A 72,089-nucleotide genomic window follows, 5' to 3' on the forward strand; every position below is an offset into this window, starting at 1 on the left:
TTCATTCTAATGGAGCCGCGTCACAGAGGGGAGAGATATCATCACACTGGGGGGGGGGGGGGGGGGGGGGCGTCGGGCCTGTCTCCAGTGCATAGAGCTAGGCTGATGCACGTCAAAAAAACAAGGTAGAGCATGTTCATTAAAAAAAAAAGGACTGCACCACCAGGATTCCTGCGCTGGCTAATGTAAAAAAAAATAAAAAAAAAAAAGGTACATTCGCTTTAATGCTTTTTTCAATGCAGCATGCATGTTCCATTTACATACTGAGCATGCATTTCCCCCCATAGGCTTATAAATAGTTAATATACACCCACAATATACCGTACCTACAGCATGCTGCATTTTGAAAAAAACACCATGGACCCAGCAAATCTATTACAAAATATGATAGCATATCGTATCATAATAAGCTGTATTCATGTTTTCCAGGACACTCCAGAGCTGCATCCAAATTCTTCAGCTACCGGTATTCAAATGGCAAGCGATCACTCTTGAGCATGCCTGAGTCGCACCCATCTCTAGTAGCGACCTGTAACCTCAGCTCCCATTTAAAGTGACTCTGTACCCACAATCTGACTCCCCCAAACCACTTGAACCTTCGGATAGCTGCTTTTAATCCAAGATCTGTCCTGGGGTCCGTTCGGCAGGTGATGCAGTTATTGTCTTAAAAAACTACTTTTAAACTGGCAGCCCTATGCCAAAGGGCGTGGCCTAGATTGTGTATGCATTAGGCTGGCACACCCTCTCTGTACCTCCCCCCCGCCCTTCTCATCATTAGGAATGTTCCAGGCAGATTGTCTCCTATTCATCAGCTGTGAGAACACGGCACATGGGCTGGATCGTTAAGGCACCTCTGCAATGTTCAGACAGGAGAAAATGTTCTAGGGGCATTCCTAATGATGAAGAGCGTGGGGAGGAGGGATGGAGGGGTGGTGCAAAGTTAGGGCACAAATATTCTAGGGCACGGCCGTTTGACACAGGGCTGCAAGTTTAAAAATTGTTTCTTAGGACAATAACTGCATCACCTGACGAACGGACCGCAGGACAGATCTTGGAGTAAAAGCAGCTATCTGAAGGTTCAAGTGGTTTGGGGGGTCAAATTGTGGGTACAGAGTCAGAACAGAACAGGTTCTGATCACTTATTGATGACTAGAGATGAGTGAAGCAGTTCGGCCAGTATGGGATCCGGTTCGGTTGGATTCGGATTTTTGGAAGTCCGCTCCGATTTTTTTTTCTTGCTTTCTAAAATGGCAGCCGCCATTTTAGAAAGCAGGAAGTGTTCCGGGCGGGAAAAGCACTTTTCCCTAATGCCCGGAACACATCCAATCAGCAGGGATCATGCACTAGCCCACCCCCTGTGTGACGTGGTATTGCTTTAAGAGGAGCGGTCACATGACCGCACAACGCAGTCTGCACTGGGAGAGAGAGAGAGAGAGAGAGAGAGAGAAAGAGGAAGGAGTCTGTTACTGCACACAGCTCATCAGTGATAAAACGCTGCTGCTGTACTCTGCTGTACTCTGCTGTACTGACTACTGAGAAGATATTTACAAAAGCAAAGACCACAAGATTATGAGGAAAGTGGAGATGAGAAACATATACTGATTAAGAGAGAAAAATAGAGAGGGTGAAAGATAGATGGATTAGGCATAGGAGAGCAAAGGTTGCACAGAAGAAAAACGTGCTCTACAGATATACAAGTACTATACTGTCTCCCTTGTGAGAGTGTATATGACATAGGTGTTATCCTGAGGCACAAATATACCTCCTGCATTTGTGGAGAATAAAACTCTAAAAAAAAGGTCTCTACAGATATATAAGTACTATACTGTCTCCCTTGTGAGAGTGTATATGACTACTGCTGCTCCTGCCTGGCCTCCATGTTGACTACTGTTGCTGATGCCTGGCCTCCATGTTGACTACTGCTGCTCCGGTACTGGCCTTAAATGACTATTGCTGGACCTCCACTGGCCTTCAATGACTACTGCTGCTCCTTCACTGCATTTGTGACCTTTTTCCTGCATAGACCCTGTAATGGTGAATTTCCTGCATAGACCCTGTAATGGTGAATATTGAAGTCTTAAAAAAAAAAAATTAACTTTGAGATATCGAAAAGATAATGATGTTACTGACATTTAGAGTCCTAAATTTAACCAAATACACTACCCCCATATCATATAGATGCTTTAAACTATGAAATCTGAAATTCTGTCAAACCGAACTTTCCGAAAAAATCCGAAGTCCGGTCGGAACGAACTTTTGAAAAGTTCCCTCATCTCTATTGATGACCTATCCTGTGGATAGCTTATCATATTTTTTTTATAGAAACACCCCATTTAAAATCAGTGCAAAAACACAAAAAAAAAACTTAAAAAATTAAAGGGGGCAGTCACACAGTGAATTTTGCAATGAAATCCACCATTAGACCATAGTGGTACTGGTGAAACTTGCAGCATGAAATCCGCTGCAAATTCTAAGTGTGAACATACCCTAAAGTAGTTTTCCAGATTAAACTCACTTGACCTCTATGCACAGTTTAGGGGACATGTATGAGATTCCGACCTCCGTGCCCTCCGGGGGTCTCTAGATTGGTGCCTCCACTCCTAATGAATGGAGCTGCAGGTCGGCTTGTGACTAGCAGCTCCATTCATTCTTTGTGGAGCAGCTGGAGAGAGCCAAGCTCAGCACTCGACTCTTTCCGGCGGCTCCATAGAGAATAAATAGAGCTGCAGGTCACACACCAACCCGCAGCTCCATTCATAAAAAAGGAGTCGGGGGGCAGATCTAGAGATCCTGTGGATAGGGGACAAGTAAGGTGAAATCTGAAAACCCCTTTAAACATGTTTAACATAAACCAGACAGCAAGCGGGCCTCTACGCTCCAGTGCCAGGGCTGAATTTTATTCCCAGTCTAGCCCTGGTAGCAAGGGAAGCACTCTTATGCCCTCTTGTGGCAAGACCCAAACCAGACCTGTAATTGAGGGCCTCTATGGGAGACCCATACAGTTATTCTGTCACAAACTGGCCACCTAAATTTATGCCATTAAAAAAAATTGAATAGATACATAAAACTGGTGATACAGATATTTGCTTACACTGGCTTCTCTCCCCTAACTAGCGTCCATGCTTTCTCATGCACTGACTCCACAGCTCTTTCAGTGGCCTTCATCCTCTCAGCTATATTCCGCATGCTCAGCTTGCCATATAGAGGAACATGGAAACCAGTGGTGATTGGCTGTTTTCTCTACTGTGTTGAGAGTCAGTATATCTCACACAGAGCTGTAAGAAGAAAAAACATTACATGTTCATACACATTTCATTACCATCCAACCTATTGTACAGTACCTTCCAACACTGAAACTAAATAGAAAAACACTGCTCAAAAGCAGTAGTTTAAGATAGGCTACGTTCACACAACGTCAATAATAGAGAAAAGGCGGCGATTTTGATGTTTAAAAAAAGTCAGTTTTTGCTGTGATTTACATGACTGAAATGGCAATGCATTGAAGTCAACAGAAAGACGTACGTCAAATGCACACAATGCATTGAATAACGGACGTTTTCACTGCGGACGTCAAATTAATGAACATGAACATTATTTTCAGACGTCTTTTGCAAACAGCAGTTATTTATTAGTTGTTCACACGCAGTCTTTCTTTTCCCACCGTTTTTTCTCCATTTATTAAATTCAACGGACTTTTCAATTAGTCCACAACCAAAGAGCAATTAGTAACCCCAAACTAGCATAATGTACAAACACCAGTCATTGCACTAAGGGGAGGCCAGACAGCTAAATAACGATGGACGTCATTTAACCCCTTAACGACCGCGGGCGTAAGTGTACGCCCCCAAAACCCGTGCCTTAACGCAAACGGGCGTACATTTACGCCCGCGGTTTCCCCGATCGCTGCGTGTACACACGCAGCGATCGGGGAAGATGGCCTGCTATAATGTATAGCAGGCCATCCCTGCTTGTCGGCACGGGGGGTGATTAACCCCTCCCGTGCTGACGATCGCCGCTATTGGCTGATCAATTCAGATCAGCATATGGCGGCGATCTGCAGCTTTCCGGGTCACCGGTGACCCGATGGCCCGGAAAGCAATGGCGGTCGGTGCTGTCCGAGGACGACACCGACCGCCATTACTGTTAAAAGTAACGGTGGCCACGGTGCCACGTCCCGATCACGGCGATATAACTACCCCATGAAAGGGTTAAATACCTGCTGTGGACACCTCAGCTAGGTAGCTGAGGTGTCCAGAGCAGGTATTGACCCATACTCACCGGATCCAGCGTCCCGATCGCGTCTTCCGGGTTCCGAACGCGACTTCCGGGTTCCGAACGCGTCATCGTCTTCGTCGGCGTCTTCGTCTTTTTCCGGCGGTCCCCATCGGTAATCATCGGCTCCAGCGTCGTCAAACTTCGGCTTTTTCCGGAATTGGCGTTCTACTGCCCCCTAGCGGCTGATAAGTGTATATAATACACATATCAGTAGCTATAGGGTTGAAGAAAGATTTTTTTTTTTTTTCCCCCAATTTTTTTTTTTTCTATTTTCCGCACCCTATTGCCACTGAGTGCTGATCAGCATCGCACGTAAGTGCGCCGCTGATCAGCAACTCCTCCTTTTTGGCGTAGAGTGTTTTTTTCCTATATCCTACAGCCACGGTCTGCTTATAAGTGCCGCACATAAGTGCGGCATTTATCAGCAACTCCTTTCTTGGCGTAGTTTTTTTTTATACTTAATGTTAAAAAAACATGTAAAAAACACCATTACACTACACGGAATAAAGTTTTACACTACACCACTACATACCCCATATACCAATCCCCGTATAAAGATGACCCCCAGGGTGTTTTCGGTGTCGGACGCATACGCTATTATTGCCTCCGACACCGAAACAGCCAGTGAGGATGAATGGGGGGTCCTTCGTTCCTCCATTCATCCTCATCCTCATCATCCAGTGACGTGTCTGGGGGTAGCGTAGCGTACGCTGCCCCCCAGACACGTCTTTTCCGCCAGTACCGTCCCAATAAGAGATCACGGTATGGCGTGAAATTCTACAAACTCTGTGAGCGTACCTCAGGGTACACTTACAGATTTAGGGTACGTGCACACTGCGGAATGGCGAAGGATAACCCTTTGTGCATTCCGCAGCTGGCACCCGCCGGCGGACTGATGCAGGCGCGCGTCTCCACCCGTGTCATAGACTCCATGTTATGCTTGGGCGGATTCCATCGTCCGTCCAAAGAATGAACACATTTGACGGAGAGCGGAATCCGCCCGTGCATAGAATGGAGTCTATGACACGGACGGAGACGCGCACCCGCATCAGTCTGCCGGTGGGTGCCAGCTGCGGAATGCACAAAGGGTTATCCTTCGCCATTCCGCAGTGTGCACTTAGAGTGTATGATGGAAGGAACACCCGAATCCAGCCCCCAGATGCCCCCCCCCCCCCATCCTCTGAGTTAGTGGGAAGATCGTTCGGGAATTGATCTTCCCACTGCTGGATAAAGGTTACCACCTGTACGGGGATAACCTTTATACCAGCACCCCCTCTTCCGGTCCCTCGCTGCCCTGTAGCTTGCGGCACGATCCGAACATATCAGAAGTAGTAATAGAGCCCTAATATTTAGCAGCCATGGAGCGGACCCAGCGCTTCTGGATATGAAGGACCCCGTATCGCACCAGGACAACATTTTCCAGGTGACGTCCCCCACACTGGAAAAAAGGAGACCCCAGAAGAAGTGCAGAGTGTGGCGTAACAGGGGGATCAGGAAGGACGCCATTTTACAGTGTGACACCTGTCCTGACCTGTCCTGGATCGCTCCAAGGCGCACCACACGTCACTGGGGTTCTACATTATCCAAATTCTGTCCCTTATTCCTATTTCAGGGGTCACGTTGATCCAGGGATTATTCTGATCGCCATTATGGAGTCGGGAAGGAATTTTTTCCCTGTGATGAGGCTACTGTTGTCTGCCTTACGAGGGTTTTTTGCCTTCCTCTGGATCAACACAGGTTGAGTTTGATGGACACCTGTCATTTTCAACCTTATAAACTAATAATTGGCCTAATACCCCCAAATAAATTAGAATTGTCCCTTTTTCCCCAGCTAAATAGGTATGGCCGCCATTCCCATTAGAGGATGCCATGATGCAATTACAGAGCCTCTGTGCAGCCAGGACAGTAGAAACCCCCGACAAGTGGCCCCATTCTGGAAACTACACCCCATAAGGAATCTAACAAGGGGGGCAGCGGGGATATGGCCCCCTGGTGACGGCCACATTTGGGACGTGAAAATGAAAAAAATTGTATTTTTTATTTTCACGGCACATGTTCTACATATGTGCCTGTTACCAGTGGGGTCCATATGCTCACTGCACCCCTTGTTAGATTCCTTATGGGGTGTAGTTTCCAGAATGGGGTCACTTATGGGGGGTTTCTACTGTCCTGGCAGCACAGGAGCTTTGTAATTGCGACATGGCCTCCATCCTCCATTCCAGCCTCTGAATGGCGCTCTGTCCCTTTGGTGGCTTGCCCTTTGCCCATATGGCACATTATGTCCACATGTGGGGTATTTTCGTACTCAGGGGAAATTACCCTACACGCTTTGCGTTTATTTTCTTTTTTAACCCCTTGTGGAAATGGAAAAAAATCAAGGCTAGACCAACATTTGGTGTAATTTGTTTAAAATATTTACTCTAAATCATTAATCTTGTCTTGATTTTTTCATTTTCACAAGGGGCTAAAAAATAAAAAAAACACAAAATTTGTAGAGCAATTTCCCCTGAGTACGGAAATACCCCACATGTGGACATAAAGCGCCATGCGGGTGCAGGGTAAGCCTCCAAAGGGAAGGAGCGCCATTTGGTTTTTTGAGGCTGGATTTGGCTGGAATGAATTTCGAGGGGCCATGTTGCATTTAAAAGGCCCCTGTGTTGCCAAGACAGTTGAAACCCCCCACAAGTGACCCCATTATGGAAACTACACCCCTCAGGGAATGTAACAAGGGGTGTAGTGAGCATATGGACCCCACTGGTGACGGGCACAAATATGGAACAATGTGGCGTGAAAATGAAATATTACATTTTTTACACTATAATGTTGGTCTAGCCTTGAATTTATTATTTTCACAAGGGGTTAAAAGAGAAAAAAACACACAAAATGTTTAGAGCAATTTCCCCCAAGTCCGTAAATACCCCACATGTGGACATAAAGCGCCATGTGGGCGCAGGGCAAGCCTCCAAAGGGAAGGAGCGCCATTTGGATTTTGGAGGTTGGATTTGGCTAGAATGGATGATGAACGCCATGTCGCATTTATAGAGCCCTTGTGCTGCCAAGACAGTGGAAACCCCCCACAAGTGACCCCATTCTGGAAACTACACCCCTCAAGGAATCTAACAAGGGGTGCAATGAGGATATGGACCCCTTGATGACGGGCACATTTTTGCCGTGAAAGTGAAAAAATGAAATTTTTCACTTTCACGTCACATTGTTCCACATTTGTGCCCGTCACCAGTGGGGTCCATATGCTCACTGCACCCCTTGTTAGATTCCTTGAGGGGTGTAGTTTCCAGAATGGGGTCACTTGTGGGGGGTTTCCAGTGTTTTGGCAGCACGAGGGCTCTGTAAATGCGACGTTGCCCTTGAAATCCATTCCAGTAAAATCCAGCTTGCAAAGGCCAATTGGCGCTCCTTCCCTTTGGAGGCTCGTCCTGCGCCCGCTTGGCACTTTATGTCCACATGTGGGGTATTTCCGTACTCGGGAGAAACTCTGCTACATGTTTTGTGTTTTTTTTTTCCTTTTATCCCTTTGTGAAAATGAAAAATTGAAGTCTAGAACAACATTTTAGTGTAAAAAATACTTTTGTCTTTTTTCACGCCATATTGTTGGGAAAATCTGTGAAGCACCTGTGGGGTCCAGATGCTCACCGCACCCCTTGTTACATTCCTTGAGGGGTGTAGTTTTCTGAATGGTGTCCCTTTAGTGGTGTTTTTTAGGTTTTGGCACCCCAGAGCCTCTGCCAAGCTGAAGTGATACAGTCAGAAATGACCAAATATAACGGAGCCATTGAAATGCACTAGGCGCTCCCTTATATCTGAGGCTTGTGGTTGCGTCAAATAGCGCAATAGGGTCACATTTGGGGTATTTCTATAAACTGCAGAAACGGGGCAATAAATATTGGGGTGCATTTCTCTGGTAATAAGTTTATAATTATGAAAAATATTGGATTACAATAAAATCTCTGCACAGAAAATTAAAAATTTCAAATTTATTACACACTTAGCTTTTATTTCTGTGACTTCCCTAAAGGGTTAAAAAACTTTCTGGATCTGCTTTTGCAGAGTTTGGGGGGTGCAGTTTCTGAAATGGGGTGCTTTTTGGGGCTTTCTAACATACAGGCCCCTCAAATACACTTTAAACCTGAACAGGTCCCTAAAAATATCTGATTTTGAAATTTTACTGAAAATTTGGAAATTTGCTGCTAATGTTTTATGCTTTCTATTGTCTAAAAAAAATGAAATATAGTTTAATAAATGCTGCCAACATAAAGTAGACATGTTGCTAATGCTATTTAATATATAATTTATGTGGCATAACCATTTTCTGTATAAGCAGAAAAGGTTTAAAGTTGGAAAAATGCATTTTTTTACAATTTTTCACGTTATTTTGGTTTTTTTCATAAAGATTCGTTATAAATATCGACTCCAATTTACAAGAAATGTGAAGTACAATATGTCACGAGAAAACAATCTCAGAATCAGCCGGATAGGTAAAAGCATCCCGAAGTTATTAATGAATAAAGTGACACAGGTCATATTCATAAAATTTGCTCCGGTCCTTAAGGCCATTTTAGGCCCGGTCCTTAAGGGGTTAAACAGAGCTGAAAAAACGTTGTGTGAACATAGCCTTAGAGTTACATTATTATATTTAGGCCTATATCTAAAAGTCAATTTTGACGTCAGCTAACAAAAACATTAGTTGTCCAGGCAAAATAGAGGTTTGAAGGACAGCAGGGGGTGATGTAAACATGATTATACCACCTACACAAGTTATACGCACCTATCCAGGTCCTCTTCACATGCTGCTCCTGATCTTCTGTTGGATTCCTCTATGTCCTGAAGTAGAGGGTGCTTTAAAAAACAAACAAACAGAAAAAAAACAATGGGTACCCACCCTCTCCGATCCCCCACAGCTGCCATTTTTACATCTACCTGTCCCCACTGCTTACCAATCCTCTGACATTCCCTTCCTGCAGGAAATGCCTATTCAGCTAATCACTCGCTAAAAACCCTTTTACATGGGCCGATTACCACCCAGGAGTGTTGCTAGACTGATATTGATATAGAGCTTGATATGCTCCTTCGGCCAATAATTTGCCCATATAATAGTGCATTGGAATGGGAAAACGCCCAGCTAAAAAGATTGGCACTCAGTTGCGGCTGTTGACTGCCAAAGATCAATGAATGTGAAAGGACCCTAATTCATGCCATAACTGTGGTCACTGAGTGGTTGAGTGGGCATTTTATGCAGAAACGTAACGATGGAGGAGGTGGTGATCAGTGGGAACTAGAAGATATCAGGACAGCAGCTGGGAGGATTGGAGCAGGTATTTATTTTAAGTACCTATAGCATTATAAAATGTTCTGTGCAGTCAGAATACCCCTTTGAAGGCAAAATGAACTGAAGAGCTATACAATATACGCATCATGGGTGCAACACCTACCCCTAGCCAAGTATGTCTCCGTTCACTGTGTAGTAGTGTGACTCCACTCCAGTTCCTATTCACTTGATCAGGAGCTGGGCTGCAGTTACACATCACGACTGCTACACAGTATGAAAGACAAACTCCATTCACCGTGTAGTGCAGGCACTGAACAGCTGATTGGCGTGGATGCTGAGTACAGGCACCACTCCAATCAGTGGATAGCTGTGGATATCCTGTGGATAGCTCATCAGTCAGCTCATTTGCCCCCCAAAATATTGTAAATCACAATTCTTGTATTGAAATAACTATTTTAAATATACTGATGTAGTACATCTAATGTCCAGAGGACAATGGAAAGACAAAGCAATACTTTATCCTATAATATAGCAATTTCCTTAAAAATATTACAAAGAAATACCCAGGGGCGGTCTTGGCATTTCTGGGGCCCCAAGCGAAGTAATGTCTGGGGCCCCCCCTCGACACGCGTTCCAAAACAATAGACCTCTGTGTGTTGCCCCAGTAGTATATACCCCTTGTGCGCTACCGCCAGTAATATATACTCCTTGTGTGCTGCCCCCAATAGTATATACCCCTTGTGTCCTGCCCCCAGTAGTATATACCCCTTGTTTGCTTCCCCCAGTAGTATATAGACCCCCCCGTCTGCTCCCCCAGAAGTATATAGACCTCCTGTGTGCTGCCCCAGTTGTATATAGACCCCCTGTGTGCTGCCCCCAGTTGTATATACCCCCTGTGTGCTCCCCCACTGTATATAGGCCCCCTGTGTGCTCCCTCAGGGGTATTAAGCCCCACTGTGTGCTCCCCCACTTGGATATAGACCCCTGTGCGCTCCTCCAGTAGTATATAAACCCCCTGTGTGGTTCCCCAATAGTATTATATAGACCCCTTGTGTGCTGCCCCAGTTGTATACAGACCCCTGTGTGCTCCCCCAGTTATATATAGACCACCTGTGTGCCTCACAAGTAGTATATAGACCCCCTGTATGTTCCCACAGTAGTATATAGACCCCCTGTGTGCCCTACCGGTAGTATATAGACCCCTGTGTGCTCCCCCAGTAGTATATAGCCCCCCTGTGTGCTCTCCCACTTGGATATAGACCTCCTGTGTGCTGTCCAAGTTGTATATAGACCCCTTTCTGCTGCCCCAAGTAGTATATAGACCCCCTGTGTGCTGCCCCAGTAGTCTATAGCCCCCCTGTGTGATCCCCCATTTATATAGACCCCCGATGTGCGCTCCCCCAGTTAAACAGACCCCTGTGTGCTCCCCCTCCTATATAGTATATAACACAATAAAACAAACACTTATACTCACCTGGGTTCGGGTGTCTCCTCTTCTCTTCACTCTTGTGGCCGCAGGAAGGGTTTTCCCTGCGATCACAAGAGGCCGCACTCCCCTTGTCCTGGCGCCGATGCTCCAGTGATGTCACTGGAGCGCCGGCACCACAAGGACAAAGGGGCCACTTGCGACCGCAGGGAAAACGCTTCCTGCGGCCACAAGAGTGACTGACAGGAAGGGAGCCAATGTCTCCCGCCCTGTCAGTGCTGCTGCTGCATGTAACTGTGAGAGCTTATTACGAGTGCTCACAGTTACAGTTCAGATGGCAGCAGCGAGCGGGGCAGTGGCCCTGTCCAGCGGTCTTGAGCACAAGAGTGGGGCGTGGGGGCCCCCCTGGATGTTGGGGGCCCCAAACGGTCGCTTGGGGTGCTTGGTGCCAAAGACCGCCACTGGAAATACCCCTCACACACCTAGGATTGCTGTCAAACCAAAAACTTTTGGATGAGGATTGCAAGATTGTCCTAACATAATGTATTTAGTTAATCTCCCTGCCTGTCTATATGTATACTACATGTACTGTATACCAATATATATTACAGTATATACAGTGTTTAATAAACTCAATAAATAAAATATTTTTACTGAGTTTATTAAATTACTCCAATAACAATGTATAAAACATAGGTAATAATACTATCATTGTGAGACCTATACAGCCAAAGCAAAAGCTATAAACCTATGAACCACCCATGAATGAGGAAGAACCCTAGAATAACTAGCTTGGATGACTTGCTTTTAACCTTACGACCTTTCTCAATGCAGCGTGGGACCACGGCTCATCCATCACTACTAAGACTGAAAAAAAAAAAATAGTCCCCGCTTGCTTCTTTCTTCTGAGCTCTCCCCTTGTCCTCTTCCACTTGCCCCTCATTTATCTATTCATTCCAAAACAGGAGATTTCAATTAGTTCATTCCTTCATCAGTTGAAGTGAAATCACAATGGTCCACAATGACTAGGCCTCACCCCGGCCTGCCATGGCTTTGAAGCAGCGATTTGCTCACCCAGGGTAGGTCTAAACAAATGCTAATTTCACATGCGCCTGTGCCTTTTTTATTTTCTTTTCTTGATTTCTTTTCTTTTTTTTCCCTTAGTTTAAGCTGGTCCGGCAGTGAACGGATGATCAGCCAGGCCGTCGGCACCAAGACTGTTATAAAGGGAAATTTTAGCGCCTGAAAAAAGAAAAAAAGACTTCCTTTTACAAAGATTTTCTAATTTAATATAAAAGAAAGGTGAAATGTGAACACCAGCTATATTCAATGACTGTGAAGAAAACGCTATATAGTAGTTACAAAAATTTTACTATGGCGGAATATAATTTATATACCATGACCATTGATCAAAATGCAAAGGGATATACTGTGTATGTATATATATATATATATTATATATATACACACACACACAAATACTTGTGACTTCAATGTGTTCTTATTTAAGCAAATGTAAGCCCTTATAATTTGTTGAATGCAGGGTCTACACAATTATTAGTTTTAATTAAAAAATAAATATATATCTATATATATCAATATATATCTATATATTTATTTATTTTTTTATTAAAACTAATAATTGTGTAGACACTGCATTCAACAAATTATAAGGGCTTACATTTGCTTAAATAACAACACATTAAAGTCACAAGTATTTTTAATATTGTCAGAATAACTGTCTGCATAATTACATTTAATATGAATGTCTGTTATACTTGAAAACCAAAAGGTTTTATTTGACATTCCAGGAAAAGATACGGTACACTTTTTATCTACCCTTTCTCGGTTTAGCCCTGCTTGTGCAAATCCATACTTTCATAGAAAAGTCAGTGTGGTTGATAAATGAATATATCTGGCTAAGGCACAGTGTCCTACCACCACCAGCACTCTTCTCTTGCTTCTCTCAAGCTGCATAGTGCTTATATTGCTTTAAGGCAGGGGTCCCCAATTTTTTACACAGGGGACCAGTTCACTGTCCCTCAGACTGTTGGAGGGCCGGACTATAAAAAACAAAACAAAAAAAAACAAACAAACTATAATCATATCCCTATGCAAAATGGCACAAAAACACATCTCCCCTCCCCAAATTAAAAGCAACCTGATTCCTTTCCACCCCTCACTCCCCCCTCAACCAGCCCCCCTAACCACTCTTCACCCCCTCAACCAGCCCCCTCACTACTCCTTCATACCCTCAATCAGCGACCCGGACCCCCCAAGCCCCTCCACGCCCTTCCCAATGCCCCTCAGCAGGAATACTCACCACACCAGGTGCAATCTGTTTTGCTTGGAGGAGGCAGCTCTGGCAGAACAACAGCTAGGCAGGCTGAGCACAAGTAACAGTTACGCTCCTCACGTGCGTCCCCCTGCTGTAGGCCACAACAAGTGACGTCGCACAGTGGAATATGCGTGAGCAACTTAACTGTCGTTTGTACTTGGCCTGAGGGAGGATTGGAGGACCTGCTGTCTGCGGTATTGATTCATAGAAACATAGAAGGTTGTCGGCAGAAAAAGACCTCTGGGTCCATCTAGTCCGCCTTTTTAGTATTTCCTTTCTTATTATCTTAGCATAGATATGTGTTTATCCCACGCATGTTATTGTAGATTTACCACTCCTCTCACTGACCACCAATGAAAGAGGTGCCCCTTCCGGATGTGTGGTGGGGGCCGGATAAATGGCCTCAGGGGGCCACATGCGGCCCAAGGGCTGCAGTTTGGGAACCTCTGCTTTAAAGGGGTAGTGCAGCGCTAAACAATTATTCACTAAATAACACACATTACAAAGTTATACAACTTTGTAATGTATGTTATGTTAGTGAGTCGCCCCCTTCCCCGTGTTTCCCCTCACCCACACCAGACCAGGAAGTGTAGTGCTCTATACATACCTGCCTCTTGCCGACCCCCGTCCGCCATCTTGTGCCAATGATGTCATCTTCGGACGGACGGCCGAACCGCTCTGACCGTCCCTAGTGCCGGCCGCCCTCTGCCACATCATCAGCTACTCAGCCGTGATTGGCTGAGCATAACTGTGCTCAGCCAATCGCAGCTGAGCAGCTGATGACGCGGCAGAGGGCGGCCACCACTAGGGACGGTCGGAGCGGTTCGGCCGTCCGTCCGAAGATGACTTCATTGGCATAAGATGGCGGGCAAGCCAAGGTTCTACTTTCTCACCAAGTACTGTTGCCTAAGGCTTTTTAAAGATTACTCCCTGACTTACCAATAAGGTTCCTAGACTCCTGTTAGTGCAAAGATGTTCTCATATTCTGTCTACCTAGTTTCTAATCTTGACTGTTTTGACTAGTATAATGAGAGAACTCCACCTATCCTGAACTTAGCCTATACACTGTATTGGGGAACCCCACCTACCTTGACCTTGGACTGTGTAAGCAACTGAGCTTTGGAATTTTTGCTTAGTGCTAATGGAGACTTCTCAGAGAATAGTACAAGGGGATACCTTGCAGCAAAGTCCATATTAATTAAGTGCTCTGTGCAGAAACCAAACCCCCTAACATTTTTTTCAATTTCACCCCAACAAATACATTTTTTTAATGCATGTTTTATGGTAATATGTGGCAAGCATTACGCAGACACAACCAGTTTTAGTGTAAAATTATGGAATTTATGATTTGTAAGACACTCCTCCCCTAATCACAGGGGATCATAATGATATTAGAAAGATGAATACTCAAAAAGTAAAATATAGTTGCAATAATAAAAAAAAAAAATAGGCATGAGTAACAGGTGCTTGAATAATTAAAGATAGATATTGTATGCACAAGCTGGAGAAATGGCTTAGTACAATCTGATTCCATACAGCACTATTAATGAATGAAAGACTTAATTACCTGCTTTTCATTACAAACAGCAATGTTGGAGGCTTCTTGGAACCAGAGATGGCCTCATTTCTTGTCTGTTGTAAAAGAAGTCCAGGCTGCACATTACTTCCTCTTTGACGTGCCCACACACACGCAAGGAAACAACAGTTTGAATACGCAGTCCACTACAGTCCTTAGCCCTCCTAGCTATGGACCCTTATGCTGAATGGGTTATTAGGTAACCTCTTTGTGATATAATTGGATTTCTCTCCTTGTTAGCTGCAATGAAAATGTCATCTATATAGGTGGGATCCCATTCATCTTGAATTAAGTCCACTCTTTTCTTTTGAAATGTGTCAAACTATTCACCAAGGGTGCAGCTGTAGAGAAGAAAAGCTTGGAATCAAATATGTTTATGTATATTCATCTAATCCTGCCCTGGTGGTTAAGATTTACTTCCAAACAAGAAGTGTACAAATAGTTAAAATATTTGGAACTTAACAGCAGCTATTGCAATTCAAAGTAAGTTTTTGTTTTTCTTGATTGAATTAAACTGATCTAAAAATACAAACATTTGCTTACAATATATGTGACTTCCGCCTATACATCGAGGACAATATATAAACAATATACTGTACATCAAATAAACAAATCTAAACATCTCAGAAAACTGAGAAACTAAAAAGATTAAAATAATCATTTTACTAGAACACTGCAGTATTTGCTTGAAATCTTGCAAACTGACTGATCCCCTAATTATTGTAAGGTCTTGTTCAGACAATACTGCTGCCTCTGTGCTACTTGACAGCGGTGGCTTTTATGGCTTTATTCTCATTCAAATTGTTTATCGGCATTGGAGCATTCACTAATGAGACGCTGAAGTGCTGTCGTGTGGTTGGGGTCAAGCAGACTTATACACCTGATGGCCACTGTGAGGCTGGGAGTGACCTGGCAGCAAATTAGTGTGACCAAGTGGGTCACTAAGTGCCTAAAACATACTCTGGCACATTTAAATACAGTGCTGCAGAAACCATATATTTATAGGACTCCTAAAATTATACTGTTACTTGTGTTTTCACAGGTGACATTCGCAGTTGCAACAGCGGCTGCTGGACATTACACAGTTACCTTTGTTATCATTTGGCAGAGAATGGTTTTAATACTTGGTGCCATCGGGACGAAAGTGTCACTAAGGAGCACATTCTCTGAAGTGGAGTCTCCTCTACCAGCCTCAGTCCAGTGCTGTAATCTACCCCCCCCCCCCCAGCATGTGACATCGCATCGCCTTAATGACACTGACACAAACATTTTTTTGCAAAAAGATGACACAAAATACACTAAAGCTTCATTAATACGTCAGTCTATTTTTGTGGACCATATTTTTTGCGGATGTTATGGAGGTGATAAACAAAAAAAACCCTAAAAACTGTACTTACCATTCTTGGTCCACCCCTGTCACTGAGCACAATCCCAATGTAAAGCAATTCCTGAGATATGCATAATGCACTGCCTGCTCAGCCAATCAACAGCCATCAGTGTCACCACAAACAAAACAAGTACTGGACATCATAACTGGGCTCTGTGCCAGTGGTGGGGGAGCAGGAAAGGTAAGTATAGTTTTATTTCCCAGCTTCTATTTAGTGTTTATTAATGTCAATACAGTTGATCTAAAGCATAAAGTATAGATCTACTGTGCAGCACCTGGAGAATACCAGCCGTGGCTGCAGCAGTAGCTTTACAAAGGGGACAATGATGTTTTATTACACCATGTGAGGCCGGGAGAGGGGCGGCAACTAGTCCCCTGGGTGGGAGACACCTGTGATTTAGTCACGGCTCTCTGTCTGACAGTGCAGAGGTGATTGACAGGCAAAGAGGCCATTAATGGGTGTCCAGGCATGATGGGGGTCTAAAGACATGCGCTGTTCAACCTATGACAGGATTCCCCTCTCATGTGCAGTCTTACCTGTGTAACAGCGAAAAGAATCTAAGTCCAGTGACATGCGCAGGATTCACCTTGAAAAGATGCTGGTACTACTAAGTCCTAAGGACATGCGCGACATGGCCATCCCTAGTGAGCAAATATCTAAGTCCTCAAACATGAGCGAACTGACGCCAATAGTGTTGTCACTGCACTCATCTAATTCTGGTCAGAAATGGTCTAATCAGAATCAAGAAAATACAAATTTAACTGAAACAATGACGTAAACAGTTGCCATTGGCAGATGCGGCCCTTGTTCTGGAAGCCCGGGCTCCTCAAATAGCATTTGCTATTGATGAGAGACATAACAAATGTTTCAGATTGCATTGGAGGTATGTCTAGGTCATGTGACAGGAAAGCAGGATTGAATGCACTGCATGTTTACTCTGCCCGCCTATTTTATTCTCTGGTTCAGAGTCAAAGGCTTTCCTGAGCTCCTCAAGTGCAGCAAGCTGTAGCATCTCCTTACTCCCTCTTCCATACCTGACATTGGCTCTTTCAGCAGAGACCACTAGTCCAGTGGTGATAAATTTAGGGGAGAGTATGAGCGTGTTCACACATACATACCTCCCAACTTTTGCTGAGAGGAAAGAGGGACAGTCACGGCAATGCACCACGCCCGCTATAGCCACGCCTTCCCCATAACCACGCCCCCATAGCCACACCCTTATATCCACGTCACCTATTACCATTATATAAAAAACAAATATTATCACCACATCGTGACTTATACCCCCATACCATTACTACATTACATCCACTATACAAAGACCAGTATCTCCACTACACTGAGCCATATGGAGGTAGGTACAAATGCTGCACAGGCTCTTTACACCACATACGTGATTACAGTACAGCTACATTCAGTGACTCACAGGGGGCGTCTTCTCTGATCGGAATTGCTCACTTTTTCAATCCATCATGAAAACCACTTCTGGCAATACCTCGTCCCTGAAGAATCTGCCAAATAAAAATTTTAGGCTTTTTGCTTTTGCACCATCCTCACAATCTATACAAAGTCCCCATCTATATTGCTCTGCACTGTAACAGGGCTCACTCTATGCCACCCTGTAGTGTTTAGGCCTACTGTGGACCCTCAAATAGTACTTAGGCCCCTCTGTGCCCTCATATAGTAGATACATCACCTCTGTGCCCTCATACAGTAGATACACCCCCTCTGTGCCCTCTAATAGTAGTAAGACCCCTCTGTGCCCTCATATAGTAGATAAGCCACCTCTGTGCCCTCATATAGTAGATACCCCACCTCTGTGCCCTCATATAGTAGATACACCCCCTCTGTGCCCTTATATAGTAGTAAGACCCCTCTGTCTTCCCCATATAGTAGATACACCACCTCTGTGCCCTCATATAGTAATAAGCTACCTCTGTGTCCTCATGTAAGACCTTTCTGTCTCCCCCATATAGTAGCTAAAACTCTCTGTCCCCTGGTAGTAGCACCCCCCCCCTTCCATGGTGTGTAAATAAACATTCACATATGTTTGGACTTTTGGAGTGCTACTGCATTTTTGGACCTATAGCTGAGTATACCTTGATCAAGGCACGCAGTGGACACCCACCTTTCATCAGTTTCTACGAGTTCTGCAGATTTTTTGTGCCTATCTATCTATCTACTATCTATCTATCTACTTGAGGATGAGAGCAGCACTACTTAAAATTTTAGGTGGTGCCAGCGGGTAAGACCTTAGACTCGGGTCCACAGTAATATATAAATGGATGAACCAGCAACATTCCGTTCTTATGAAGTTCAAAAACGTGAATATATTCCATGCTAAAAGTGCAACGTTTCAACCGCCTATCGCAGTCTTTTTAAGCATGTTTTTTGAACTTCATAAGAACGGAGAGTTGCTGGTTCATCCATCTATCTATCCATCTATCTCCTATCTCTCTCTCTATCTCTATCCATCTCCTATCTATCCATCTATCTATCTCTCTATCTCTCCTATTTGTTAAATTTTTCAAGACTTCATTTCCTGCATTATAATTGTCTTCTTCCACTTGTGCACACAGCAGTGCAGACACTTATGGGTTAATCCCCCCCTCCCCCTCCCCTGCATTCAGGCTCCTATCTCCTCCTCACATGAAGCTTCTGCTGTAACACTATGCAGCAGCTCTGGCAGTCGGGACTGTGAGGAGGAGGAGAGCCTGGAGACAGTGCTGGGATAAGGCTGCCAGGTCTCCACACTCCCCTCCTGTCAGTGCCCCCTGTGCTGTGCTCCCTGTATGTTACAGCAGCAGCTCGGGGACTGTGAGGAGGAGGAGGAGAGCTTGGAGACAGTGCTGGGATAAGGCTGCCAGGTCTCCACACTCCCCTCCTGTCAGTGCCCCCTGTGCTATGCTCCCTGTATGTTACAGCAGTAGGCTCAGGGGAACAAGCACAGGGGGCACTGTGAGCTGGGGAGGGAGGATAAGCACCACGTACTGCTGAGGGACACCTGACAGACCCCCCTCCCCAGGCCCCCTCACTCACCACTGCTCTGCTCTCCCTCGCTCCAGGCTGATGCAGTTCATGTGCCCCGGACCCCGGCAGCCGTGCTCCTCCTCCAACCCAGCTCTCTCTGTCAGGTACTGTACTGCTGTATAGGGGGCGCACCACAGAGCTGTGTTAATCCGGCCCTGACCAGAGCTATGGGGGAGAGAGCGGCCTCTTGTGGCCGGAGGCAGAATGACGCCTTCGGCCACAAGAGTTTTAGCAGAGCAGGAAGCCGATGTTTCCTGCTCTGCCAGTGTGGTGCAGGGGGCGGCGGGACACATGGGGGCTGTACCGGGACAGCGGGACGTGACCCCAAAATCGGGACCGTCCCGCTGGATCCGGGACAGTTGGGAGGTATGCACATACAGGATCTGCAGCAAATTTGAATCTGCAGCAGATCTGCAGCTGATTTGATGGCCCAGATTACATTCAAAGCAAATCTGCAACTTTCAATCTGCTGCAGATCTGCTGCGGATTCTGTACATGTGCACACACCCTAAAGGATTGTTTTCACCTCAGTTTTCAACATTAATTACAGTTTTTTAATACTCTCATTTTTAATACCCAAGATTGCAATTTGCAGACATGCTTCTTCCTTTCAACTATACATATAAATAAAAATACATACATAAAAATACATATACTTCTAAATACAAAGCACCTGCACCTCAATGACCCTGGAAACTGGAGATGAACAGTAACTTTAAGTTAACGTTTAACATATTGAAAGGGAATCAATGCCTGCCAGGAGTACAGATGAACATGTGCAGTACAAGTAGAGGCAATGAGCATGTGGTATAGGCATTAGGAGCCTTAGAACTTCTTATCTATTAAACTTTAGTCAATATTGATGAAAGTGATGAATCAATCGGCTACCAAGTAGAGGTTTTCTAATGACAGGCATCCTTTCATCTGTATGTCTGCACAGGGTGTCTACTTACCCTTCAGGAAGTCTCTACTTATCTCATACTGTAATCAAGTCACAGGGGTTTTATGCTATAAACATTTATAATCTGTTATAGATTAGGTGATAAATGTCGGAGATCTTGGAGGACCTCACCAGTCACCAGAATGGGGGACATAGTACTCTCTTTTATGGATGTCATAGGAAAAAGTTGTATTAAGCAATGGCCCGGATACAGGAATCTTTAGAAGAAAAATAACTTTTTCTTTTATATAATGGCCATTAAAAATTAACACAATCACTATTTACAGCCGTCATTATAAAATAGTGGCCGTTATTTTAAAAACAATCTCACTTTGCGCGATAACAATCACATTTAAACGATAATAGTCTTGTGTAAACACAGCGAACGATCAAGCGACGAACGATAAATCGTTCATTGTGATCTTTCAACAAGTTCTCAAATCATCGTTGGTCGTTCACTGAAAATGCGCAGATCTCTTAGTGTAAAACAGTCTTTCACCGATTCACCATATGTGTGAGATAGGCTTAAGTAATCTTAAAATGATCGCAATAACGTTTTTTCCAAATGATATAACGTTCCGTTTAAACCAGGGGTACTCAACAATTTTTAGTGAAGGTCCACTTACCGGGGTCTATTGTTAGGTGAAGGTCCGAGCTGAACACCAGTAGTATATAGCCCCCCTGTGCGCTCTCCCCCAGTAGTATATAGCCCCCCTGTGCGCTCTCCCCCAGTAGTATAAAGCCCCCCTGTAGTATATAGCCCCCGTGCGCTCTCCCCCTCCCATATAACATAAAAAAAACAAACCCTTATACTCACCCTGGTCCGGCGTCTCCTCCTCTCTTCCCTCTTGTGGTCGCACTTCAGCGGTCACAAGAGGCCGCTCTCCCCTTGTCCTGGCGCTAGCGTAGTGACGTCACTCGAGTGCCGACACCAGGGGCGTAGTGCGGTTTCTTGTGACCGCTGCGGTGGCCAGTGAGGGGTGACTGACAGAGAGGGAGCCAATGGCTCTCTCTCTGTCAGTGCTGCCGCACGGTAACTACGAGCGCTTGTCACGAGCGCTCATAATTACTGTACAGAGCGCAGCTAGCAGCAGGGGTCCGGAAAGCTGGCCTCCGCCAGTTGGGGACCTCTGGTCTAAACGCTGATCGTTATAAAAGCACATTATTCTTTCGAAATCGTTAACCGTTCGATTGGGGGAATCATTGCTCCATGCAAAGACAGCATAAGGTTTGTTCCTTTAGGATCCTTGGTGAATGACAGTGATGTCATTCTTTAATACAAGAGATTATAAACCATAGAACAAACACAATAAAAACTGATGGATTAAAAAAAATACAAATGATGAAATAAAACTACAGTTTTGTGTGTTTTGCATCAAAGGTTTGTCCCTTTGTTACATTTCCAGCTATGTGTTATCAACCACTGCTCAACAGCCTGCATTACTGTCAGCCATACTGCTGTCCCACCTCCACCTACAGTACCTATAGCACTAGTTATTAAGCTATTTGTCAACATTCTCCTCTTTCTAATTCCATAAATATGAAATTATTGTGTGGACCACAAAGCTTGATCTGCTTCAAATACCTGGGTGGTATAGCTGGTATAGGTGTGGAAACAACAGAACAAGCAAGGACTGGGGGATATCACATCCTGTCTAGCAGGTGTGGTGTCACAATCAGTTAAAGGGGATATCCATTCCTACAAAAACATGGCCACTTTTCCCCCTACTGTTGTCTCTAGTTCAGCTGCAGTTTGCAATTAAGCTCCATTTACTTCCATGGAACTGAGTTTCAAAACCCCACCCAAACTGGAGACAACAGTAGGGGGAAAGTGGCCATGTTTTTGTAGCACTGGATAACCAAAGTTTGTATTACATGGGGCCTAAAGCTTGCATTACACGTCGCAATACTGAGTAGGAAGCGAGCACTGACCTCCTAGTTACCCGCTCATTGCCTGTGCTATTACACGCACAGACAGCAAGTGGGGAGAAGCAGGGGGACTGCAGGGAGCAGCGAGAGGGGCTGTCTGGACAATCCTTACATCGTCACTGCACTGATCGGGCCTTTTCAATGTATTGAAAGACCACGATCAGCTGAAAACGTGCATACTGACTGATTGTGGTGTTTCAACATTATTACACCGTTGTAATAAACAGCCAGTTACAGCTGATAATAATTTGGTTTAATAGGACCTTAAGTGTTCACACACAGACATAGACTTATGCTGCGTTTACATAGACTTATTCAGCTTATGTTTTTATATAGACTATATTTATCCCCCCTCAATTTGTTCTGGAGGAAAAGTAGATCTGACTCCGAGTGTCCCAGATGTCATCTTGAGGGGGTGGACTTTTTTCATTTACTTTGGGAATGCCCTTATATTCAGGGTGTTTGGGACAAGGTTATGGATTATCTTTATAGATGTAAAATCCTGGCATCGGAGCCAGGCGTACCTAGTTTGCTTCTTGGTGCGTTTTCACCGGATGGGAAAACAGGCTCCCTTTTAAACAACCTCACAGCCTTGGCGAAGGTTGTGATTGCTAGGAAATGGTTTTCTGACGATCCGCTAGGACTGCAGAAATGGGTGGGGCTGGCAAACAGAGTGTGTAAATTTGAAGAATATAAAGCCAAAACATGTTCCCTTAAGGGCTAATTCACATGTCCATTGTTCTGTCCGCAATTGCGGACAGAACATGAAACCAATGTTATCCTATAGCCCTGTTCACACGTCCGTATGTGTATACGGGGCCGCAATCCGTGCCGCAAATAAAATGGACATGTTGTAATGCGGACCATTTTTTTGCGGCACGGATCTCTGGGGTAATGATGTGTGAACTTAGTGCTCCCTGAAGCACAGAGCGCTACGGATACACATACGGTAGTCTGGTCCGCGGCCACGGACTGCACTACGGGTGTGTGAATGTGGCCAACGGCAACATCGAAAAGTTTGGGGAAGCTGGGAGTGTTTGGAATGATAAAATGATTAAAATGTATTTTTTTTTTTTGTTTGTTTCACTCTCTCTCCTCTCCAGGGTGGTAGGGTGGGCTGGGGGTTTATCCTTTTATAAAGTGGCTCTGGAAAAGTCACTCTTGTCGAAGATGTTTGTAATATGAAAACAAAAAAAAAGATTCACCCTATGTGAAAGATGGGCTTAGGCGATCTTAAAAATTATCACAATAATGATTCTACTTACGAATTTTCTAACAATTTTTCTAACGATTTATTCGTCTAAACGTTGATCGTTATAAAAACCAAATTGTGCTTCAAAATCGTTAAACAATTGACTGGGCGAATTATCGCTTTGTGTAAACGCAACATTATCGAGCACCCTGAACCCCACAATAAGCAATCACAGCTCAGGTTTTATATCTTAATGAGATCTGGTAAAATGAAGGCCGTGGGAAAATCCAGGCACTTTAAATTTCAGGCATTTTGATAAGTCTGGGCCATAGTTTTTTGTGCATATTTTGGCACATAATGTGTAATGCCAAAAGATGTGTGCAATAAAAGCCCTCTGGATTTAATAGGAATATAAGCCACAGTTCACACTGCAATTGTGGCCTGTACTTTGTTGAGCGAGTGTTTTAAATATGCCAGAAAAAAACAAACGTCACTTATTCCGTATGTTTTTCTTGGTACAGGACACAGATCAGAACCCTGCAATTAGAAATGGGGCTAATCGGTGTCCCAAACTGCCGTATAAAATGTCAAAATACTTTGCAGTAATCTAAAGCTACCGTAGGAAAAATACACTGTGTAACCATACATGTCATATATGTGCTGAACTTCATACCCCCCCCCCCCCCCCACACACACACACACTTGTGTTATGTGGCTGAGACAGCGCTGATATTCAGGGTTTTGTATGTATGGTGCAGTCCTGAACTATGTCTGAACACTGGTGTGTTTCTGTTTGTTTGTTCAGCACCAGCCACTTTCTGGTTCAGCAACAGCCATGCTTCTGGTAACCTTGGAGTTAACACTGCTGTTGGATTCTCTTTGACAGAGAGATTTATCTGACAAATTTATGAAGCCAAATCCAGGAACAGACTATAAACAGGGAACAGGTCATAAAGGAAAGGCTGGGATTTCTTTGCTTTTCAAATCCATTCCTTTGGCTTTGGCTTCACCAATCTGTCAGATAAATCTCTCTGTGTAAAGGCACCCTAGGGGTAAATTTGGGCGGAAACTTCAAGCAGAGTCCGCGCAGTGGTGTCTGCTTGAAGTTCCGTCTGTCCCATAGACTCCTATAGTGATATTCTGAAGCTCAATCCGCTGTCCCCCTAAAAAAATTGACATGGCAGTTCTCTTCAAACCAGTTTTGATCTTGTATACCTGTGATATACCAATATCACTAATCAATGCTTTTGCAATTAAATATACTGTTAATAAAAAAATAAATAAATATGTATATCTATTTATTTACAGTATATTTAATTGCAAAAATATGTATTCATTTTAAATAAGCTACTGAACAACAAAAATAACTTTTTTAGAACAAAACTTTTTTTTATTAATTAAATATTAACCATTACAGGAATCGGCATTATTGCCGGGGATCACTAACCCCAGTAATACCAATCCCTGTAATACTGATTCCCTGCTTTCCCATATGTATTCCAGAGGTGTTTGCATCACTTGCTAAAGATGTCTTGGACTTGGTGACCTCCAATTCGTTCCCCAAGGCCCCAAGGATTTTTCTCCCATAGACTATAATAGAATTTGATATTCGATCGAATAGTTGAATATCGGGAGCTATTCGAATTGAATCTAATTGAATCGAATATTTCACTATTCGCTCATCTCTAAAGAGAAGAAATCTCAATCTTTCCTTTATGACCTGTACTCTGTATATAGTCTGTTCCTGGCTTTGGCTTCAAAAATCAGTCACATAAATATCCCATTGTAAAGGCACCCTTTCCTTTCCTGCAGTCACCCAACATAGCACCGGCTGCACATACACAGCCATGTCACAGTACAGAGCAGGGGAGAAGTACCACAGGTGCCAGGCTCACCCAACATAGCACCGGCTGCACATACACAGCCATGTCACAGTACAGAGCAGGGGAGAAGTACCACAGGTGCCAGGCTCACCCAGCATAGCACCTGCTGCACATACACAGCCATGTCACAGTACAGAGCAGGGGAGAAGTACCACAGGTGCCAGGCTCACCCAGCAGAGCACCTGCTGCACATACACAGCCATGTCACAGTACAGTGCAGGGGAGAAGTACCACAGGTGCCAGGCTCACCCAGCAGAGCACCTGCTGCACATACACAGCCATGTCACAGTACAGAGCAGGGGAGAAGTACCACAGGTGCCAGGCTCACCCAGCAGAGCACCTGCTGCACATACACAGCCATGTCACACTGCAGTGCAGGGGAGAAGTACCACAGGTGCCAGGCTCACCCAGCAGAGCACCTGCTGCACATACACAGCCATGTCACAGTACAGTGCAGGGGAGAAGTACCACAGGTGCCAGGCTCACCCAGCAGAGCATCAGCTGCACATACACAGCCATGTCACAGTACAGTGCAGGGGAGAAGTACCACAGGTGCCAGGCTCACCCAGCATAGCACCTGCTGCACATACACAGCCATGTCACAGTACAGAGCAGGGGAGAAGTACCACAGGTTCCAGGCTCACCCAGCAGAGCACCTGCTGCACATACACAGCCATGTCACAGTACAGAGCAGGGGAGAAGTACCACAGGTGCCAGGCTCACCCAGCAGAGCACCTGCTGCACATACACAGCCATGTCACACTGCAGTGCAGGGGAGAAGTACCACAGGTGCCAGGCTCACCCAGCAGAGCACCTGCTGCACATACACAGCCATGTCACAGTACAGTGCAGGGGAGAAGTACCACAGGTGCCAGGCTCACCCAGCAGAGCACCTGCTGCACATACACAGCCATGTCACAGTACAGAGCAGGGGAGAAGTACCACAGGTGCCAGGCTCACCCAGCAGAGCACCTGCTGCACATACACAGCCATGTCACAGTACAGAGCAGGGGAGAAGTACCACAGGTGCCAGGCTCACCCAGCAGAGCACCTCCTGCACATACACAGCCATGTCACAGTACAGTGCAGGGGAGAAGTACCACAGGTGCCAGGCTCACCCAGCAGAGCACCTGCTGCACATACACAGCCATGTCACAGTACAGTGCAGGGGAGAAGTACCACAGGTGCCAGGCTCACCCAGCAGAGCATCAGCTGCACATACACAGCCATGTCACAGTACAGTGCAGGGGAGAAGTACCACAGGTGCCAGGCTCACCCAGCAGAGCACCTGCTGCACATACACAGCCATGTCACAGTACAGAGCAGGGGAGAAGTACCACAGGTGCCAGGCTCACCCAGCAGAGCACCTCCTGCACATACACAGCCATATCACACTGCAGTGCAGGGGAGAAGTACCACAGGTGCCAGGCTCCCCCAGCAGAGCACCTGCTGCACATACACAGCCATGTCACAGTACAGTGCAGGGGAGAAGTACCACAGGTGCCAGGCTCCCCCAGCAGAGCATCAGCTGCACATACACAGCCATGTCACAGTACAGTGCAGGGGAGAAGTACCACAGGTGCCAGGCTCACCCAGCAGAGCACCTGCTGCACATACACAGCCATGTCACACTGCAGTGCAGGGGAGAAGTACCACAGGTGCCAGGCTCACCCAGCAGAGCATCAGCTGCACATACACAGCCATGTCACAGTACAGTGCAGGGGAGAAGTACCACAGGTGCCAGGCTCACCCAGCAGAGCACCTCCTGCACATACACAGCCATGTCACAGTACAGTGCAGGGGAGAAGTACCACAGGTGCCAGGCTCACCCAGCAGAGCACCTGCTGCACATACACAGCCATGTCACAGTACAGTGCAGGGGAGAAGTACCACAGGTGCCAGGCTCCCCCAGCAGAGCACCTGCTGCACATACACAGCCATGTCACAGTACAGAGCAGGGGAGAAGTACCACAGGTGCCAGGCTCACCCAGCAGAGCACCTCCTGCACATACACAGCCATGTCACACTGCAGTGCAGGGGAGAAGTACCACAGGTGCCAGGCTCACCCAGCAGAGCACCTGCTGCACATACACAGACATGTCACAGTACAGAGCAGGGGAGAAGTACCACAGGTGCCAGGCTCACCCAGCAGAGCACCTCCTGCACATACACAGCCATGTCACACTGCAGTGCAGGGGAGAAGTACCACAGGTGCCAGGCTCCCCCAGCAGAGCACCTGCTGCACATACACAGCCATGTCACAGTACAGTGCAGGGGAGAAGTACCACAGGTGCCAGGCTCCCCCAGCAGAGCATCAGCTGCACATACACAGCCATGTCACAGTACAGTGCAGGGGAGAAGTACCACAGGTGCCAGGCTCACCCAGCAGAGCACCTGCTGCACATACACAGCCATGTCACACTGCAGTGCAGGGGAGAAGTACCACAGGTGCCAGGCTCACCCAGCAGAGCATCAGCTGCACATACACAGCCATGTCACAGTACAGTGCAGGGGAGAAGTACCACAGGTGCCAGGCTCACCCAGCAGAGCACCTCCTGCACATACACAGCCATGTCACAGTACAGTGCAGGGGAGAAGTACCACAGGTGCCAGGCTCACCCAGCAGAGCACCTGCTGCACATACACAGCCATGTCACAGTACAGTGCAGGGGAGAAGTACCACAGGTGCCAGGCTCACCCAGCAGAGCACCTCCTGCACATACACAGCCATGTCACACTGCAGTGCAGGGGAGAAGTACCACAGGTGCCAGGCTCACCCAGCAGAGCACCTGCTGCACATACACAGCCATGTCACAGTACAGAGCAGGGGAGAAGTACCACAGGTGCCAGGCTCACCCAGCAGAGCACCAGCTGCACATACACAGCCATGTCACAGTACAGAGCAGGGGAGAAGTACCACAGGTGCCAGGCTCACCCAGCAGCTTCGTTTCTCTGAGCTCCGGAGGGCACCACCAGGGGGCGGCACTGAGCCTCGCCCAGCACAAGCCCGGCCCTGCTTCCTGTGTGTACAGCTGGAGACTGAAGGCTGCGGCAGGAAGTGTGAGGCTGTGGAGGAGCGGGGTCCTGCCTGGTAAGCAGAGACAGATGTACAGGGATCACTGTGCAGTGGGACCTATGGCATTCATGGCTGCACCGAGGGCGCAGGTGGCTGTGGGCACAAGATAAACAGCACTGTACCAGCTGCTGCCCGTGCTGTGGGAACACTACGACTACCAGCATGCACCAGTAACCTATAGGAGATGTAGTTTCTCCACCGGACCAGTAATCTGCCGGGTTATGATGGTCATGTGACGTCTTATCCCCTATAGTGAGGGAGATAAGCGGCTACTAGAGACCACCAAGCACACCTGGCTCCATTACAGCAAGAGGATGAGGAGGGAGGACAAATTATGCGTCCCCATTCTACTACTCCTGGCCCTTCAGTGGTTGCAAAACAACAACTAAGCATTTGCTGAGGCATGCTGGGAGTTGTAGTTTTGCATGACTGACAAATGTCCCATCTGTGCCCATATAGATGTCAGCGGCAGTGCCCAGAGATGTCTGCTGTCAGTGGCAGTGCCCAGAGATGTCTGCTGTCAGTGGCAGTGCCCAGAGATGTCTGCTGTCAGCAGCAGTGCCCATAGATGTCTGCTGTCAGCAGCAGTGCCCAGAGATTTCTGCTGTCAGCAGCAGTGCCCAGAGATGTCAGTGCCCATAGATGTCTGCTGTCAGTGGCAGTGCCCAGAGATGTCTGCTGTCAGCAGCAGTGCCCATAGATGTCTGCTGTCAGCAGCAGTGCCCAGAGATGTCTGCTGTCAGCAGCAGTGCCCAGAGATTTCTGCTGTCAGCAGCAGTGCCCAGAGATGTCAGTGCCCATAGATGTCTGCTGTCAGCAGCAGTGCCCAGAGATGTCAGTGGCAGTGCCCAGAGATGTCTGCACTAGTCATTCTCTGGACCCTCTCAGCTCTCCACTACAACTCCATTGTTCACTCAGGAGACTGATAGACTCCATACCAGGAGCCAGGGAGGCATTGGTGCTAACAGCTCTGAGCACTTAAAGGGGTATTCCAAAGTATAACACTTATCTCCTATGAACAGTATAGGGGTCAGATGGGGGGGGGGGGGCTCGACCCTGGGGGCCCCCCCTGATGCTAAGAATGAATGACGACCTGAGGCTTGTTTTCGCCACCACTCTATCCATTGTCTATGGAGTTGCTGTAGGTAGTGGAGTACTACGTTCAGCTATCTTTGGCAGCTCCATACATGTCTCAGTTCCCGTGATTGCAGGGGCTCCCGGTGGATGGTACCCCCCAGGAAACCATGGATACAGCCACAGACTGCATCCATGTTTCCCAAAACTCCCTAGGATGACATCCAACTTCTGCAGTTACGGGGAATCAAACAGTGATCATATGGGCTCGGACAACGTTGCTGAACCTGAGCATTTTGACAAGTTCTATTACTACTAATCAAAATATAAAAGAGCAAGGCAGCCTACATTTGTCAGGAAGCAATATTTTGCCGAGATTACCAGTTAATGACTAGGTCCAGCAGTGTGTGTGACAAGGGATGTAATTGGGTTTTAATTTCTTGCCCATACTCCCTACTAGGCATGAGCTTGTTGGGACCTAGCAGTTGGAGGAAGCTTCCAGAAGGCAGATAATCTATTTTCTGTTCGTACTGCACTTCACAGGAGGTAAAAAGAAGACCAAAGCCTCTGGAAGGTGTCAGTTTTAAAATTATAGGGTATAAGTCATCTGTTATTTATAGCTTTTCCATCCCCACAGAATACACATAGCTTTTATTATATGCATATTGCAGATGCCTTATAACTATGCATTTGTTTCCATTAGATACGCTGAGTTTCAAAGAAAATGGTCCGAATTTTAGCAAACGGGGAAATTGTTCAAGATGATGACCCTAGGGTCAGAGCAAGTAACCAACGCAGCAATACCCGGCAGGTAAAAGCTTGTTCAGATGCAGACCTATGTCATGCAAGGTGGCTAAAATAATTGCATATTACTTGGGCACATTCAGCCATTCTAGGTCGACTCTCTGGGCTTTGCTGTGTGAGTAGTATTACCAGGCTGCATCATAAATGCTTTTTTTTACCCTAAATGATCTGATTAACCCCTTCCCACACCAGAGCGTAACTACGTCCTGCTGCCAGTGGGGGCTTCAGAGAGGGGTCGCGCAGTGACCCTGCTCTGAACCACCACGATCCCAGCTGCTATCTGCGGCCAGGGACCACAGCTATTAGTGGGTGCGGTTCAATCGTCTCCCCGGCTAAATGGCCATTTAAATGCAGCTGTCAAAACTGACAGCTCCGTTTAAATGGCTTTAAGTAGCCATCCCTGGTGTCTAGTGGAGGGGAGATCCTTTCCTCTTACTGAGCCAGGCCTTAGCTTTGCACTGACGCTGATCACGGCTTGGTAATCCATAGATCTGGGCTGCAGCAGCCCAGAGCAATACAGCACTGATGTAATCGATCAGTGCTGTATACTGCACTGATCTCTATGAAAAGAAAACATGTTTTTATTAATAAAAAGCCCCTCCCCTAATAAAAGTTTGAATCACCCCCCCCCCCTTTCCTATTTTATAAAAATAAAAATAAATAAAAAAATATATATATTTGGTATTGTAAACGTATTTGGTATTTGCTTAATCGTCCAAACTATTCAATTATCACATTCCTGATCTTGCACAGTAAATGCAAAGTACAAAATGGCAGATTATTTTGTCACATCAAATGTAGAAAAATTGCAATAAACAGCGATTAAACAGTCGGTTATATGCAAGCAAGGTACCGATAGAAAGTACAGATCATGACACCTCTCACAGCCCCATACACCAAAGGATAAAAGCGCTATGAGGATGGCAATAGAGAATTTTTAAACACATTTATTTTTTTTTTTTTAAGTTTTAATTTTTTAAAAACAATCAGGTTAAATAAAAGGTATACTGTATATATTATTATATATGTTGTTGTAATCACACTGACTGAGGAACGTATATAACTATAATGTAAGGGCCGGGTTACATATTTTCAGCGGAATTAAAAAAAACGCTGCGGGTATGTGGGCCATTAAACTTCACACTACCAGGATTCGCAGCGGATTTAGCTGCAAACTCGCAGCGTGAAATCCGCTGCAAATCCGGTACATGTGAAGCTACCCTGAAGCTTTGGATATCTCCTGCCCCCTAGTATTGTACACTGGTAACTTTTTACTCACCACTTATTTTGCCTTCGAGCACTATAGTATGCTCTGGTAGGCCTGGGGTTCATTAAGCAGACCTGTGGGAGCTATAATAATCTTATATTGTGTTAGTGATTTAGACATCCTTTATTTGTCTTTGATTCTGGGCAGACATTGGGGAAGATTTATCGTGCTGTCCTAAAGTAATGGTCTCTTTTTTTTTGCCCATAGCAACCAATGAGAGCTCAGCTTTAATTTCTCATATTGCTCTGGTAAGATGAAAGCTGAGCTGTGATTGGTTGAAAGGGACAACAAAGAGGGTTGTATAAGACAGCACACTAAATCTCCCCCAATGTATGTGTACAGCAATAATGACTGGCAGATATATAACAGTAATTTCTGTTTTCTACAGTAAATGTTTATTTCATCTCTTTGTGTGTGCAGGGATTTTTTAACACTGTAGGAAATGCTGGAGCAGGACCACAGCAGGCTCCCCAAGATGGGGCGAGGCAGGAGGGGCGCTCTCCTTTCTCTGACATTAACCAGCAGCTGGTGAATATGGGATTTCCCCGCTGGAACCTGGGTAACCAGGTGGTGGAGCCCGTCATGTCCATTCTCTTTCTTTTCCTTATTCTAATGATGGGGGTCCGTGGCTTGCTTCTAGTTGGTTTAATATATGTTGTGTCCCACCTCAGTCAGCGGTAAGAAGAAGCACAAAATACTGGACATGAAGACTGGAAACTAAGCAGAGGTGTCTGTATCTGGAGAACCCAATGGTGATGACCTTCAGTGACCTCTACAGAGAGTCCAAACCTCTGAGCTACGGTGCAGGTCTCCTGCTCTCACCACCCACCGTAGCAGAAGGACATGGTGGTTTTATGGAAGCATCTCTGCGTTTTCTAGCTCTGGTTGGATTCCTACACACATTCCTACTATATTTGTATGTTGAACTATTTTAATATTATCAGTAACTTCCTAATATGATATAAGGTCTACATTTTCTCTTTACCAGAGTCATGACTTTCTTATTGTGCAAATAAATCTATATAGAGTTAGAAATAAATCCCAATGTGCACCACTTTTTTTTAATATGTTTAAGACTTACTAAAAGTTTATTCAGAAAATTTTGGTTTCAGGAACCTTATGGAACATAACAGGCAGCAACTATTTAAGCAGTTCTCCTATATATTGCTTTTATTGAAAGCTACTAATGGTAAATTCAGTGTGAAGCTAATAGATTGTCAACAGAAAGCAAGTGTAGGCTCACCACACAAGACTATAGACTGCAAATGCAAGGAATTAGAAATCCTAGCAGAGATTGTTCGCTCCTATATGAAGTGTACCTGTCATTGTGCTTAATCGGAAACGTCTGGAAATTCGGGTTGCCGAGGAAATGTCCCATGCCCTGGAGAGTTCTGGACATGAGCCAGATTGGCTATTGTACAACCTATTGGAAACCACTTCTCAGCTTGGGGCATCCCTGTGTGCAGGCTGTGCTTACTACAGTTGGCACAACAAAAAAGCTTAGAGCAATACTGATAAGCCAAGATGACAGATGGGGATTCCCTCATAATACTCCATCTGGCTGATACGCTCAACTATTAAGGGAACACTGCTTCAGGGCTCTAAAGTGGAAACCCTCTAGGCTAAGACTTCATAACATCATGTAGATAATAATTGCTTTAGTTGTGTAACACCAACATATTCTGCAGCACTTCACATATCATCACTTACCATTCCCAATGGCACTCGCAATCTAAATTCCACATTTTTACATAGTGGGTGACACATAGAGGAGGTCAGTATTTTAGCCAAAACCAGGAGCGAGTGCAAAACTGTATCTTTTAACTTCTGGTTAAGGCTAGAAATACTGCTTAAAATCTTACAGAAATTTACCCATCCAACAGGTTGACAATACAACCATGAATGAACATTTAGTGACTGTATAACCATGTTTAAAACTCACACTATTCTGCACCTTCGCCTACAACAACTGCATTACACGATTAATAAATGTATATTTCCGAATTCCATTTGCTATGGTTATATGGGGTTTTAAATTTTCTGCAGTGCTTTTCTGTCTTTTTTCCATAAAACATGGAATATGTAATGTATGTGATAATTTACAGTATATGCAAACAAAAGGCTTTGTAGTCAAATTAATAAATAAAGCTATACTGTAATACATGCAGTGGTAATATGAATCTCCATGTTGTGGAATAGTGTCAATTAACTTGCTTTAGTTGAAGGTCACTCCTTAAAGTGGTGCTGAGGCAATTGTTTTTGTACATATGGAAATTCACCTGCAATATTCTTGGTTGTACTTGGTTGGTTTTATCCCAGCTCAATATCATGGTATTTGTGACTGGAGATTAGTCTCCTCTGACTGCTTTTAAAGCGACTCTGTACCCACAATCTGATCCCCCAAACCACTTGAACCTTCGGATAGCTGCTTTTAATCTAAGATCTGTCCTGGGGTCCGTTCGGCAGGTAATGCAGTTATTGTCCTAAAAAACAGCTTTTAAACTTGCAGCCCCATGCCAAACAGGAGTATCTGTGCCCTAACTTTGCACCACCCCTCAGTCCCTCCTCCGCACCCTCCTCATCATTAGGAATGCTCCAGGCAGATTGCCTCCTATTCCCCACCTGTGTCAGCCAGGCACATGGGCTGGATCGTTAAGGCACCTGTGCAATGTTCAGCGTGGAGAAAATGGCACAGATACTCCTGTTTGGCACGGGCTGCAAGTTTAAAAGTAGTTTTTTAGGACAATAACTGCATCACCTGCCGAACGGACCCCAGGACAGATCTTGGATTAAAAGCAGCTATTCGAAGGTGCAAGTGCTTTGGGGGGTCAGATTGTGGGTACAGAGTCACTTTAAACTGCAGGGCTACATCATTACCTAATAAATACCTCCTGGTCTCAGCCATCTGCCCTCTGGACCCTTTTCTTCCCTAATCGTTCTTCTTCTGTGTGTCCCTCTATGCATCTGAAGACAATGTCTGCCTTCTAAGAGACTAGGAGAGCAGTGATATAGTAGGTGAGTCACTACCATGGTTAGCTGCAAAATTAAGAGTCACCAGACTTTCATCTGTTATGTGCAGATTTTGTAGTGTGTCAAATAGGTTTCTCTCTGTCTTTTTTTTATCTTTGTGAATCTCAAGGAGACAGCTACATCCCATAGAAATACATCAATACTCCATATTATGAATGAGGGGACAGAAGTTCTTGATCACATATATCATTTACTGCACTTAGGACTCAGGACAAGTGCAGACAATACGATCTCTGGAAAGTCAGAGGTATTAAAGAGGAAGTACCACCAGGTACAACCTCTTGAATTTAACACACCGGTAGAACGGCGCCGTCATGGGGAAGCCGGTGCCGCGGTCCCTTTTTTCGAACTGCGGCCTGGTTCCTGTGTACGGCGCCGTTCTATCCAGCGGTACCGGGCTGTGCTGAAGCACTGGAGGTCGGTCGGCCCGCCCCCAGTGGGAGAGAATTCCCTCCCCTCTATGACGTGGCTCCATTAGAATCAATGGAGCCGCGTCATAGAGGGGAGGAATTCCCTCCTACTGGGGGCGGGCCGGCCGACCTCTAGTGCTTAAGCACGGCCCCGTACCACTGGATAGAACGGCGCCATACACAGGAACCGGGCCGCGATTTGAAAAATGGACCGCAGCAATGGCTTCCTCATGACGGCGCCGTTCTAACGGTGTGTTAAATTCAAGAGGATGTACCTGGTGGTACATCCTCTTTAAGGAAAATGTAGGATTCATTAGGGAAACCATACTAGCAGTGTTGGACTGGGGTACCTTGGGCCCACCAGGAAATAAAATTCTAAAGGCCCACCATACATACACCAGATATAACCACACTAAACCTTTGACATTACTATAGCGACTTTGCACAGAGCTGTGTATGTGACCAGCGATGCTAGCTCACTGCTAGTAATTTGTCAGTCACTCTATGTAAACAGCATAATGTGCCACTTAAAGCGACTCTGTACCCACAATCCCACCCAAACCACTTGTACCTTCGGATAGCTGCTTTTAATCCAAGATCTGTCCTGCGGTCCGTTTGGCAGGTGATGCAGTTTTTGTGCTAAATAAGGGCTTTTAAACTGGCAGCCCTGTGCCCTACGGGACTATCAGTGCCCTAACTTTGCACCACCCCTCTGTCCCTCCTCCCCACCCTCTTCATCATAAGGAATGCCACTGGAACATTTTCTTCATGCTGAACATTGCACAGGTGTCTTTACGATTGTGGGTACAGAGTCTCTTTAAGATTCTTGAAAGGGGCAGTCCCATGAAACTACCAAATCTCAGGCAGACAGGGGGGTTTGGGAACATAATAACGAAAGTATAATACCTATCTCCATGCCCTTGTAGCGCTTTCTTAATATCCTACAAATGCCGGCCTCCTGCAGCTTCTCAAGCTGCAATGTCATATACTTGGCCAATGGATCACCCACTGAGCCAATCAGTGAATGGGTCAGGACACTGCTGCAGTCACTGACTGGCTGAGTGGGCAATCTATCAGCATTGCAGCTGGAGGAGCCAGGGCTGAGACGTACACCAAACCCGGCCGAAAATTATTTCTGGCAGCTGTGAGAGAGACCCAAGTCCTCAGCCCATGACAGGAATTGTCAAGAGCAGTAGCAAATCCCCACAGAAAACCTCTCCTGCTCTGGGCATTTCCTGTCATGGACAGAGGTGGCAGCAGAGAGCACTGTGTCAGACTGGAGAGAATACACCACTTCCTGCAGGACATACAGCAGCTGATAAGTACTGGAAGACTGGACATTTTTAAATAGAAGTAAAATGCAAATCTTTATAATTTTCTGACACCAGTTGATTTGAAAATTGCAGGAGTACCCCTTTAATTCTACAAATCTAAACCAAGATTAAAGGACAACTCCGGTGGGGCCCCCCCCCACTCCCCCCCCCACTCCCCCCCCCCCCCCCCCCCCCCCCCAAAAAAAAAACACAGACACCATACTCACCATCCCTCCGGTGACGATCGCCACTCCATTCGCCCGCCGTCCGCCTCACCGTCACCTGCGTCCGCCGTCCAGCGATGTCTCTTGCTTCCGGGTCCATGAGAGAGAAAAGGCTGCCGATGCGCTTGCGCACCGGCAGCCTTTTCATTGGCTGGAGCGCATCACATGGCTTCCAGCAAGCTCAGCCAATCAGGGCTGAGCAAGCTGGGAGCCATGTGATGCGCTCCAGCCAATGAAAAGGCTGCTGGTGTGCATGTGCACCAGCAGCCTTTTCTCTCCCATTCACTCTCAATGGAGACGCCGAAGAGGAAGAAGACCCGGACCGCCCCCCAACTCTGACGTCACCCGTCACCAGATGCCGCCCGGGAGAAGAGGACCGTGACGACCGTAATAGGTAATGTATACATTCTTTAACTTCCGGGATGGGGGTCGGGGGTCGGAAAGTGGGGGAAGGGGGCCAGACCGGGTATTTAACCACATTACAAAGTTATATAACTTTGTAATGTGTGTTAAATAAGCAAAAAAAAAAATTTTCGCCGGAGTTGTCCTTTAATATTGTTGCACATTTTCCAGCTTTTTGGTGTTTTTTTCTGGCACTTTTTCTGTCGTTTTCTCATTTAGTGTAAAGTCATGGTATTCTTTATCATGTGATTCCAGGTTTTCTGTTGAAGAACTGGGGGGGGACACTAATTTCCCTATAGAAATATGTGGCAAAACACCAAACACAGAGCATGCTATGATTATACAAAAACAAACAAACAAACACCATAGCAGAAGAATGTCCTATGGGTATTGCGTTTCGCTTGTTTCCATTGACTGTCATTTAACATCTGGTCATAGCGTTTTTGACCCCCAAAAATGCCATATGCCATATTTCTGAAAAAACGCCTAGTCTGAGTCCAGCCATATAGGACATAAAAACATACACCTCTCCCAGAGTTATTCACAGGATAAGGGATAACAACCTATAGAGAATTTATGGAGACCGGTCCCACTGTTTATTTGAAGGGGACATATTCCCCTCATTCTCGTGACCACTGGAACACCTACCAATCAGATTAATATCCCCTTTTCTGTGGATTTATGGGGGGGAGAGCTACCTAGCCCACACCTGGATGTATGTGTGGGGGCACAATACTTTTGCCTGCCTCGGATGCTGCACACACACAAGAGCCACTGAGATGTGTATATATGATGTATGTTTATGATGGTGTCCATGTTGCTATGATTGGTGTGACCCTGTTATTTGAAAAAACGTTTTGACAAACCTTGCAGACGTAGGTATAAACCTTTTTTTTTTCTTCACGATTTGAGTGTTCCTTTAATCCAGGGATACGCACATACATGCAGGAGTTCTACCGTCCACTGCTCCATCTTACTTGTGCACATTGTACAAGTGATAGATCTGTGTAGCAGGCAGATGTCCAGCTTTACGACTCTGCAATATGTGATGGACCCCCAACTCCCAAGCATAATAAGTTAAACTAAAGAACACAAAATAAAGACACAACACATTGTAATCAGGTGTCAAAGGGTGCCAATTTTATTTCAAAGTTACATGACACTGAAAATAGCAGACCCCCGACTCACGAAGAGTCACCCTCCAGCACTCAAGCGAGGAAAAACCCCTGTGGGGGAAACCTCAAGGGAGCCATGACTGGAGAGTTGCCCCTCCCCTGGGCTTAGAGGGTAATACCATACTGTAAATATTATAAACTGGATGTGAGAGAAATCTGGCAGCAACATCTGTCACCTTGTTAATGGCTGGGCTGATGTATCTCTTCTTTCTCACATTTCGAGGTCCGCTTCTCAGGAAGGGGGAGACTCAATGAAGTAGTAGTCTAAAGCAGACCACTCCTTTTCCCCTGCTAGAACCTCCAAATTACATCAAGGGTGGGGGGCAGTAAAATAATCAAGCTCAAGGTCCTCTGGCGCATCCAAGATGGCCCTGATCAGGGCGCAGTGCATCGGTTTATGGAACCTTCTTTATGACATAAGCGCTTGTCATCATAGTGCACGGTTGCCTTGGTTACTGCAGGTAAACACAGCATTATCCCATTAATGTCTGGCGATGCACTTTACTGCAGAGGTCACTAAACACACTTGCGACTGAGTAAACAGCTTATGGTTAGGCCACACTAAGAACGCTAAATAATATGGTTTGATGTGGCCCATAGCAACCAATCATAGCTCAGCTTTTAATTTTATAAGAGCTTGTTAGGATATGAAATGTGAGCTGTGATTGGTTTCTACAGGCAAATCAAACCGTGTTTTGTCTCTGGCAGAATGATAAAGCTGCTCCATTGCTGTAAAGCTCATGATGATGATGATGACTGAAAACACCGGACATCAAGCTTCCCCATAATGCTTTATGCCACAGTATTAAAGGGGTACTCCAGCAAAAAAAAAATCTTTTAAACCAACTGGTGCCAAATATTTGTAATTTACTTATTATCAAATTTGTCATTTACTTTTTATTTAAAAAAATCTTCAGTCTTCCAGTAGTTATCAGCTGCCGTATGTCATCCAGGAAGTGATGTATTCTTGCAAGTGTGACACAGTGATCTCTGCTGCCACCTCTGTCCATATCAGGAACTATTCAGAGAAAGTTCGTGACATGGACAGAGGTGGCAGCATAGAGCACTGTGTCAGACTGAAAAGAATACCCCACTTCCTGCAGGACATACAGCAGCTCATAAGTACTGGAGGGCTTGAGGGTTTTTAATAGAAGTAAATTACAAATCTATATAACTTTCTGGCACCAGTTGATTTGAGGGGGAAAAAAAGTTTTTGTTGGACTACCCCTTTAAGCGTTATAGGAATTCTCAACAAATAAAATAAAAAAAGGAAAGAGCAGCAAATGTTACAAAAATATATATTCTATCTATCTATCTATCTATCTATCTATCTATCTATCTATCTATCTATCTATCTATCTATCTATCTATCCAGGGGCTGGCTGGCAAATTTTAGCCCGGGGGGCAAGTACACAGCACTGGCCCATGAGTAGCAGGCTGGCAGCCCATCCTTAAAGGACTACTCTGGCCTCTAACCTCTTACCTATAACATCTTCGGTCCTTCCAGTCATTTGTGACCAAATATCCTACTGTGCCCTGTGAAAGGGTCAGAACTCACTTTCCTGTATAAGTCTATGGGGCGGCTCAGTGATGACACAGAACGGTCCCATAGACAGATGCTAGGAAAGCTGGGTGACCTCTATCATACTGAGTACAAGATGCTGGAAAGCTGGGTGACCTCCATGATACTGAGTATAAGATGCTGTGAAAGCTGCCTGACCCTCATTATACTGACTACTACGCAAGATGCTGGGAAAGCTGGGGTTACTGTATTTTTACAATAGTTTATATCACTCGATGTACTTCTGTATATATGTCTCCTCTATGTACTCCTGTGTAGGTCTCCTCTTGTATATATGTATCATCTATATACTTCTGTATATACGTCTCCTCTATGTACTGCTGTATATATGTATCCTCTATGTCCTCCTGTATATATGCCTCCTCTATGTACTCCTGTATATATATGTATACTCTATGTACTCTTGTATATATATATGTATCCTCTATGTCAGTGATTTTCAACCTTTTTTGAGCCGCGGCACACTTTTTATACTTAAAAAATCCCGGGGCACACCACCAACCAAAATGGCACAAAATGACACTAAAACAGTACATATAATACATATAGTTAATAATATAGATTGTAAATGTATTTATACCTGGGCCTGTTTTCTTCTCCCCCCTACTTCTCTCCTGTGCTTCTCTCCACCATACTTCTGCCCCCTACTTCTCTCCTGTGCTTCTCTCTACCATACTTCTCCCCCCTGCTTCTCTCCTGTGCTTCTCTCCACCATACTTCTCCCCCCTGCTTCTCTCCTGTGCTTCTCTCCACCATACTTCTCCCCCCTGCTTCTCTCCTGTGCTTCTCTCCACCATACTTCTCCCCCCTGCTTCTCTCCTGCGCTTCTCTCCCCCATGCTTCTCTCCTGTGCTTCTCTCCACCATACTTCTCCCCCCTGCTTCTCTCCTGTGCTTCTCTCCACCATACTTCTCCCCCCTGCTTCTCTCCTGTGCTTCTCTCCCCCATGCTTCTCTCCTGTGCTTCTCTCCACCATACTTCTCCCCCCTGCTTCTCTCCTTTGCTTCTCTCCCCCATGCTCCTCTCCTGTGCTTCTCTCCACCATACTTCTCCCCCCTGCTTCTCTCCTGTGCTTCTCTCCACCATACTTCTCCCCCTGCTTCTCTCCTGTGCTTCTCTCCCCTGTGCTTCTCTCCACCATACTTCTCCCCCCTGCTTCTCTCCTGCGCTTCTCTCCCCCATGCTTCTCTCCTGTGCTTCTCTCCACCATACCTCTCCCCCCTGCTTCTCTCTCCTGTGCTTCTCTCCCCCATGCTTCTCTCCTGTGCTTCTCTCCACCATACTTCTCCCCCATGCTTCTCTCTTGTGCTTCTCTCCACCATACTTCTCCCCCCTGCTTTTCTCCCCCATGCTTCTCTCCTGTGCTTCTCTCCACCATACTTCTCCCCCTGCTTCTCTCCTGTGCTTCTCTCCACCATACTTCTTCCCCCTGCTTCTCTCCTGTGCTTCTCTCCCCCATGCTTCTCTCCACCATACTTCTCCCCCCTGCTTCTCTCCTGTGCTTCTCTCCACCATACTTCTCCCCCCTGCTTCTCTCCTGTGCTTCTCTCCCCCATGCTTCTCCCCTCTGCTTCTCCCCATCCCCAGGTTTCTCTCCCCCTGCTTCTCCCCATCCCCAGGTTTCTCTCCCCCTGCTTCTCCCCATCTCCAGGTTTCTCTCCCCTCTGCTTCTCCCCATCCCCAGGTTTCTCTCCCCCTGCTTCTTCCCATCCCCATGTTTCTCATCCCCCTGCTTCTCCCCCATCCCCATGTTTCTCATCCCCCTGCTTCTCCCCCATTCCCAGGTTTCTCATCCCCCTGCTTCTCCCCATCCCTAGGTTTCTCATCCCCCTGCTTCTCCCCATCCCCAGGTTTCTCTCCCCTCTGCTTCTCCCCCATCCCCAGGTTTCTCATCCCCTGCTTCTCCCCCATCCCCAGGTTTCTCTCCCCCTGCTTCTCCCCATCACCAGGTTTCTCTCCCCCTGCTTCTCCCCCATCCCCAGGTTTCTCATCCCCCTGCTTCTCCCCCATCCCCAGGTTTCTCTCCCCCTGCTTCTCCCCATCCCCAGGTTTCTCTCCCCCTGCTTCTCCCCCATCCCCAGGTTTCTCATCCCCCTGCTTCTCCCCCATCCCCAGGTTTCTCATCCCCCTGCTTCTCCCCCATCCCCAGGTTTCTCATCCCCCTGCTTCTCCCCCATCCCCAGGTTTCTCTCCCCCTGCTTCTCCCCATCCCCAGGTTTCTCTCCCCTCTGCTTCTCTCCCGTTTCATCCCCATCCCTGCTCACCTTCCCTGAGATGCTCGCCGCGGGTGCCGTCCCCCTCACCTACTACCGGACGCGCTCCTCCAATCAGGGGAGACCGGGAGCGTGGTGCGCTGCGGCGGGCCGTGATGCACGCATCCAATCAACATGTGCGCTACGGCCCGCCGCAGCGCACCACGCTCCCAGTCTCCCCTGATTGGAGGAGCGCGTCCGGTAGTAGGTGAGGGGGACGGCACCCGCGGCGAGCATCTCAGGGAAGGTGAGCAGGGATGGGGATGAGAGGGGAGAGAAACCTGGGGATGTTCGGGCCAGTAGGTGAGGGGGACGGCGCCTGCGGCACACCCGACCATGTGTCACGGCACACTAGTGTGCCGCGGCACACTGGTTGAAAAACACTGCTCTATGTACTACTGTATATATGCCTCCCCCTGTATATATGTATCCTCTATGTACTGCTGTATATATGCCTCCCCCTGTATATATGTATCCTCTATGTACTGCTGTATACATGTATCCTCTATTTACTGCTGTAAATATGTATCCACTATGTACTCCTGTATATATGTATCCTCTATGCCCTCCTGTATATATGTATCCTCTATGTAGCAGGGACACATGCAGGCAGGGGCATTTCCGGGATAAGCGAGGGGGGGGTAGCGGGACACATGGTGCCTCCATCTAGGTAGAGTGTAGTAGTGAAGGTATAGTGGATAATGGGTGTAGTAGTACAGGTAAAGATGAGGGGTGAGGTAGTACAGGTATAGATATGGGGGGTATTAGTAATACTGATGAGGGGGATTAGTAGTACAGGTATAGATGTGGGCTGTAGTAGTACAGGTAAAGATGAGGGGTGTAGTAGGAATAAAGGTATAGATGAGAGGTGACAGGGGCATACTGGGGGAAACTGGGGCAGCTGGGGATGACTGGGAGAGCTGGGGGTGTACGGGGCAAACTGGGGGGTGAGTGGGGCAGCTGGGGGTGACTGAGGGGGACTGGGGCAAACTGGGGTTGACTTAAGCGGGACTGGGGCAGTTGGAGTTGACTGAATGAGGACTAGGGCAGACTGGGGGTGACTGAAGGGGGACTGGGGCAGACTTGGGCGACTGAGGGGGGACTGGGCAGACTGTGGATGACTGAGAGGGACTGGGGCAGACTGGGGTGACTGAGGGGGACTGGGCAGACTGTGGATGACTGAGGGGGACTGGGGGTGACTCTAGGGGGACTGGGGCAGCTGGGGGTGACAGAGGGGGACTGAGGCAGACTGGGGGTGACTCTAGAGGGATTGGGCAGCTGGGGGTGATTGGGGCAGGAGTGCACATATCCCTCCTCCTCTCACCCCGGCACACAGGTTCCCCTCCCGGCCACACATGCAGGTCCCGGTCTCTGCAGGAGGCCACAGGGACTGTAGAGGTGATAGCGTCACTGCCATTACTGGAGCTGTACAGCGGGATCGGGGGATGCAGATCCCGCTGTTCAGCTCCAGGACCTGAAGCAACGTTATCACCACTACAGTCCCTGCAGCCTCCTCCAGAGACCGGGGACCTGCACGTGTGGCCGGGAGGGGAGCAGGACATGATATGTATAGCTGGGGTAGGTCAGTCGCGGCTCTGTTAGGCGGACTGCCGACCGCCCTGCACCTCACCTCCGGCCCGACACTCCACGCACCGCCGCCCGCCATGCACCTCACCTCCGCGCCGCCTGCTTGACCTGCACCTCTTGCCCGGCCGCCAACCCGTCACTCTACGCTGCTCCACCTGCAATGATTTTTTGTGAAAATTGAATTTACGGTTTTAATCGAAATTGATTCTAACCTTCTGGGCAAATTAATTTGATTAATCGCCCAGCCCTAACTCCTCTGTATGTATGTATCCTCTATGCACCCCTGTATATATGTCTCCTCCTGTATATATGTATCCTCTGTATGTCTCCTCCTGTATATATGTCTCCTCCTGTATGTATGTATCCTCTATGTACCCCTGTATATATGTCTCCTCCTGTATATATGTATCCTTTGTATGTCTCCTCCTGTATATAAGTCTCCTCCTGTATATATGTATCCTCTATGTACCCCTGTATATATGTCTCCTCCTGTATATATGTATCCTCTGTATGTCTCCTCCTGTATATATGTATCCTCTATGTACCCCTGTATATATGTCTCCTCCTGTATATATGTATCCTCTGTATGTCTCCTCCTGTATATATGTCTCCTCCTGTATATATGTATCCTCTATGTACCCCTCTGTATGTCTCCTCCTGTATATATGTATCCTCTATGTACCCCTCTGTATGTCTCCTCCTGTATATATGTATCCTCTATGTACCCCTCTGTATGTCTCCTCCTGTATATATGTATCCTCTATGTACCCCTCTGTATGTCTCCTCCTGTATATACATATCCTATATGTACCCCTGTATATATGTCTCCTCCTGTATATATGTATCCTCTGTATGTCTCCTCCTGTATATATGTCTCCTCCTGTATATATGTATCCTCTATGTACCCCTCTGTATGTCTCCTCCTGTATATATGTATCCTCTATGTACCCCTCTGTATGTCTCCTCCTGTATATATGTATCCTCTATGTACCCCTCTGTATGTCTCCTCCTGTATATATGTATCCTCTATGTACCCCTCTGTATGTCTTCTCCTGTATATACATATCCTATATGTACCCCTGTATATATGTCTCCTCCTGTATATATGTATCCTCTGTATGTCTCCTCCTGTATATATGTCTCCTCCTGTATATATGTATCCTCTATGTACCCCTGGTAAAGTCCAAGGTTGGAACAGCGGAACCTCCCAGGGATGCACAGTCTCCGTCAGGTGGGCCCACACCTGATACTCAATAGCGAAAAAGAAATGGTGTGGAGACAGCATCCATCCAGTGAAAAAATATTTTTACTTTATTTTAAGCCATTGCATATAAAAAGATTACCGACGTTTCGGCTCTAACACTCCTGAGCCTTTCTCAAGTGTTAGAGCCGAAACGTCGGTAATCTTTTTATATGCAATGGCTTAAAATAAAGTAAAAATATTTTTTCACTGGATGGATGCTGTCTCCACACCATTTCTTTTTCTCTATGTACCCCTGTATATGTCTCCTCCTGTATATATGTATCCTATATGTACCCCTGTATATATGTCTCCTCCTGTATATATGTATCCTCTATGTACCCCTGTATATGTCTCCTCCTGTATATATGTATCCTCTATGTACCCCTGTATATGTCTCCTCCTGTATATATGTATCCTATATGTACCCCTGTATAGATGTATCCTCCTGTATATATGTATCCTCTATGTACCCCTGTATATATGTCTCCTCCTGTATATATGTATCCTCTATGTACCCCTCTGTATGTCTCCTCCTGTATATATGTATCCTATATGTACCCATGTATAGATGTATCCTCCTGTATATATGTATCCTCTATGTACCCCTGTATATATGTCTCTTCCTGTATATATTTATCCTCTATGTACCCCTCTGTATGTCTCCTCCTGTATATATGTATCCTCTATATACTCCTCAGTATGTCTCCTCTTGTATATATGTATCCTCTATGTACCCCTGTATATATGCCTCCTCCTGTATATATGTATCCTCTATGTACCCCTGTATATATGCTTCCTCCTGTATATATGTATCCTCTATGTACCCCTGTATATATGCCTCCTCCTGTATATATGTATCCTCTATGTACCCCTGTATATATGCTTCCTCATGTATATATGTATGCTCTATATACTCCTCTGTATGTCTCCTCCTGTATATATGTATCCTATATGTACCCCTATGCCTATGGCATAGCATTCATCAGTGTAAAAATCCAAGTAGTGAATGTAAAAGTCCCCCAAAGGGACTTCAAATGTGTAAAAAAAAAAAAGTTAAAAACACTAACACACTATCCCAAAACCCCTCCCCCAATAAAAGTTGAAATCACCCCCCTTTCCCATTATATAAATAAAACATATAAAAATAAATAAATAGATAAACATATAATATACCGTAGCGTGCGTAATTGTCCGATCTATTAAAATATAACAAGCGTCATTGCGAACGGTAAACGGCGTAGACGAAAAGAGGGAAAAAAGTGCGCGGATTACCGATTTTATGTTACATTATATATATAAAAAAATTAATAAAAAGTGATCAAAACGTCCGATCTTCACAAATATGGTATTAATAAAAACTAGAGATCATGGCGGAAAAAATGACACCCCATACAGCCCCGTAGGTGAAAAAATAAAACCGTTATAAGCGTCACAATAGTCCCATTTTATTTATAATTAATTGCCAAAAAAAAGGATTTCATTTAAAAAAAATATATAACATTAGAGAATCTGCGTAACCTGCATATGGTTGTGTTCGTACTGACCTATAGAGTAATGGTATCATGTCGCTTTTACCATATAGTGCATTATGTAGACACAGGAACCCCCCAAACGTTACCATATTGCATTCTTTTTTGCGATTTCACCAATTTATATCTTCATAAATAATATATTTGGGATTCCATCATACATGTTATGGTAAAATGAATGACGCCATTACAAAGTACAACTATTCCTGTAACAAATAAGCCCTTAAATGGCCGTGTAGATAAAAAACTGAAAGTGCTGGAGCTCTTAGAAGGGGAGGAGGGAAAAACGGAAACACTAAGATCAAAATTTGCGCGGTCCACTGGGTCATTTTGGGCCTGGTCCTCAAAGGGTTAAACTCACGAATATCAGACAGGCAAGAAGATAACGAAAGTATACTTACCTGTACCCGTGCCCTCGTATTTTTTGGCACTTACGCTGTTTACTGTGCATGATCAGGAATGTGATTGTTTAATAGTTTGGGAGAATATGCAAGCGGCGATACCAAATATGTTTATTTATTTGTATTCATAAAATAGGAAAAGGGGGAGTGATTTAAAAAAGCATGAATGGGAGGTATTTCAGTATGAATTTTGGCAGTCTATGTAGAACAGATGGTATAAAGTGGCCCCCATGATAACTATATGGGAAGGTATGGAGGTCATGGAGCAAAAAGAATAAAAACATGGTGTGAATGAGACCTTAATATGGTGCATTTTTACACTGTCTAGTTTAAGTTTCCACTGTCAAGCTAATTGACTTTTTTATTTAATTTAAAGAGGTACTCTGGCAAAAACTTTTTTCTTCTCAAACCCGCTGGTGTCTGAAAGTTATATAGATTTGTAAATTACTTCTATTTAAAAGTCTCCCAGTACTTATCAGCTGCTGTATGTCCTGCAGGAAGTGCTGTGTTCTTTTTAGGCTGACACAGTGCATAGTCTCTGCTGCCACCTCTGTCCATGACAGGAACTCTCCAGAGCAGTAGCAAATCCCCATAGAAAACCTCTTCTACTCTGGACAGTTTGTGTCATTAACAGAGGTGGCAGCAGAGAACACTGAGTCACACTGTAGAGAATACACCACTTCCTATAGGACATACAGCAGCTGATAAGTACTGTTTTTTTTTTTTTAATAAAAGTTAAATAAAAATCTTTACACACCTGTTGATTTGAAAGAAAAAAAAGTACCAATTTAATTCTACTGAATTCACTACAAATGTGAACCAAGATTAAGACTGTTGCACATCTTCCTGCTTTTTGGTGTTTTTTCTAGCACTTTTTCTGCCATGTTCTCATTTTAGTGTAAAGTACTATTAGCATTTTATCCCCTGTGGAGCTTTTTTGGTACAAGTCATGTGATTCTTTATCATGTGATTCCAGGTTTTATGTTGAAGAACTGGGTAAAAAAAACAGTAATTTCCATATAGACATGACAATATCCCCCCCTATAGAAGCGTGTGGCAAAACACAAAAAAGCCCACCATAGCAGAAAAATGTCCTATGGGTGTTGTGTTTCGCTTTTCCCCACTGACTGACCCCATCAACTAACATCTGGTCTCTGCGTTTTTGAACCCCAAAAATGCCATATGACATATTTCTGAAAAACGCCTAGTCTGAGTCCAGCCATATAGTACATGAGAACATACCCCTCTCCTAGTTATTCACAGGATAAGGGATAACAAGACCTATAGAGAATTAATGGAGCACTGTCCACACTGTTTATTTGAGGGGGATATGTTTCCCACATTCTCATAACCACTGGGACAATCAGCATGATATCCCCTATCCTGTGGATTTTGTAGGGGGGGGGGGGGGGGGCAGATACCTAGCCCACACCAGCATGTATAGGTGTGGGGGCACAATACTCTGCCTTGCCCCTGATCCTGCCCCTACACACATTACATATTTATGGTGGTTTCCTTGTTGCTATGATTGGTGTGACCCTCTCACTTGATAAAACCTTTTGCCAAGCCTTGTAGATGTAGGTATAAACCTTGTGATGCATGTTTTTTCTTCAAGATTTGAGTGTTCCTTTAATCCAGGGATACGCACATACAAGCAGGAGTTCCACCAGCCACCGCTCCATCCTACTTTTGCGCATTGTGCAGGCGATAGATCTGTGTAGCAGGCAGATGTCCAGCTTTACGACTCTGCAATATGTGATGGACCCCCAACTCCCCCAAGTTAAACCAAAGAACGCAAAATAAACACACAACACATTGTAATCAGGTGTCAAAGGGTCCCAATTTTATTTAAAATTACATGACACTGAAAATGGCAGACCCCCGACTCACGAAGAGTCACCCTCCAGCACTCAGGCGAGGAAAAACCCCTGTGGGGGAAACCTCAAGGGAGCCATGGCTGGAGAGCTGCCCCTCCCCTGGGCTTAGAGGGTAATACCATACTATAAGTATAATAAACTGGATGTGAGAGAGATGAGGCTGCAATATCTGTCACCTTATTGATGGCTAGGCGGCTGTATCTCTTCTCCTTCACAGATCCAGGTCCCCTGCTAGAACCTCCAAATTTCATCAAGGGTGGGGGGCAGTAACGTAGTTAAGCTCAAGGTCCTCTGGCGCATCCAAGATGGCACTGATCAGGGCGCGGTGCACGGCTTTATGGAACCTTCTTTATGACATAAGCGCTTGTCATCACAGTGCATAGTTGCCATGGTTACTGCAGGTAAACACATCTGAAGCATTAACCCATTAATGACTGGGGATGTGCTTTACTGCAGAGGTCACTAAACACACTTGTGACCAAGCAAACAGCCTATGGTTAGGCCACACTAAGAACACGAAATAATATGGTTTGATGTGGCCCATAGCAACCAATCACAGCTCAGCTTTTGTTTCTCAAATTACTCTGGTAAAATAAAAGCTGAACTGTGATTGGTTGCCATGCACAACTTAGACAGTCTAATCTGCCCATAGCAACCAATCAAAGCTCAGCTTTAATTTTATAAGAGCTTGTTAATATATGAAAGGTGATCTGTGATTGGTTGCTATAGGCGAATCAGATTGTGTTTTGTCTCTGGCAGGTTGATAAAGGTGCTCCATTGCTGTAAAATCTTATGATGATGATGATGATGACTGAAAACACAGGACATCAAGCTTCCCCATAATGCTTTGCAGTCAGCCCTTCCTCCATACCTCCCAACTTTTTGGAGGGACACTTGTGGTTCACAGACATTTCTATACACAGTTTAGAAAACCACTGGTATACAGTTATATACGGCGGATTTGTTAACATGAATGAGACAGCTGACAATCTGGTTTTGTTGTATGTGGAAATGGCAGCCAGAGTATTACTACATTTCCCAGGCTGTCATAGGAAATCGGTGATCACCCGATTAGTTGATCAATGGAGAAACTGCACTGACTGTATAAAAGGGGCTGTCAAGTTGTTTAAAAGTAAAATAGTCCACAGTATTAAAGGGGTACTCCAGCAAAAAATTATTTCAAATAAACTGGTGCCAGAAATTTTCCCCTGTTCCCCTGTAGGCCAGTCCGAGCCTGGATCACGATAATAACATTATGATTTAGAATGAAAAGCAAGAGCGGGAGGTATTGCAGTATGCATTTTGGGAGTTTATGTAGGATAGGAGGTATCTTTTAGGGAGCGAAGAGTAAAAACCTGGAGTGAACAGGACCTAAATATGGCACATTTGTAGACTGTCTAGCTTATGTTTTCTAATTTTCCCCCATTGACTTTCTTATTTATTTGAAGAGGTGCTCCAGCAAAAAGTTATTTTTCTTCTAAAATCAACTGTTGTGTGAAAGTTATATATATATTTGTAAATTACTTTTATTTAAAAGTCTTCCCGTACTTATCAGCTGCTGTATTTCCTGCAGGAAGTGCTGTGTTCCTTCCAGTCAGACACAGTGCTCTCTGCTGCCACCTCTGTCCATGACAGTAACTGTCCAGAGCAGTAGAAAATCCCCATAGAAAACCACTCCTGCTCTGGACAGTTCATGTCATAGACAGAGGTGGCACAGACAGCAGTATATCAGACTTGAGAGCATACACCAGTTCCTGAAGGACATACAGCAGCTGATAAGTACTGGAAGACTGGAGATTTAAAAAAAATTATTGAAATAAAAAATCTGTATAACTTTTTGACACCAGTTGCTGCAGCAAATTCACTACAAATCCGAACCAAGATTGTTGAACGTTTTTCTGCTTTTTAGTTTTTTTTCTGACACCTTTTCTGCTGTTTTCTCATTTTTGTGTAAATTACTATTGGTGTTTTATCTCCTGTGTTTTTTTTATTTAGTCATGTGATTCTTTATCATGTGACTCCAGGTTTTCTATTGAGGATATGAGGAAAAAACACTAATTTGCTTATAGACATGAAATTCTTTTCCCTCTATAGATGGCTATGGTAAAATATCAAACGCATAGCCTGCCACAAAAAATGTCTTATGGGTATTGTGTTTAACGTTTCCCCACTGACTCTCAGCTACCATTGCAGCGTTTCTGACCCCCTAAAAATTCCATATACTAGTTTGCACTAGTACATGAGAATGTACCCTTCTCTCAAAGTTCTCTCACGCCCTATAGAGAATTAATGGAGCACTGTCCCCTCTGTTTATTTGAGGGGGACACTTTCCCCACACTCTCGTGACCACCCTACCAATCACCTTGATATCCCCTATCCTATGTATTTTAGGGTAAGTACTGGCTTGGCCAATGTCAGACTGGGGTACCTTGGTCCCACCCACGAATCTGGTTCTTGAGGCCCACCCTACATAACCAGATATAACCAGCACCAAACCTTTCACATTACCATAGCAACTTTGCACAGAGCTGTGTATGTGACCAGCGATGCTAGCTCACTGCTAGTAACTTGTCAGTCACTCTATGTAAACAGCATAACGTGCCACTTAAGCTAAGTCCCCAGCGGGTGTAGGTATGGGAGGGGGAGTTACAAGTAAGTGCACATAATGTGTACATACATATTACATACAAATGTGCATACATACAAACACATACACACATCATACACAGATGCACATTATCTATATGCATACATAGCACACATACACACCCCATACACAGATATAAATACATGAGCATTCATGATACACACAGAAACACACGCACAATACCCATATCTACACATCTAAACAAATGCACATTACATGTATACATAAATAATACACATTCACATGCACCATTCACGCAGACTCACATAATATACATACTTCATGTGCACACACACACAGACTTACCTCTGGTACAGGAAAGCACCAGGTACAGCTCACATGCTGTCAGATTTGCAGCTCCAGGGCCAGCAGCAGCACATAGAACAGATGGAGGCAGCCTGACAGTGTCGGACTGGGCCACCGGAGGACCAGAGGATCCTCCGGTGGGCCCCCAGCCCAGCACCTCCAGATGCATGTGTGCTAAGGTAAGTGTGCTATGTGTGATGAGGATAGAAGTGTATGATGTGTGTGATGAGGGAAGGAGTGTATGATGTGTGTGATGAGGGAAGAAGTGTATAATATGTGTGATGAGGTGATGAGTGTGCTGTCAGTGATGTAGCTACCCCCCCACCCCCGGATGGTGGATCAGAGCGGCAAACACACATATAGATGAATCCAGGAAAGGACTCTGTCAATGTGTCACTTTTCACCAGTCGTTCTTTGGTGGGCCCCAAGGATTATTTCCTCTGGTGGGCCCCAGGTACCCCAGTCCAATACTGCAGCCTGAGAAGAGGAGGTGGCGGAAGGTCCTAGAGGAGAGGGGCTGCGCTAAATCTGCATATTACACGTTGCCGCCTGTCACCCCAGTCTCTATATAATATGATGAAACTCCAGGTTACTAGTTATAGGCAGTGAGTGACCGGGTGAAAGGCATGTGCAGCAGTGCTGAGGGTTATTTGTCGTCCTGGAGCTGCTAGACAGGGAGGCCCACCAAAGGGTAGGGCCCACTGGGGGATTCCCCTGCGGGCCAGTCTGAGCCTGCATACTAGAGATGAAGAGGAAATGATGGCAGAGGACTAATAAATTGCACATCAAGTAAAAGGGGGATACACAAAGCCTGTACATTACACTGTAATAATGGATCATGCTGCATTATATTGGCAGTATGTTAAAATTTCTACTCTTTGGCTTCTGTAATTGTATTAGTTTACCTTCCATGTTCCATGCACCTACTTGTGTGATGTCTTTCCTCATGTCACTCCAGTTTCTTGCCACAATCAAATCACGGGAAAAGACTCAATTATTATTATTATTTATTTATAAAGCGCCCTTAATTCCAGAGCGCTATACAATAGATAGGGGTAACAAACAGGAACAGTACAAGATCAGGACACATTACATGAAGGCAGATGGGGGAAGAGGACCCTGCCCGCGAGGGCTTACAATCTATGGCTATGTTCACACTACGTAAATCTACGGCCGTAGTTCTCGCTGCAGAACTACAGCTCTAGATTTGTGGGGTGGAACATAGCATTGTTTGCTATGGGATCCGGGCTGGAGCGTACACACATCGTATATGCTCCGGCCGGTTCCCATACGGCGCCGCAAACAACTGACTGGTCCATTATTTGTGGACGGAATTCAATGAATTCCGCCCGCAGAAGGACCTGTCAGTTCACACAGAGAAGTGAGCGGCTCCGGCCGCTTGCTTCACTCTGTGCTATGGAAAGCTCTGATGTGGGTGCGTGCTGATGCTGAGCTCCACGGAGGAAAGATCATCCGGCCGGTACTTAAGTGATGATCCGGGCTGAGACCGGCCGTTCCGTGACCCGGCCGGAGTCACGGAATGGCCGGTCTCATCCGTAGTGTGAACATAGCCTAAAAGATTACTATTCTAAACAGGCAAGTGCAATCATAAGTTCCTAGCATACAGAGAAGCTGTAATAGCTGCAATATAGCTGCAACATACTGATTGTCTTTTTATATACCTACCATGCACGCAGATACTGTCAGTGTGATGCACTATATGTAACTTTGTGACTGCCACTTGTATGTTTGAAGATTAGCAGTAGTATCCAGAGAGTAAGGCCCCCTTTTCTCAGCATTTTAATAACTTTTACAAGAGAATAACCTTCCATGCTCAAGATTCATTGCTGGGGGCTTTTTTTTACATGTCAGAATACATCTTACATATTTGGGTTTAGTGTGGAAATTATTACTGACTGGTGAATGAAAGTAATCTCTCTTGATTTGGCAGAAAGAAAGTTATACAACCTCTGGCAAAAATCTGGGAAACACTTTAATTATAGGGCGGTCACTAAGCTTTTTTTTTTATATCTGTAGCTAACAGATATAGCACAAAACAATGGTATTTCTATTTAACATTCCATATTCAAAATTTCCATAAAAACCCAGCTCTTATCGAAAAAGGTTTGATATAATTGTGCTGCATTCAAACATCAACCGATTTGGTATTTTGCAAAAATGAATCTTCTAATCTCTCTTATCCTATAACATCAGTTACAATTTTATTTACATGCTCAATGATCATTCTCACCACTGGGGCTAAAATGTGCGCTCAGAAATGTAATACATTCATCTCAAAGCAGGCACTCACTGCCTCTATCTAGTAACCTGGGGTTTCATCATATTATATAGAGGCAGGGAGTGACTGGGGTGAGCAGCCCCTCTCCTCTCCCCTGGGACCCTCTGCCACCTCCTCCTCTCAGGCTGCCTCCATCTGTTCTATGTGCTGCTGCTGGTCCTGGAGCTGCAAATCTGACAGCATGTGAGCTGTACCTGGTGCTTTCCTGTACCAGAGGTAAGTCTGTGTGTGTGATTTATAACTCCCCCTCCCATATCTTAGGCTGCATTCACACGTTCAGTGTTTTTCCCGGTCCGTGATTGTGGTCCGGCAGCTGCCTCCGTGATCTGTGCAAAACAGTCCGTTTTTCATCCGTTTTGTATCGGTGTCCGTTTTTTTCATGGATCTGTGTTAAAGCATTTTAAATTACATTGATTACATCACATCCGTGTTTTTCACGGATGTCACATCAGTGAAAAACACGGATCTCATTGATTTCTATGGGGAATCCTTTCCGTGCATCCGTTCCGAGTAATGACAAGTCCTATTTTTTAACAGAACGGATCACTGATCCGTGAAATCACGGAACATCTGAATAGCCCAATAGAAAGCAATGGGCTGTAAAATTGTCCGTGCGCACGGATCCGTGAGCACGGACAACTTCCCGGAAAGTGTGAATGCAGCCTAGCTAGGGTGCGTTTACACAGATTAAACTGACAGATTTTGAAAGCCAAAGCCAGGAATGGATTTGAAAAGAGGATAGATCCCAGTTTTTCCTTTATGACCTGATTCCTGTTTATAGTCTGTTCCTGCTTTGGCTTCAAAGATCTGTCAGATAAATCTGTCTGTGTAAACGCACCATTAACCTGCTGGGGGGAGGAGAGAGGAGACTTTCTAGCTTGTAGCTATTCAGGAGCTCAGTGCCCTATTCCACCGGACGATTATCGTTCAGATTATCTTTAAATCGTTCGAATCTAAACGATAATCGTTCAGTTGAAATGCAGTTAACGATTACCGACCGAATGAGAAATCGTTGATCGCTTTATAAGACCTGGACCTATTTTTATCGTTGCTTGTTCGCAAAACGTTCGCAAAACGTTTGCATTGAATAAGACATCGTTCGGTCGTTCGCAATAGGTACGAACGCAATAGCGAATAAATGGCGAAAAAAAACGATCGCAATTACGATCATAAGTAACGATTATCGTTCCATGGAAATGAGTGAACGTTTTCAGGTCTTTCACAATAGCGGTCGTTTGAGATCGTTAATCGCTAACGATTATGCAAGCGATAATCGTCCGGTGGAATAGGGCCCTAAGGGTACGTTTACACAGAAAGATTATCTGACAGATTATCTGCCAAAGATTTGAAGCCAAAGCCAGGAATGGATTTGAAAAGAGGAAAAATCCCACATTTTTCTTTAAGATCTGATCTCTGTTTATTGTCTGTTCCTGGCTTTGGCCTCAAATCTTTGGCAGATAGTCTGTCAGATAATCTTTCTGTGTAAAAGGACCCTAATGGTGCATTTACACAGGCAGATTTATCTGACAGATTTTGGAAGCCAAAGCCAGGAATGGATTTGAAAAGAGGAGAAATCCCACATTTTTCTTTAAGATCTGATCTCTGTTTATTGTCTGTTCCTGGCTTTGGCCTCAAATCTTTGGCAGATAGTCTGTCAGATAATCTTTCTGTGTAAAAGGACCCTAATGGTGCATTTACACAGGCAGATTTATCTGACAGATTTTGGAAGCCAAAGCCAGGAATGGATTTGAAAAGAGGAGAAATCTCAGCCTTTCCTTTATGACCTGTTCCCTGTTTATAGTCTGTTCCTGGCTTTGGCTTAAAAAATCTGTCAGATAAATCTATCTGTGTAAACGCACCATAAGAGAAGTCTTTTTGACTCTTTATACCAGAGAAAAAAAACATGTTCTATGCTATTGAAGGGAGGGATCAAGAGGATTGAGAGAAATATGCAGAATTCAGTCTATGACACATGCAGAGATGCGCGTGGCAGCAATCGAGGACAAGCCGCCGGAATCTGCACACATACCCTTAATTAAATTAAAAGTCAATGGGGAAAATTAGAAAACTTATGCTGCATTTACACGGAACGATTATCGTGCGAATTCGCACAATAACGATCAAATTCGAACAATAATCGTACGTGTAAATGCTGCGAACGATCAAATGACGAGTGAGAAATTGTTCATTTTGATCTTTCAACAACTTCTCAAATCGTCGATGGTCGTTCGCAAAAAATTCGCAGATCGTTCCGTGTGAACAGTTGTTCGGCGATTTAACCAATGTGTGAGATAGGCTTAAGCGATTGCAAAATGATCCCAAAACGAATTTTCCGTACGATATAGCGAATTATCGTTCTGTGTAAACGTAGCATTAGACTAGACAGTCTAAAACTGTGCTATATTTAGGTCTTGCTCATATCAGGTTTTTACTCTTTTCAGTCCCTGACAGATACCTCCCCGTATAGTTATGGTGGATGCCACTTTATACCATCTATTCTACATAAACTCCCAAAATGCATACTGCAATACCTCCCGCTCTTGCTTTTCATTCTGAATCATAATGTTATTGTCGTGATTTTTCTAGGATGTGGAACACGTCAAGATTTTCTGTTTCGCTAAAGAAATCATATTGCAAGGTTTTATTCTGTAAAAACATAAAACATTACTACTCTCAATGTGACAATAATACATTATTATTATGCTGTATAATAGAAGATCACAACCCCCTAGGTTCACACTGCGTTTTCAGCATCCGTTTAACGGATCCGTTTTTTTTAACGTCCAGAAAAATAGGGTCAGCAACGTTTTTTGGTCCGTTTTGGTCCGCCAAAAAAAACGGATCCGTTTTTTTTATAATGGAAGTCAATGGAAAAACGGATGCACACAAATGAATCCGTTTTTTGCAATCCGTTTTTCATGCGTTTTTTGCAAAAAACGGATGCGTTAAACGGATGCTGAAAACGCAGTGTGAACCTAGCCTAACATGACTATAATCTATTTCTATTATACCCTCTGCATAGAACACCACAACCTCCAACATAATCTGACAACTGGACAAGACCATAATACAATTCTTTTATTGGCTATATATAAAACACTACAATCCCTAACATGACCATAATGAGCCTGCTCCATGGGTCATTACTGCAATACTGACATGTATGTACATAGGAGGTCTAGGTTCAACCTACCGTGTTTCCCCAAAAATAAAAGTGTCTTATATTATTTTTTGCTCCCAAAGAGGCGCTATGTTTTCCATGGAGGATTCACACTTTTTCCGCACACACTTATTCCGCAGTCAAGTGCTGAGTGTTGGGGTTCGGATAACGTTGCTGAATCCAAACATTTTGACAGATTCTCTCAACACAACACAACGCTTGGAATATGTGACATTTCTTATATAATGTCTATACAAATACACAGTGTGAACTGTGGTGTGTATTGTACACATCGCATACATTTTTCAGTGCATATTTTGGTGTGTAATAGTTGAGAAGTGATTTTTTTTAATTTTTTTACAACATTTACTGCTCTTTACAGTTTTTTTTATTTATAGAGAACTTCTTTAAAGCTTCTTTAAAGCTTCTTTGCTACTCCAGCAAAAAAAAAAAAAAATCCTTCAAATCAACCGGTGTCAGAAAGTTATATAGATTTACTTCTATTAAAAACCCTCAAGCCTTCCAGTACTTATCAGCTGCTGTATGTCCTGCAGGAAGTGGTGGATTTTTTCCAGTCTGACATAGTGCTTTATGCTGCTACTTCTGTCCATGTCTTGAACGTGCTCTTGACAGTTCCTGACATGGACAGAGGTGGCAGCAAAGATCACTGCGTCACACTGGAAAGAATACACCACTTCCTGCAGGACAAACAGCAGCTGATCAGTACTGGAAAACTGGAGATTTTTTTAATAGAAGTAAATTACAAATTTCTGGCACCAGTTGATTTGAAAGATTTTTTTTTTTTTTGCTGGAGTACCCCGTAAATACTGTGAACTATTTTACTTTTAAACAACTAGACAACCCCTTTTGTACAGCCAATGCAGTTTCTCCTGTGATCAATTAATCGTGAAATCACCGATTTCCTATGAAGGCCTGGGAAATGTTTTGCATGCCACCTATACTGCTTGTCTTTACTCTGGAAGATTTCCAGGTAGGGATCCCCTCCTTTTCTATTCATTTCAACAGCTGTATGTATAATACTCTTTGGCAGCCCTTCAGCATACAATTATATCAGATTGTCAGCAGTCTTCTTCATGTTAACAAATCTGCCGTATATAACCGTATACCAGTGGATGCTAAACTGACAGGAAATGCTGGGAATTGTAGTGTTTAGAAATGTCTGTGAACCAAAAGTGTCCCTCTAAGAAGTTGATAGGTATGGAGGAAGGGCAGACTGCAAAGCATTATGGGGAAGCTTGATGTAATGTGTTTTTAGTCATTATCATCATTCTCATCATAAGCTTTACAGCAATGGAGCAGCTTTACCAATCTGCCAGAGATTGATTTTCCCATAGCAACCAATCACAGCTCACCTTTCATATCTTTCTTTAAACCTTTAAAGCTTTTTATGCATTTTCAATCATACAAAGGCAAAATTAATATACAATTGTTCAGGTAGTCTGCACAAGAGACTCCCCTGTCAAATATATATATATATATATTTTTTTTAGAAACAGCAAGAAATGTTGGGGAAAACATTCTCCAGTAACATTATAACCCTAAGGAAAATATTTATAACCATAAATAAATGATCAAGTTAGGGCGGCCAGAGGTGATCAAATGGCACAAGCTCTTATAAAATTAAAGCAGAGCTTTGATTGGTTGCTCTGGGCAAGTTAGACTGTCTAAGTTGCGCATGGAAACCAATCACAGTTCAGCTTTTACTTTACCAGCGTAATATGAGAAACGAAAGCTGAGCTGTTATTGGTTGCTATGGGCCACATCAATCCATATTATCGAGCTGTTTGCTTAGTCACATGTGTGTTTAGTGACCTCTGCAGTAAAGTACATCACCAGTCATTAATGGGTTAATGCTTCAGATATGTTTGCCTGCAGTAACCATGGCAACCCTGCACTGTGATGAAAAGCGCTGATGTCATAAAGAAAGTTCTATAAGGCGATTCACCGCGCCCTGCTCAGTGCCATCTTGGATGCGCCAGAGGACCTTGAGCTTGATTATTTAACTGCCCCCCACCCTTGATGTAATTTGGAGGTTCTAGCAGGGGAAAAGGGGTGGTCTGCGTCAGTCTACTCCTTCATTGAGTCTCCATCTTCTTGAGAAGCAGACCTGGATCTGTGAGAAAGAAGAAATACATCCGCCCAGCCATTAACAAGGTGACAGATGTTTCTGCCAGATTTCTCTCACATCCAGTTTATAATATTTACAGTATGGTATTACCCTCTAAGCCCAGGGGAGGGGCAACTCTCCAGCCATGGCTCCCTCAAGGTTTCCCCCACAGGGGTTTTTTCCTCGCCTGAGTGCTGGAGGGTGACTCTTCGTGAGTCGGGGGTCTGCCATTTTCGGTGTTATGTAATTTTAAATAAAATTGGCACCCTTTGACACCTGATTACAATGTGTTGTGTCTTTATTTTGCGTTCTTTGGTTTAACTTATTATGCTTGGAAGTTGGGGATCCATCACATATTGCATGACAAGAACTGTCTAGAGCAGGAGAGGTTTTCTATGGGGATTTGCTACTGCTCTGGACAGTTCCTGTCATGGACAGAGGTGGCAGCAGAGAGCACTGTGTCAGCCTGGAAAGAATATACCACTTCCTGTAGGACATACATCAGCTGATAAGTACTGGAAGACTTTTAAATAGAAGCCATATTAAGGTCTCATCTAAGGCTGCCTCCATCTGCTCTATGTGATCCTGGCAGTCGAGACACAGGAGGAGGGCAGATCTGACAGCATGTGAGCTGTACCTGGTGATTTCCTGTACAAGAGGTAAGTCTGTGAACATCAAGTAAGTACAGTATGTGTGTATAGTACTTTTAGAAGAGACTTGGGATCCCCTGCAACCCCCATGCTCCCCCCTTCTCAGAAGGGCTCACATATAGTCGCCAAGGCGCCCATCTCCCCTCCTATATATATAAGATCTTTCAAGTATTTCCCTGGGGCACAGAAACCATATATAATAATCTCCTGTTCCCTGACTCCACCCACTCTGCATTAATAATAATAATAATATTTACAGTAGTGCCTTGGATTACGAGCATAAGGCCAAGTTCATACGTAGCAAAACTAGCGGAATTCCGCAGCGAAATTGTCCGCCGCGGAATGCCGTTAACCTCCCTCTCATAATGGGAGTCTATGGGAGGCACGCGCAGCTGCTCTCTCAGCGCTGAAGAATGAACATGTTCATTCTTCAGCGTGGAGAGACGCTGTAAAAACAGCAGCGCGTGCCTCCCATAGACTCCCATTATGAGAGGGAGGTTAACGGCATTCCGCTAGTTTTGCTACGTGTGAACGGGGCCTTTGTCATTTCAGGACCGTGCTTGTAATCCAAATCCCCTCTTAAACCAAAGCAAATTTTCCTATAAGAAATTATTGCAATGCAGACAATTGGTTCCACACCCCAAAAATCATTTTTTATTTTGAATAAGATGCAAAACTAATGAAACAAACATTCAGGAACAGCTGAATATGTGATATTATAAGTTACTGTACAGTATAGCAAGGGGCAACTGAGCCAACGGAGCCAGTTTCATTTTACACCATGTTTCATAATTTTCCCCCTATGTGCATAAACCAGAAAAAGTAGTTTGTAGATACAAAATGGAACTGCAGATCGTCATAATACAGTAGTGCAGTACTACAGGCTAGAATAGAGAAGCAGGGCTGCTGTCAGAGGTCTGTGTGGTCACATGATAGCAATGGAGAAGGGAACTGTGTTCAGCGTGGACCAATCAGGACTCACAGAGACCAGTGTCGGACTGGAGTGCCTTGGGCGGGGGTGGCGATCAAGCCGGCGCAGGGGGCTGTGGATGAGCAGGGGGGGGGGGGGGCGGACTATCGCGCGAACACGGAACGATCTGCGAATTTTTTGCGAATGACGAACGACGATTTGATAACATGTTGAAAGATCAAAATGAACGATTTCTCGTTCGTTGTTTGATCGTTCGCTGCATTTACACGTACGATTATCTTTCGAATTCGATCGTTATCACGCAAATTCGCACGATAATCATTACGTGTAAACGCACCATCACACCGCCTCATACTGACTAATACCATCACATACTGAATACCACCACCGCTGCTACAGAATAAAATCCTCTGTACACAGATCACTATCACCTCATCCAGTCATATAGAGGTGGACGCAGCTCTACACAGGTTCTGTACACCATATACATTACAGTGCAGTTATATCAAGTGACTCACAGGGGACGTTCATCCCTTTTCATCCGTCCTGGGCCACTATGAGAACTCCGAGCCCAGAATCCACAGAATCTGCCAGATAGACATATTAGGCTCCTCACTCTGGCACCATCCTCATCTCTCTACAAACTGCACATCTGTATTGGCCCCTCATTTAGTGGGTAGCCCTGACTCTATGTAGATATATATATATATATATATATATATATATATCCCTTATAGTATATGGTCCCCTCTGTATAGACACCTTATAGATGGTCCTTTGTTCAGTCCTCCATATAGATAGCCTTAGATAGCCTCATGTGCATCTACTATAGTAGACAGACCCCCCCACTGTGTAGTCCCTTTACAGTAGATGACAACCTCTGTGCACCCCCTATACAAGGGTTAGGGAACCTCGGCTCTCCAGCTGTTGCAAAACTACAACTCCCATCGTGTCTGGACAGCCAAAGCTAAAGCTGTAGTTTTGCAACAGCTGGAAAGCCAAGGTTCCCTATCCTGCCCTATAGTATATGGTCCCCTCTGTGTTGTCCCCTTATAGATGACCCCTCTATGTAGTCCACTATAGTAGATACCCCCCTCTGTGCATGCCCTATTGCATACACCCCCCTCCATGTGTAGTGCCCCTTATAGATGACCCCTCTATGAAGTCCACTATAGTAGATGATCCCTCTATGTAGTCCACTATAGTAGATGACCCCTCCTCTGTGCATGCCCTATTGTATATGCCCCCCATGTAGTGCCCCACATAGATGGCCTCCCCTGTGTTGTCCCCCTTATAGATGCCCCCTGTGTTGTCCCCCTTATAAATGGCACCCAGTATTGTCCATTCCCCATATAGATAGCCCCTAGTCTTGTCCATGCCCCATATAGGTAGACCCCTTATGTTGTCCATCCCCATATATATAGCCCCCTCATGTTTTCCTTTTTTAATAAAAATAGCCCCCTCATGTTGTCCATCCCCCCATATAGACCCCTTATGTTGTCCATTCCCCCCTATAGCCCCCCTCATGTTTTCCATCCCCCCTATAGCCCCCTCAACTCACCTGTCAACACGCTCCCCGTTGTGGGTCTCTTCTCCTTTCTTCCCCGATAGATGAGCAGCTCCTGGTCCTGGGCAGCGCCATCACCACTAAGCTCTGTGCGCGCCGCAGCGGCTGGGACTTCCGGTATGCGATCCGTGTACCCGAAGTCCCAGCTGCCGCATCGCGCACAGAGCTCAGTGGTAATGGCGCTGGCCGGGACCAGGAGCTGCTCATCTGTCGGGGCGGCGGCTGCACGCTTGTGATCGCAAGCATGACGCTGCTTGCGGCCACAAGAGTGATTGACAGGGCGGAAAGCCTATGGCTTCTCACGCTGTCAATGGGAAAACTGCTACATTTAACTGGAAGCGAACGTTGCAATTGCTTCCAGTTAAAATGGAAGGTGCGGCAATTGGCGGCTGAGTTGGCTGCTCTGGAGCACGGGGGCCCCGCTGGGCTTACTGGGTGGAGACCACATTGATGTGGTCTCCAGCCCTGTGTCCCCTGACTGGGGGGCGGAGCCTACTCTTGCTCGGGGCCCACCAGGGATTTCCCCAGTCCCCCGGTGGCCCAGTCCGACTCTGACAGAGACTGCAGGGAGCATGAAGGAATGAGCAGGACATATGAGGGCACATACATGCAGCACTCTCTGTCCAGGGAGAGAGTACAGTGCTGTAGACCCCGCTATGCAGACCATTTCCCTCCCCCGATCCCCCTTCCATCCAGTACAGGGAGCTCTTAAACCAAAGCAATGCTCTTAAACCAAGTTACAATTTTGAAAACTGTGAGCTCTTTTTGCAAAATCCCTCCACACACACACAATACCCCACCTGACCCATCCCCCGACCCCCATCCCTCCACACACACACAATACCCCAACTGACCCATCCCCCTACACCAATCCCCCGACCCCCATCCCTCCCCACACACACTTACAATTCTGCTGCGGTCCAGAATGCCAGAATGCAGGCTGTGGCACCGGGAGACGATGCTGGAGGCAGGAGGAAGACAGGGCTGGAGGCAGGTGCAGGAGCAAGACCGGGCTGGAGCGCAGCACCGCTGTGGCAGGCTGTACGCAGCTACTGTGCTGGTGACGTCACAGTAGCTGCGTCCCGGCGGTACATGGGGCAGGGAATACGTGGGGTCAGGCCGCACTGTTAGGCCGCGGGGCTGTCCTGGAGTTTGCATGCGGCCGCATACTTTTCTGTATGCGGCCGCGTGTCAGCGACTATGGCTAGGATTGCCATCACGGGTCTACGGTAATGACTGTAGTTCTAGGTCCTTATATTGGCCTCTTCTGTCATCCCTTCCAGCTTTTTCTGCTACAACCAGGTTACAACTAATATAGTAACTTCCAAGTTTGCCACTGTTTTATAGAGCTATATAACTTATATTAGACCATTACTAACCATTTAGACTACAGAAACTACGTAAAGGGGGGGGGGGCATATTTTCCATGGTGTGCTGCCGTACATGGGGCTTTGGGGTAGGTCTTGATTACTGGTTATAGTCATAGCATTCTCTGAATAGTTAGTATTCTTTATACTGCTGAGCGAGCCAGCCCTGGGCAAAAGCTGAACAGCTCAGAGATTTTGAAGCATTATCTAGAAATCTGCTAATCTCCTGGCCTAATCTTATCTGGTAGTAGTGTTCTGGTGTCAGAATACATTTACAGCTTGGATGCTCTCATGATGAGGTTTGTAAAGGCATTTCTATAACGGCCAAATAATCCTGGTAAATGAAAACTTTCATAAATCATATGCCGTCTCAGCATTGGTTTTACATACATAACCCAAAAAAGTTGCTCTGAATTAATTTTTTGAGTTTTGCATCATAATTTGTACCCAAAAAATAAAAAAAAACTATTCCCCTGGGAAAAAAAACAACAACAAAAAAAAACCCGGTTACCCGACAAAATGAAATGCCCTTGTTTGTGCTTATTGCATGTTTTCTGTGGCCACTTAAAGTGACTCTGTACCCACAATCTGACCCCCCCCCCCCCAAACCACTTGTACCTTCGAATAGCAGCTTTTAATCCAAGATCTGTCCTGGGGTCCGTTCGGCAGGTGATGCTGTTATTGTCCTAAAAAAATACTTTTAAACTTGAAGCCCGTGCCAAACGGGAGTATCTGTGCCCTAACTTTGCACCACCTCTCCGTCCCTCCTCCCCACCCTCTTCATCATTAGGAATGCCACTGGAACATTTTCTCCATGCTGAACATTGCACAGGTGCCTTAACGATCCAGCCCATGTGCCGGGCTGCCACAGGTGGGGAATAGGAAGCAATCTGCCTGGAGCATTCCCAATGATGAAGAGGGTGGGGAGGAGGGACAGAGAGGCGGTGCAAAGTTAGGGCACAGATACTCCCATTTGGCACAGGCTTCAAGTTTAAAAGTATTTTTTTAGGACAATAACTGCATCACCTGCTGAACGGACCGCAGGACAGATCTTGGATTAAATGCAGCTATCCGAAGGTACAAGTGGTTTGGGGGGTCAGATTGTGGGTACAGAGTCGCTTTAAATCATTGTTGCCATGTGTAAATTGGTGATATACACCCAATAATGATAAAATTAAAGGGCTGCACATGTGATTGCAATGAGTTCTTTAATATACTTGCTTCATTTTTTAAAAGGTTTTGTTATGTATGAAACTAGGGATGAGCGAATTTACAGTATTACTGACGCAAATAGCTTCGCTATGCTTGGCCATCAGCTTGTCAGCTGGCGACCTTTGAACTCTACTCCATGTGCCTGGAAAAACTGCAAGCAGTCCTAGGAAACTTCTTCCAGGACTGCATCAAGCTTTCCCAGGCATCTGGAGCGAGCAAAGTTGAAAAGCAGCCGGCAGACAAGCGTCCTGGTGACACCGTCCATTTTTCAAACTGCTGCACAGTTCCGGTTTCTCTATATGCAAACAAGGTTGCTCGGTGCACTGGAGATGAGCCCAGTGCCCCCAGTGTTCTAATATCTCCTCCCCTGGATTACACACTGAGACAGAGCCAGACTTAATTCAGAGGGCGACACATCACACAGGGGAGGAGATACAGTATATTGGTACACTGGAGGTGTTGGGCCCACCTTCAGTGCACCAAGCGACCCTGTTGGCATATAGAGAAACCGATGCAGATTGCTGGAAGCGGTCAGCAGTTTGAAAAATAGGTGGCCACCAGGATCTAACTTTTGCTAATTATATTATCATCTATGCATGCTTACCAGGAGGCAATGCTCTTTGTGATGCAACAATTCAGTCAGTATTATGGCACTAAGTAGTTAGAGATCTTTTGGTGCTGTGTGACAGGAGAGCTGACCATACAATGTGTATATGTTGATTTAAACATAGCAAACTTTAAAACAACCCAGAGTATATTGCAAAACTCTTTGCGATCACAACCCCTGTTGATTTCTTTAAAACTGTTTTGCAACAGTGCTTCTTTAAAATCATCATTGTTCAACCCTCAGCCCATATAAAAAGGTCTTATGTTTGTACTGTCTTTGTACTGTCCATTTTGGTATGTGGTATTTTTAGTTTATGGTACTTTTTTTAAACACTTTTCATACACTCAGCATGCTATTTGTGACTTTTTTTTATTATGTTTTCCTCCACTGACATGACCAGTTCTAGGTGGTCCTAGACATTTACTTAACCCTCAATTATTTGTTGTTCATTTTCATTCATATTGAGATCTACTTAAAGAAAGCTTGAGTTTAGCCGGTGGCGGCTCATATATTTTGGTGATAAGATTATCTTTTCTTCTCACTGGTCAGTTGGGGAATGCCTTTCTTATTGCCGGAAACATATTTACTAAAGTGCTGTTCCTTTTCTGGCTGAATCAGGGTTAAGTTGCCTTGGCCAATAATCTAACTAATGTGAAATCTGTCTTATTGAAATGGTCTGGCCCGAGACTGAAAGGTTAGAAGTATTTGGGAAGATCATGCAGGACTTGGTGTGAAAAGCTTCCTTCTGGCTGCAGCTGCCTGCTGAATAAAATACTTCTCTGCTCCCCCAAGAGACAACTGGATTTCATTTGAACTGAATGGGCGCCCACCAATATAGATGACATTTTCATTGCCATCTAACAAGGGGAGAAATCCAATTACATCACAAAGGGGGCTCGCTAATAGACTATTTTCTGTGTATGAGCTTGTGTTGTTGAGCTGAAGGCTTTCTTAAAAATTGGATACAGATAGCATGTCGCAAAAGTAATCCATCAGCGACACAAAGCAGAAAGAAAAAAACTTCACTTTGCTTTTGTCACAGTTTCGAAATAAAAGAGCAACATGCTAATGCTTTGTAAGTCTGGGGGTGGAGGGATGGAATCACATGGTAGAAAGCGCTCAAAACATCTTTAAAGCTAAACCATAATATATAGAAAAGTATAACCCATATATTGTTGGTGTAGATGCTTAGGGTGGAGAATACGCATTCTACTTGCACGAGGTTTGGTACATGCTGCTAGATATGTATAGGGACGAGGGACTTCCTATTTTGTTGTTGAAAACTCATTCCGTCAACAGACAAAATAATCTTCATCTGCTTAATATATCGTTGCTGCTATAGTTCTTTCACACACTTTAACATGTATGCTTTGGACACTGAGACTACGGGAGGAATTTATTATTGCTTTGTTTGTGGAATTGTGCATTTTTTTACCTGCTGAAAAATCTGTGACTTTTTGCAGATTAGGGCCATGTTCACATGGCTATGACACCAGCCGTTCTTCAGAAAACGTTCTGTTTCAGTTTCTCATCAGGATGTTTCCTCTTCCATTGTATTGTTGTCTTGGCTTACTGAGTGGAAAGTATTTCCTATAATTTGCAATTGTGGGCATCACTATGTTGGGTAGCTGCAGCACCACTCCATTGAATGTTCCTAAATAATACTTCTATGCCCCAGAGAATTTTGGGCTATGTTTCATTATCCAAACAACTACATTTCTTGTTTTGAAATACTTAATTCTATAGATTGAGTGGTAAGAATGGAAACTGCTACCTTTCCCTATCTTCACTATCCAGATGACTTACTTTTTGTCCACTATTCTGGGTAAGTTTTTGTAGTTTTAAACATGCGTTCCTCCTATTTTAGTGGGTGATGTTGATGTAAGCGTTTTTCTGGTATTAAACAACCCCATGCATTGAGAATGACCTACTGGTCTGATGTAATTTCTTAGAGATATACAATGGGCCAATTCAGAAAGTAAAGTGTAACTGTCATTTATATTTTATTGCCGAAATCAATAGTACAAGCAATTTTAAGAAACTCTGTAAAAGGTTTTATTAGGCAAAAAAACCTCTTTCTGTACTCAAAAAGCTGCCCCCCCATGCTTATTTTCTGTTCATTATCAGTCTACATTATATCGGAGCAAAGTAGAGATGGGTTTGCTGAGGCCATTATAACCTATGGAGGGGGGAGAAGTTGAGGGGGATGAGTGAGCTGGAAGAGGAGACAAACAGCTGTACAGTTTACAGACCAGACGCTGGATTCAAAGGGCAGTAAGGTCAGTGCTTATCTGGGATATTGGTGAGAAATTGCAGGATGTTGTTTTACACAGCCCTGTTTTTTTTTCTTTCCGTACACACTCCCCCCCCCCCGATCCCTCCCCTCTCCATAGAGCATAATGGACACAGGTAGGAAAACAGATTTTTGAGTACAGAACTCTTTACAAAGAAGGAGACCTATTACAGAGTTTTTTTTTTTTTTTTTTTTTTGGGGGGGGGGGGGGGGGGGGGGGGGGGGCTGGGCTTAGCTAGCAGAATGGTCCAAGGTTGGTGTCACAACTAGGCTCTTCTCAAGCTACTTCCTGTAGTTGTAGCAGTTAAATTGTGGGGGGCCTCTACGTCCAATACACTGGTTATCCTCTATAAGGCTATGTTCACACTACGTATATGTCCGGCCGTAGTTCGTACGCGGCCGGACATGTGCGGCTGAAACTACGGCCGTGGGAAAAATAGAAATGTGGCCGGATTGCGAACCTGCGGGCGAACCGTGAACATACGCCCGTAGTAGAGTTATGCTTCCCTAGCTTGTTTCGAAGCGATCTGAAACGGGTCATTTACTTGGAAATCTTCGCCCAGCCCAATAAAACTCACAGAACCTTTTGGATCTAAAAATCAAGTTCAATTTGGCTGAAATAAGTACTTCGTACGGGACCGCATTGAAATCTACGGCCGTGAGTTGGAACAGTTCCGGCCCCAAACAATGGTCTTGTTCATTTTTCACAGCGCCGTATACGATCCGGCCGTAAGCTCATACGTAGTGTGCACTGTGCGGACGTATATCGTATACTTCCCAGCGTACGCATCAACCTCATAACTACAGGCGTATATTCGCTGTTCGCACTATGGCCGGAAATATACGTAGTGTAAACATAGCCTACAACTGTATGTCACATACACAGGTAATTTGCCGCATGGTGTTTTTCCATTTATCTCCTTCAATGGCCAGATGCAGCTGATTAGTGATTAGTCATGACACTTGCGGTCCTATATACCTTTCATTGGTCCTATATACCATTCAGTGGTTTGCTCTTTTGAGTTTGAATTCCGGCTATTTTTAGCATCAGACATGAGATGTATGATGGCAATGCATGGTGCTTAGTCTCCACACTTATGGTACTTACACTGGTTTCTTTTTATACTTCTTGGTACTGCATTATTGGGCACATTGTTAGATCATGTTATGCTGGGCATTTCTTAGGCAATGCTCACACCTATTTTTGCCCATTATTTGCTGTATACATCAGCGTATTTGTAGAACAACATATGCTGCATCATCCCTGAGACATGCCATTTCATTTCAGTGGACTGACTGTAGTACATCAGTGAATACATTTTTTATCCACTTCTGAGTGCATTCTGTGATTTTCTGAATACAGTTCCCCCGCTCCCAGCATCTTATCACAGATGCTGTTGGGCGGGGGATCAGTAACATGCATTCCATGTCTGTGTTCCATGCAGAACACGGAATGTGTGAATGCGGCATAAATTAGTGATTACTGCTGCACTACACCTGCATTACCTACACCTGTTCTATTACAAAAGGCATGTGTCAATGTATCCATGGGTGGGCCTATACCACTTCTGGCAACTGTGACAACTGCCTAGTCAGTAGACCACCATCTTGCCCTGCTTATTTAACATTTAGCAACCCCAGGTCACTGCAAATGTTGAAAAGATCTGGCATCCACTTCATATCCCATGGTTAATCTATGGATAATATGCAATAATGTTACTATGCCTTATTTCAATATGTTATATGCATTCTCCACTGTGCCTACGCATACCCACTATTGGTGGTGCAGGGTCGGACTTACCAGTGTTGCTGCGATAATGCAAGGCACCTCCCCTGCCATTGTCCTCATTGTATGTCAGGTATTTTTCACATTGCTTTTACTTGTTAACAGGTATTGGTCCATTTCTATTATTGCTGTTATTTATGCCTCCATGGTGAATCTTTACCTCTGTATTCCCTGTATGAAGCATTAGGGGTGAAACATACATTGGGGTCTGAATTTGAGCTGTATCTTTATGACATTCATACCACTGGTTTTCTATTAAGGTTAATGTAACTTGGGCATTGAGGAATTTATACTTTTTGTACAGATTGTAAGGAACATGGTTGTTTATTATATGGTATGTGCTGTTGGTACATATATGTGCCATGTGTCTGTATGTGCTAGCTATCTGTATAGCTTTAGGATGAGATTAATGAAAGTTAACATTTTCTACATCTTAAGTTATCAATTATAAAGTAATGTGATGTGTTATTTTGTGGTCAGAGTATGCCGCAATAGTTGTAGTACAGTTTGAAAAATGATTTCTTACAGTTACACTTCACCCTAAAAGTAGTGGAAAATACCAGTATATGATCGCCATCTAGTGGAAAGGGATTAGAATTACATGCCAAAAGAAGCCGTAACAGGAATGACATAAAAGCTCAACACTTGGAAATGGCGCCACTGTGTATGTCAGTGATGGCTACCCCTGACACTCCAGCTGTTGCAAAACTACAATTCCCATCATGCCTGAACAACCAAAGATATGGCTTTGGCTGCCCAGGCACGATGGGGGTTGTAGTTTTGCAACAGCTGGAGTGTCAAGGTTAGTCATCACTGGTGTATGAGGTGCTGTGAACAAATCTTTGGTAATAAAGTGGTTGCAAGCAAAGAAAAGGACTAGGGAAGAAGAAATGCATCGATAAACTATTAAGTCTATAAAAGGTAAAAAATGGTGTACATCATAAAGCCTAAAGTTAACATACTTGCACCATCTAGTGAATAGGCCTAACTTAGTGGGCACCATAGAACCATTAACAATAGTGAATTCTAAAATCAAATCTGAAAAGTCCTAGTGTTGAAAAAGAATATAAAAACTATATGTCATTAAGGTTTTTTTTAACAGAACATAGCCCATAGCATCACACTGGCTCTTCCAGCTTGCCTTCTTCTTATAGTTTATGCTGGTGATAATAAAAATTATCTATTTATATAGCACCAACATAGTCTGCAGCACTTTATTATTCAAAGGCTACCTGTACAGATGAAATCAGATTTTACAGAGCAGAAGTGTAGCTAGGATTCATAGGGCCCCACACTTACATAACTCGTTATAATCTCCCAGACCCCTGGTATGCAAGTGACATCAGTGCGACCACAGGCCCCATAGTAGTTGCATGGTTTGCCTCCATGGTAGCTATGCCACTGTTACAGAGTATCGAACAATATAATTTTAGGTTTGTCTATGATCTAAGGGCTCGTTCCCACTGAGCAAAAGCAGCTGAATTTCTGCGCTGAATCAGCGCTGAAATTTCAGCCGTTAAAATAGGTGCAGAGCTAATTTCCATTGTGTTGAATGGAAATTCTGCTCTGCAGTTCACACAGTGGAATTTCCGCACTGAACTAATCCGCTTTCCGCCAGAAGAATGAACATGTTCATTCTTCCGCTAGCGGAAGCCTATACAAATCAATGGGGCTCTGATTTTCTGTTTCAGCGCGGATTCAGCGCGGATTCAGCGCGGAATACAAGCGTAATACAAGCGGAAATTACTCGCTGAATCAGCGCGGAAATGGGGAAAAGGGGGGGGGAGGAGGATTCTAGTATATGTTCTGGTATAGTCTAGTTTACTCACCAAATACTTGCTGAATTTCAGCGCTGAATGCATGCGGATTCAGCGCGGATTCCTTGAGTATTCCGCGCTGAATTTGTCAAGAGCTGATTACGAGCTGAACACTTTCCTAGCAGAATACGCAGGGATTCTGCTTGCATTCTGCTTATATTCTGCTCGGAATTCAGCGTCAGTTGATTTCAGGCGGAAATATTTCCTTGCGTAATCCGCTCCTTTTGCTCTGTGTGAACGTAGCCTAAGAGGAAAGAGGGTGGAATATGCGGTAAAATACTTATTTTGTACAATGGTCATAACATCTGAAACAAGGTAGTACACATAAAGTTGCATGGGGAAGCCACCAAGCCATGTACAGATATGAAGTTTATGAGTGCATGGAGCGTGGAGGGTTAAATAAAAGTATCCAGTTCTGAGATGTATATGTGTTGCAGTGAAATGATAGAATCAGGGAATCCCCAGGAAATGATGAAATGACCAAGGTGTTCCATCATTTCCCTGATGAAAGTTAGGGATTTGATCAAATACCTGAACCCTTTCAGGGAAATGGTGGAATGAATTCTATGATTTCCCCTGCGACATAGAATTTGCTTATTGTATTGCCTCTCTGCTCCCCCAGCCTGTCCGCTCTTCTCCCTGTCCAGCCTCCGTCACCTCTCTGCTCCCCATTCGCTCTTTTCCCCTGCAACATGCCATCTGCTCCCCCAGCCTGTCCGCTCTGCCTGGTAGCCTGTCTGCTCTGCCTGCCAGGAGGTGTGCCGCTCTGCTCCCCATCCGCCTCCGGTCCCGTTTGCCCCACCGCCATTTGC

General features: G+C 44.9%; 1 protein-coding gene and 1 long non-coding RNA gene across 3 annotated transcripts; one reads left to right on the top strand and one right to left on the bottom strand.

Moving 5' to 3' along the window:
* Positions 1-11,791: 11,791 nt before the first annotated feature.
* Positions 11,792-31,667, bottom strand: LOC138798633 (uncharacterized). Of its 2 annotated transcripts, none has more exons than XR_011364120.1 (3): positions 31,495-31,667; positions 14,891-15,240; positions 11,792-12,227 (listed from the first exon to the last, which is right to left on the bottom strand). It is a non-coding gene; the product is annotated as an uncharacterized lncRNA (long non-coding RNA). The 2 variants fall into 2 exon arrangements; XR_011364121.1 differs by lacking the exon at positions 31,495-31,667 and adding an exon at positions 17,714-17,796.
* On the top strand, positions 28,274-33,806 carry FAM241B (family with sequence similarity 241 member B). Its single transcript, XM_069979167.1, has 3 exons — positions 28,274-28,352; positions 30,115-30,222; positions 31,903-33,806. Exons 2-3 carry the CDS (start codon positions 30,136-30,138, stop codon positions 32,161-32,163), a joined length of 348 nt encoding a protein of 115 aa, XP_069835268.1. The 5' UTR covers positions 28,274-28,352; positions 30,115-30,135; the 3' UTR covers positions 32,164-33,806.
* The last annotated feature ends 38,283 nt before the right edge of the window (positions 33,807-72,089 follow it).

This window comes from Dendropsophus ebraccatus, chromosome 8 (assembly GCF_027789765.1).
Source record: "Dendropsophus ebraccatus isolate aDenEbr1 chromosome 8, aDenEbr1.pat, whole genome shotgun sequence".
Taxonomy (NCBI): domain Eukaryota; kingdom Metazoa; phylum Chordata; class Amphibia; order Anura; family Hylidae; genus Dendropsophus; species Dendropsophus ebraccatus.

Excerpts from the sequence above, each read along its gene's own strand:
- FAM241B (XM_069979167.1), top strand. The coding sequence starts at position 30,136 with ATGGTCCGAATTTTAGCAAACGGGGAAATTGTTCAAGATGATGACCCT. Across the intron at positions 30,223-31,902 it reads AACGCAGCAATACCCGGCAG|GGATTTTTTAACACTGTAGG; the intron begins GTAAAAGCTTGT and ends TTGTGTGTGCAG.